The sequence below is a fragment of the Amborella trichopoda genome, chromosome 9, assembly GCF_054954075.1.
Source record: "Amborella trichopoda isolate Santa Cruz 75 chromosome 9, AtrichopodaSantaCruz75HAP2 v2.0, whole genome shotgun sequence".
Classification (NCBI taxonomy): Eukaryota; Viridiplantae; Streptophyta; class Magnoliopsida; order Amborellales; family Amborellaceae; genus Amborella; species Amborella trichopoda.
The window spans coordinates 46,709,961-46,780,747 of NC_142344.1; the positions used below are offsets into that span (position 1 = coordinate 46,709,961).

A 70,787-nucleotide genomic window follows, 5' to 3' on the forward strand; every position below is an offset into this window, starting at 1 on the left:
ATAATTACCCAATTTATCAATTTAACTAAAACAAAAACAAAACATACACCATTGGTTAAACCTCCCGATAATTATAATTTTTCTGATATCATGAAAAGACTCAGTCAGCATGAAGCCACCCAAAAGGAACCTATTATTGCTGACCTCAAAGCCGAAGTCAATACAGTAAAAATAGAATTATCTCAATTAAAAACAAGGATTCAAATCCTCGAACTTCATGATAATACTTCCGAACTACATACTGAAGAAGACATAGTAGAATTTAATCATTTACTCAAATCATATCATCCCAATGATTATTTAGAACAAATGGATCATGGCGAATCATCAAAAAGACATTCAATAAATGTTTTAAATAGAGTCTACCCTATGACTTTTGCTAGCATTACTGTACGTATTTCTAGAAGTTACAGAAGATATTGAAAAATTAAAGAGTTAGCAATTATTAATTTTTGTAAGAGAGTGACATAATATAAAAACACGAAGATAATAATGAAAATAGGAAGCACAGAAATATCAAATATAATCCACGAAGTATGAGTATACTCTTGGATTTTGAATGTAAATACAAATTTAAATTGCATCACTATTTATTACAGAACTGATTACAAAATGACTTACTGGTTACAGATACAAAGACTTGCAAACTTTCGCCATTCGTAAGGATAAAAAGAAGATAAATCAGAAAGATGACAATCACACATGTATAATAAACAAAGTCAGAGGGACGTTACCAACTTTGACTGATGTACAAAAGGTTGAAGATAGAGAAAGCTTAATTGAGAAAGAAAGCTAAGAAGAGAAGAGAGCTGAGAAGAGAAGAGAACTATTGAGAACTATTTGAGAAGAACTTTGGTTGCTGCTGCTGCTGCTGGTCTTTCCTTGAAAAATGCTCTGCCTTCTTTGCTTGAATGAAGAGGTATTTATAGAGGGCTCTGTCTCAGACGAGTGGCTGAAATCAGTAGCTTACTGATGAAGGAAAGTGTGGGATTGGTGGAAGGAAGTTGTGGTCGAAAATGGATAGCTTGCTGGAGAAGGATTCTTCAGGATAAGAAGATAGTTCGACGAGGGGACATGTCATGTCGATGAGGGAGACGTGGCGAGCTCTGGTATGCTGGTGGCTGATGAATTGATGGAGGAATCTTGCATAGTGGAGATTCGTGCGATCGTCGGTAGGTAAGTATCGTTTGTGCGGGAGAAGAAGGAAAGAGAGCCGTTGATATGCGCTAATGTGACCCCAAATTGGTCACGTCGGTGAGGAGCATCTTTGCAAAGGGGCGATGTTGCTTTATGATTTGTCCTTTATGCAACGTGGATTTGTCTTCATATGAAAAGGGAATCTTTCCTGTGCAATGTCGTGTCTCTATTTTGTCTTATTTGGAAAAGGGAATATTTTATCTTTCTTTATGCTGTAGCAGTCATATCGGTGCTGAAGAAGGGAATCGAACCATTGGGTCGGGTCATTCAGTCTGTAGGCCTCTGGCTGAAATCATCCAATAGGGGATTTCCTGATTGGACAGTTTCTTCTGAAGTTGCTGGCATAGTTGTATCGGGAGCAAAAACATGGAGTAGTGTTTGCTCTATTTCGTCAAAAGTAGCATTGGGATGTGATTGTTTCAGCTTTTTGAGGTAAGCTGAAAATGTAGGAAGACTGACTGTATTATTTGACACTGGATTGAAAGTTGCAGGTTGTGGAGGCATCCGTTTCAAAGGTAGTGTGGCAGGATTGGTACTGAAAATGTCCCACCATTTGACTTTCAAGGTTTTGCCTAATTGGGGAATATACTCATAGTTGTTAGTATTATTTTCAGAAATGGAGTATTCCTATTTGAGAATCCAAGGGATTTGATATATTGCCATGAAGTAGAGATGGTAATCATCTAGGTTAGTGCAAGTATTATGTTGAGCAAATTTTGTTTGTAGCCTCTGAAATGCATCAGGCAATATTTGGGTTTGAGATCCCCATAACAAAAACCAATGGCGAAACCAACTAGGGAATCTTTGTAGGACAGGGAGTTTGAATTGGATATACCAGGAATGAGTATTATTTGGATTTTGGTAGGCAAATACTTTATGCCATGCTTCAATGTATTCAGAATATTTATAAGATTTATATTGGAATTCTGGATTTAATAACCTTTTTCCCTGGAGGGGATTACATCCCCAATCCTCGTAAGAAAGCAATTTTTTGATTTGGAATTTCGAGTATGCGTATAATTTAGTAGTACCTTGGTAGAAGTGAACAATAGAAGCTGAACCAGTTTCCATGAGAATGGCTTCATACCATTCACGGGTTTTAATGCCATAAGATGGATTCAAGTGATTTGCAAGGTAGAGGGGAGCTATTTTATATGGGTCGAGTTGTGCATGAGCATCAGAAATGGTTATATCTGGTAAAAAAGTAGTATCTATGTAAACGGATTTGGCAGAGGTTGAGGTTTGTTTATGTGGGTATGATGCCGGGGAAAACGCCGGACTTGGAGTAGATATTGGACTCTGTGGAGGAGTCTGTATTAAGTATTCTGGTACGTTCGAGGATCGAAGGGGTGACATGTGTGTTAGGTTAAGAGAGGAATGGGTAGGCATAAGAGGCCCATACCTATTACTTGGGACTAAGTCCATTGGATGTTTTCCTTTGGTATCTGGAGATTGAGGATTCATATTGATATTTGTATTGATATTCTTATTTGAGAGAAAGAGTTGCAAACCGTAGGAGGAAAAACCGTAAGATGAGATGGTATCGTCCTTAAGTTGTAGTATATGGTCCCCCCTGCAAAAATTCACGGGTTAAGAAGTCAGGCAGAGAATTAGAAGAACCGTGAAGATGTTCAATAGAGAAATCAAAAGCAGATAGAATAGCTTGCCATCGGGAAAATATTTGCTTTGACACAAGATTTTGGACATCCTTTTGCATAATGTCTTTGACTGCCTTACAATCATTACGAATTAGAAAATGTTGATTAAGAATATCAGTTTGAAATTTACAGACACAATGAATAATGGCTAGCAATTCTTTTTTGACAGTGGAGTAATTCTTTTGGGTAGGATTCCAAGCTTTAGAAGTAAAACGTATTAATTGTTCTTTAGAATCAATTGATTGTTTTAATATACCTCCTAATCCTATTTCAGAAGCATCGCATTCAATGATTTTAGAAGCTGTTGGATCAGATAAATTTAAACATAGAAGTTCTTTGGCTTTGAGTTTAAGTTTCTGTACAGCTAAAGTATGAATATTAGTTCAGTGTGGAGGATTCTTTTTTAACCGATCATATAAAGGTTTAGCATCTAAAGCTAGATTTTGGTAAAAATCACTTATATAATTGAGACACCCTAAAAATCGTTGCAATTCTGTTTTATCTAAGATTTTGTTAGGAAATTTATCAGCAAAGAGTATTGATCTATCAATTTGAATGATTGTTCCCTGATTGATATTATGTCCTAGGAATCTTATTTTTGTTTGGAACAGATTTATCTTTTTAGCAGAAACAACTAATCCAGCTGTTTCTACTGTGTGAATAAAAGTATGAAGATGTTTAAAATATTGTTCTATTGATTCAGAAAAGACTAAAACATCATCAATATAAACAATCATAAATTTATAAAAGGGATTAAAGATATCATTCAGTATTTTTTGAAATTTAGATGGAGCATTTTTAAGACCGAAAGGCATAACGTTCCATTCATATTGTCCGAAGGGGACATTGAAAGCTGTTTTATATTTATCTTCTTCTTTTATTTGGATTTGCCAAAAACCAGATTTTAAATCGAATTTGGAGAAGATTACAGCATGTAATAATCTATCAAGTAAGTCCTTTTTATTTGGAATGGGATATCGAATCCATTTTAAGACTTTATTAAGAGGTTTATAATTGATGACTAACCGAGGAACTCCTCGTTCCTGCTCAGCATTTTTATTTACATAAAAAGCAGAACAACTCCAAGGAGATGAACTAGGACGTATTAATTTCTTTTGGAGTAAATCGTTTATTTCTAGTTGACATGTTTGCAATAATTATGTATCCATCTGAATTGGTCTAGCTTTTGTTGATATTTTTGTTTCACTAAAACTTGGTTCATATGGTAACCCAACAATATGTTGTTTTCTATGCCAAAAAGCATTGGGTAATTCATTGCATATCTCTTTTTCAATAAAATGTTTGAGTTGTTGTATTTTTTGTATTATCTCATGAGTTTGGAGCTTTTCGCTGATAAGTTTATGTTTGATTTCAAGTTGTAAAGATCCTAAGAAATTTTCTTTGTATTTCATATTCTTTTTAACAGTATTAATTTCTTTAATTTTTGGTTTACCAAGAAATTCAAATCTAATAGGAGTACCATGAGTATTTGTTTCAATACCTGTATGAGAAATTGTAACTGGGTATAACAAAGTAAGAAAAGGTACGCCAAGGATCACAGCTTGACTGAGTCCTTTGACCATTATGAATGGAGTTGGAAAACAATGTCCTTCTGTACAAATGTTGGCATTGAATAATTTGTATTTGATAAAGAGTCTACTACCATCAGCCGTATTGAGGATTTGAGTGGTCTTATCAAAATATTTTGTAGGGACTAATCCCTCATTAAGGCAATTCAGATCAGCACCTAAATCGATCAATGCTAAGGATTGTAATTCATATTCATCATTTATGACTATGGTTATTAATACAAAACGTTTTGCTTCTAAGTCATCTCAAAATAAAAAGAAATTACCTGTTTGTTATAAATGTGGCAAAATAGGCCATTATAAAAGTCAATGCAAAGTCAAACAAAAATTAGACTCTATTATATTTGATGAGTCTATCAGAAATAAAATCTATGATATTATCCAAATATATGATTCGACTGATACCTCAGATACTGATACTACTTCTTCAAGCAGTGATACTTCTTTCATAGAACAATACATAATGATGATTTTTATTGGTCAGATAATAGTTCAAATACAGAAGATGAAATATGTAGATGCCCTATTACAACCTCTGATATTCATACATTAAAAAAAGAAGATAATTTCATCTTAGATTTAATAGAGAAAATATATGACCCTAATGAGAAAAGAGAAATAATTACCCAATTTATCAATTTAATTAAAACAAAAATAAAACATATACCATTAGTTAAACCTCTCGATAATTATAATTTTTCTGATATAATGAAAAGAATCAGTCAGCATGAAGCCACCCAAAAGGAACCTACTATTACTGACCTCAAAGCTGAAGTGAATACAGTAAAAGTAGAATTAGCCCAATTAAAAACAAGGATTCAAATCCTCGAACTTCATGATAATACTTCCGAATAACATGTTGAAGAAGACATAGTAGAGTTCAATCATTTACTCAAATCATATCATCCCAATGATTATTTAGAACAAATGGATCACGGAGAATCATCAAATAGACATTCAGTAAATGTTTTAAATAGAGTAATACACTCTGTAATTTTTCAATATCTTCTGTAACTTCTAGAAATACGTACAGTAACGCTAGCAAAAGTCATAGGGTAGATCTTAGACATAAAATGGTATCAAAGCCAACCCTGTTTTAGAGATCTCATAGTGTTACAAGTTCTGCTATCTTAAGGAACTTAATAAATTAATCCATTAGAGAAAGTTGGTCTGAGAGTTAAGGCACGAGACGAAAAAGTCTTATGCAAAGTACCGCCAAGGCCGAGGAAGAGCCGCTTAGGGAAAAAGCTGGACTTTTGGTCGTCCTGAGTTGTCATTATCCGCAACCTAATAATGGAGAAATTTATTAAGAATTTGACAGATACCACAACTAGTAAAACTAATAGAACTCTAAGGATTAAGAACATAGAAGAAATCATTATTAATGATATTGAAAACCAAATATAGAATTGGAACATACCAAAGGTTCCAATATCAGATATTTACAAAAAAGGTACATTCGACCTCAAAATCGGATATGCCATAAAAACAGTAGAAGAAACTCTCTCTGTTACTAGTAACCAAGAAGATTTTCAGTTATTATCTCAAAAAATATTACAAGTTCATAAAAATAGAAATTATAAATATTTACATATAGGATTAATACAAATAGCAGTTAAACCTTTAACTCGCTTAGGATTAAATAATTCCATCCTAGTTTGTCTACGAGATACTAGGCATAATAGGTTTTCAGATTCTCTATTAGGAATGGTCGAATCTAGTTTATGTAGTGGACCAATATATTTCAACTGTTTTCTAAATTATTCTGTATCACTAACAGATCCAAATATACTAAATGTTTTATCCTTAAACCTTAAGACACAAGGATTTGATATGGTAACAGGTTCGCAAAATATTGCTATTGTATATCGGATATTTTATAAAGTAATGAGCACTCTATGTCCAAATGGATACTAGGGGACAAACAATATTTTTTCAAACTAATATGGAAAAATCTAATACAATTATACCAAAAACAATATCATGGTCAGATATTGTTCTACCCCAAACATGGGCTATTCATAATGAAAACCAACCATCACAAAATCCTATTCAAAATATTCCAGACAAGATTATTGAATATACAGACGGAAACATTGAAATACAATTTACTACAAATAACAGAATTATGGATAATGCATCCATCTCAGAAACTTCAAGTAATCATTCTTTTCGAGATCCAGAACCCCCAAGAAAATCCATTACTACTTATACTAGAATTCCTCCTATAATAAGTATTCCATCAACACCAAAACCACAGATTGATGGACTTTTGCGAACATCTGATAATATCATTATACCCCAATATAGAAAAGCTGAAGAAGAACCTGCTGAGGCAGAATTCGTTCAAGTATTACAGATTGAAGAAACATTCACCCGAGATGATATTATCAAAGATTTTTTATCTCCAGAAAATAAAAATATTAGAGAATGGTATGTGAAAGAATTTAAACCTAGACTAGTAGAATTATTTCACTCACAATTTAATAAATGGAGAAAAAAAGGAAATAAAGGGAAATGCTTTTTTGACTAGTTAAGGGACACCTTAAACCAGCACAATATTCTTATTCCTAACTTTGAAATAAATACGTTAGAAACTCAATATACAGTATTTAATACCGCAGAAGGGACTACTATCAAATCTATACATCCTCCTGAGCAAAGCCTGAAAATCCAAGGAGTTGCTACTACAGTAACAACTGCAAAAACTCCAGAACAAACTGTAGAATCTTCATCAACCCAAATAGTTGTATATGAAACAGTAGCCACACCATATAAACTCAATAATGCAAATATAGCAGTGGAATTACTTCCACACATAATCGAACAAAATAATTATACAAACCTTTGTCTTCATACACTAGGACAACAAACAAATAGATTAGAAAATCTATTACAACCTCCCACTCACAAAGAGAAAAAACAATTGTTTTTCAAACCACCTCCTGAATTAAATAAAGACAAATTTCATATCGGCAATGATAATACAACCCTTATGGGCCAATTAATTTCGAAATTATTTAAACTAGAAATAAAAGATCCTAAACCAACAATCATTTTGTCAACAAATGATAAAGGAAAAGAGAAAATTCTTGAACATGATACTATGACTCTACAAGAAGAGATACTTGTCCAAACTAATGAAGTTGTAGAACCACCCATTGCCAATACAATACAAAATATGCAAGAAGCATTTTCTGAAATACAACTTACTCCTGATAATATAAATCGTATCAATTATAGTAAAAACTGGCAACCAATAAATGCCCAACCATATTATAAAAAACCAACCCCAGTTGATATCCAATTAGAAGAAGACCTAACAAGTCATACTTCTACATACGCAGGTCGAACAATTGTAGATTGGAATATAGATGGAATTTCTGATCATAGAATATTAGATACAATGAAACACATGACTATGTATGCATCGGCATGTAAAATGGTTGGTAGTCATGACCAAGAAATAGCTAAAGCCATAGTTTCAGGATTCACCGGATGGCTTAGAGGATGGTGGGATTCCTATCTTAATGAACAAACAAAATAACAAATATTAACTAATACTCGACAATAGACAGCAAAAAATGAACATAACCAGGATATGGTATATTCTGAAAGTGATGCGGTCAACTCTTTAATATATACAATTGCTCTTCATTTTATAGGAAATACTTCGATACTTGCAGCCAGAACTGCTGATCTTTTATCTAATCTACGATGTCCTACACTATCACACTATAAATGGTATAAAGACGTCTTTTTCTCCCGACTACTTATACGGGAAGATAGTCATCTTGACCACTGGAAAGAAAAGTTCGTAGCCGGACTACGTTACCTATTTGCTGAAAAGGTCAAAGAACGTCTAAAAAATAAGAATAGTGGTGTAATAAATTATTCCCAATATACACTAGGAGAATTATCCTCAGAAATCTGTGCTGAAGGCCTAGCCCTATGTACAGATCTGAAACTCAAAAAACAACTTGATAAACAGAATCTAAGTGGCAAAAAAGAATTAGGAGATTTTTGCCAACAATTTGGCTATCATATGGACCAAGGTCATACAGATAAAACAAAACCGCATAAAATCCATAAAGTATATAAAAAGAAAAAACATCGAAATAAACCAGACAAAACATATAAGTCTTTTTCAACCAAGCAGAAAAAATATAAGAAATTTACAAAACGTTTTGCTCAAAATAAGAAGAAATTACCTGTTTGTTATAAATGTGGCAAAGTAGGCCATTATAAAAGTCAAAGTCAAACAAAAATTAGACTCTATTACATTTGATGAGTCTATCAGAAATAAAATCTATGATATTATCCAAATATATGATTCGACTGATAGCTCAGATAATGATACTACTTCTTCAAGCAGTGATACTTCTTTCATAGGAACAATACATAATGATGATTTTTATTGGTCAGATAATAGTTCAAATACAGAAGATGAAATATGTAGATGCCCTATTACAACCTCTGATATTCATACATTAACCAAAGAAGATAATTTCATCTTAGATTTAATAGAGAAAATATCTGACCCTAATGAGAAAAGAGAAATAATTACCCAATTTATCAATTTAACTAAAACAAAAATAAAACATACACCATTAGTTAAACCTCCCGATAATTATAATTTTTCTGATTTCATGAAAAGAATCAGTCAGCATGAAGCCACCCAAAAGGAACCTCCTATTACTGACCTCAAAGCTGAAGTGAATACAGTAAAAGTAGAATTAGCCCAATTAAAAACAAGGATTCAAATCCTCGAACTTCATGATAATACTTCCGAATTACATGCTGAAGAAGACATAGTAGAGTTCAATCATTTACTCAAATCATATCATCCCAATGATTATTTAGAACAAATGGATCATGGAGAATCATCAAATAGACATTCAATAAATGTTTTAAATAGAGTAATAACACAAAAATGGTTTGTATTAATAACCATAGTCATCAATGATGAATATGAATTCCAATCTTTAGCATTGATCGATTCAGGTGCTGATCTGAATTGCCTTAATGAGGGATTAGTCCTTACAAAATATTTTGATAAGACCACTCAAATCCACAATACGGCTGATGGTAGTAGACTCTTTATCAAATACAAATTATCCAATGCCAAAATTTGTACGGAAGGACATTGTTTTCCAACTCCATTCATAATGGTCAAAGGACTCAGTCAAGCTGTGATCCTTGGCGTACCTTTTCTTACTTTGTTATACCCAGTTACAATTTCTCATACAGGTATTGAAACAAATACTCATGGTATTCCTATTAGATTTGAATTTCTTGATAAACCAAAAATTAAAGAAATTAATACTGTTAAACAGAATATGAAATACAAAGAAAATTTCTTAGGATCTTTACAACTTGAAATCAAACATAAACTTATCAGCAAAAAGCTCAAACTCATGAGATAATACAAAAAATACAACAACTCAAACATTTTATTGAAAAAGAGATATGCAATGAATTACCCAATGCTTTTTGGCATAGAAAACAACATATTATTGGGTTACCATATGAACCAAGTTTTAGTGAAACAAAAATACCAACAAAAGCTAGACCAATTCAGATGAATACAGAATTATTGCAAACATGTCAACTAGAAATAAACGATTTACTCCAAAAGAAATTAATACGTCCTAGTTCATCTCCTTGGAGTTGTTCTGCTTTTTATGTAAATAAAAATGCTGAGCAGGAACGAGGAGTTCCTCGGTTAATCATCAATTATAAACCTCTTAATAAAGTCTTAAAATGGATTCGATATCCCATTCCAAATAACAAGGACTTACTTGATAGATTATTACATGCTGTAATCTTCTCCAAATTCGATTTAAAATCTGGTTTTTGGCAAATCCAAATAAAAGAAGAAGATAAATATAAAACAGCTTTCAATGTCTCCTTCGGACAATATGAATGGAACGTTATGCCTTTCGGTCTTAAAAATGCTCCATCTTAATTTCAAAAAATAATGAATGATATCTTTAATCCCTTTTATAAATTTATGATTGTTTATATTGATGATGTTTTAGTCTTTTCTGAATCAATAGAACAACATTTTAAACATCTTCATACTTTTATTCACACAGTAAAAACAGCTGGATTAGTTGTTTCTGCTAAAAAGATAAATCTGTTCCAAACAAAAATAAGATTCCTAGGACATAATATCAATCAGGGAACAATCATTCCAATTGATAGATCAATACTCTTTGCTGATAAATTTCCTGACAAAATCTTAGATAAAACTGAATTGCAACGATTTTTAGGGTGTCTCAATTATATAAGTGATTTTTACCAAAATCTAGCTTTAGATGCTAAACCTTTATATGATCGGTTAAAAAAGAATCCTCCACCCTGGACTAATATTCATACTTTAGCTGTACAGAAACTTAAACTCAAAGCCAAAGAACTTCCATGTTTAAATTTATCTGATCCAACAGCTTCTAAAATCATTGAATGCGATGCTTCTGAAATAGGATTAGGAGGTATATTAAAACAATCAATTGATTCTAAAGAACAATTAATACGTTTTACTTCTAAAGCTTGGAATCCTACCCAAAAGAATTACTCTACTATAGAAAAAGAATTGCTAGCCATTATTCATTGTGTCTGCAAATTTCAAACTAATATTCTTAATCAACATTTTCTAATTCGCACTGATTGTAAGGCAGCCAAAGACATTCTGCAAAAGGATGTCCAAAATCTTGTGTCAAAGCAAATATTTGCCCGATGGCAAGCTATTCTATCTGCTTTTGATTTCTTTATTGAACATCTTCACGGTTCTTCTAATTCTCTGCCTGACTTCTTAACCGTGAATTTTTGCAGGGGGGACCATATACTACAACCTAAGGACGATACCATCTCATCTTACGGTTTTTCCTCCTACGGTTTGCAACTCTTTCTCTCAAATAAGAATATCAATACAAATATCAATATGAATCCTCAATCTCCAGATACCAAAGGAAAACATTCAATCGACTTAGTCCTAAGTAATAGGTATGGGCCTCTTATGCCCACCCATTCCTCTCTTAACCTAATACCCATGTCACCCCTTCGATCCTCGAACGTACCAAAATACTTAATACAGACTCCTCCACAGAGTCCAATATCTACTCCAAGTCCGGCGTTTTCCCCGGCATCATACCCACATAAACAAACCTCAACCTCTGCCAAATCCGTTTACATAGATACTGCTTTTTTACCTTATATAACCATTTCTGATGCTCATGCACAACTCGACCCATATAAAATAGCTCCCCTCTACCTTGCAAATCACTTGAATCCATCTTATGGCATTAAAACCCGTGAATGGTATGAAGCCATTCTCATGGAAACTGGTTCAGCTTCTATTGTTCACTTCTACCAAGGTACTACTAAATTATACGCATACTCGAAATTCCAAATCAAAAAATTGCTTTCTTACAAGGATTGGGGATGTAATCCCCTCCAGGGAAAAAGGTTATTAAATCCAGAATTCCAATATAAATCTTATAAATATTCGGAATACATTGAAGCATGGCATAAAGTATTTGCCTACCAAAATCCAAATAATACTCATTCCTGGTATATCCAATTCAAACTCCCTGTCCTACAAAGATTCCCTAGTTGGTTTCGCCATTGGTTTTTGTTATGGGGATCTCAAACCCAAATATTGCCTGATGCATTTCAGAGTCTACAAACAAAATTTGCTCAACATAATACTTGCACTAACCTAGATGATTACCATCTCTACTTCATGGCAATATATCAAATCCCTTGGATTCTCAAATGGGAATACTCCATTTCTGAAAATAATACTAACAACTATGAGTATATTCCCCAATTAGGCAAAACCTTGAAAGTCAAATGGTGGGACATTTTCAGTACCAATCCTGCCACACTACCTTTGAAACGGATGCCTCCACAACCTGCAACCTTCAATCCAGTGTCAAATAATACAGTCAGTCTTCCTACATTTTCAGCTTACCTCAAAAAGCTGAAACAATCACATCCTAATGCTACTTTTGACGAAATAAAGCAAACACTACTCTATGTTTTTGCTCCCGATACAACTATGCCAGCAACTTCAGAAGAAACTGTCGAATCAGGAAATCCCCTATTGGATGATTTCAGCCAGAGGCCTACAGACTGAATGACCCGACCCAATGGTTCGATTCCCTTCTTCAGCACCGATATGACTGCTACAGCATAAAGAAAGATAAAATATTCCCTTTTCCAAATAAGACAAAATAGAGACACGACATTGCACAGGAAAGATTCCCTTTTCATATGAAGACAAATCCACGTTGCATAAAGGACAAATCATAAAGCAACGTCGCCCCTTTGTAAAGATGCTCCTCACCGACGTGACCAATTTGGGGTCACATCAGCGCATATCAACGGCTCTCTTTCCTTCTTCTCCCGCACAAACGATACTTACCTACCGACGATCGCACGAATCTCCACTATGCAAGATTCCTCCATCACTTCATCAGCCACCGGCATACCAGAGCTCGCCACGTCTCCCTCATCGACATGACATGTCCCCTCTTCGTACTATCTTCTTATCCTGAAGAATCCTTCTCCAGCAAGCTATCCATTTTCGACCACAACTTCCTTCCACCAATCCCACACTTTCCTTCATCAGCAAGCTACTGATTTCAGCCACTCGTCTGAGACAGAGCCCTCTATAAATACCTCTTCATTCAAGCAAAGAAGGCAGAGCATTTTTCAAGGAAAGACCAGCAGCAGCAGCAGCAACCAAAGTTCTTCTCAAATAGTTCTCAATAGTTCTCTTCTCTTCTCAGTTCTCTTCTCTTCTTAGCTTTCTTTCTCAATTAAGCTTTCTCTATCTTCAACCTTTTGTACATCAGTCAAAGTCGGTAACGTCCCTCTGACTTTGTTTATTATACATGTGTGATTGTCATCTTTCTGATTTATCTTCTTATTATCCTTACGAATGGCGAAAGTTTGCAAGTCTTTGTATCTGTAACCAGTAAGTCATTTTGTAATCAGTTCTGTAATAAATAGTGATGCAATTTAAATTTGTATTTACATTCAAAATCCAAGAGTATACTCATACTTCGTGGATTATATTTGATATTTCTGTGCTTCATATTTTCATTATTATCTTCGTGTTTTTATATTATATCACTATCTTACAAAAATTAATAACTGCTAACTCTGTAATTTTTCAATATCTTCTGTAACTTCTAGAAATACGTACAGTAATGCTAGCAAAAGTCATAGGGTAGATCTTAGGCGTAAAATGGTATCAGAGCCAACCCTGTTTTAGAGATCTCATAGTGTTACAAGTTCTGCTATCTTAAGAAACTTAATAAAATTAATCCATTAGAGACAGTTGGTCCGAGAGTTAAGGCACGAGACGAAAAAGTCTTATGCAAAGTACCGCCAAGGCCGAGGAAGAGCCGCTTAGGGAAAACGCTGGACTTTTGGTCGTCCTGAGTTGTCATTATCCACAACCTAATAATGTATATATATATATATATATATATATATATATATATATATATATATATATATATATATATATATATATATATATATATATATATATATATATATATATATATATATATATATATATATATATATATATATATATATATATATATAGGGAAAAGATGGGATTAGCCCACTAGCTCATATGAACATATGAGCCCAACTGCTCAGATTGAATTTGGGCCGATCAGACAATCACGGATGTCCGGTAGTGCTTGAATTTTATTTTTTATTACAGCTCCAAATCACTTGAAATTTTAGGTGTATGTTCTTCTCATCAAGGCGCACCTGATAAAAAAAAAAAAATTTTAAAAAAGGACCAAAAAACTCCCCAAAACTTTTTGGGGGTATTTTGGTCAATTTATTTCATGTAAAATATTTTTTTGTTATTTTTCAAATATTCACTTATTTTTATGAGCACACGCCTAAAATTTTAAGTGATTTGGATTTGTAGAAAAAACAAATTAAAATTCAAACACTGTCAGACATCCGTGATCGTCAGATCGGCCCAAATTCAATCTGGGACGCTATATGTTCATATGAGCTAGTGGGTCAATCCCATGTATATATATATATATATATATATGAGTTTGACTAGAGTTAACAAGCCCTCAAAATACAAAGGTTCAAATTAGAAGGAGTTGTGATGGGTATATTTATAAAAAATCATTACTTTTTTATTAAAAAATTATTTAAATAGGTAACTTTATCATTAACCAATGACAAATTTGAAATTTTGACAAAAGTATAATGTCATTTTGAAAGTTAGTGTCGTGAAACTTTATTTGTAAAGTATCATTATCATTTAGTTAAAATTTCAATTTTACCCCTTATGGAGATGTCAAAAATACCTTGTCTTGTAATAATATTTACAAATTTGCTCCACAAAAGTAACTCTTTTTAAAAAATAAACAAAAAAATTAATAAATCCACCCATCACAACTCTATCCAAACCCAAGGTTTCAAAAGATTATTTTCTAACCTCCTAGCCACTTTAAACTTATTTTTTAACCTAAACAAATGTGAGAAAGACATGCTCGTTCTAAACCCAATCTTTTCTCTATCTTCACTTATATATTTCAAATTTCTTTTTTTTTCTCTCTTCTTTTATCTCACACTCTCTCTCTTCTCATGTATTCTTCCAAACACCTCTCTTTCCTCTTGGTAATCTCTCACCTCCATGAAGCCATTCTCTCTCTCTAGAAGTTTAGGAGGATGGCTTTTAGAAAAGACATCGTTTTAGATTTGTTTGGCCGTTTACGTGTTAGAAGAAATAAAATCTACAATTTTTATGCCTCAAGATATCTTTTAAAACATTGGTTCTATTGTGAAATGAAACATAAAAATATGGGATATGAAGATATTTTCCTATATATATATATATATATATATATATATATATATATATATATATATATATATATATATAAAGCTGGGATTAGTCTATTAGCTCATATGAACATATGAGCCTAACGTCTATATATATATATATATATATATATATATATATATATATATATATATATATATATATATATATATATATATATATATATATATATATATATATATATATATATATATATATATATATATATATATATATATATATATATATATATATATATATATATATATATATATATAGATAGATAGTTTATGGTCCCATAATATATCCGTGATGCTAATAAAGCGTCATGTATATAATAGGTCTATCCAGCGTTTTAAAAAACGTCGAGTCGAACCGGACTCGCCCGGTTCGACTCGGAATTCGTGAAAAGGGACCGGATCGGTTTAAAAATCGGAAATCGTCCGGTTCTAGAGAGAACCGGACGATTCTGCACAGTGACTCGCCGATTCACTGTGCGGAATCGGCGAGTCCGTGAAGAACACGGGTTGCACAGTGTTTTTCACAGATTTTTTGAAATTTGTCATTTTTTTATCATTTTTCTTGTTTTTTTTGGCATGTGATCTGATTTGCAGGCTGTAAACAGCTTTATTCAGCTTTTTCAAGGATTAAATGGTGGAAAAATTGGTTGTTTTTTTATCACGAAAAATTCGGTGTTTAGGGTTTCTGCCTTTTCTGAAATTTCATGCCAAATAGGGCATGAATCTTTCAAAATTTGTAGGCATTTTGATCTTAAAGCTGTGAATCAAAACCTTTTGTTACTAATTTGTGATAATCGTTGAGAAAAACAGAGTTTTTTGGAGATTGAAAGCTTCAGTTCACAAAAACAAGTAAGAACTTTGGGTTTTTTTTTTTTTCCGCCATTTGATTTATTTCAAGGCATATTTTGAACATAATGAGTTCAATAATTAGGGTTTTTAATCTTTATTGTGTCTAGTATGATTTAAAATTTTCAATTTTACGTAATCTGGTCAATTACAGCAAGAATTTTGATATGAACAGTGAGATGTCTGCGGAACCAAATTCCGCTGTTTTTTTTTTTTTTTTTCCGCCTTTTGATTTTGTTTTCATGATATATTAGAAATAATGTGTTAAAAGTTTAGGGTTTTGATTCCTTATATTGTTGTTTATCAGAAAATATACTCAATTGGATGTAATTTATTCACTTAGAGGTGAATTTTTTAGTTAAAATCGCTTATGTAAAACGACTCTGTGAAGAACAATTTTTTTTTTTTTTTTTTTTTTTTTTGTAGCCCATGATAGAATTTTTTGTAATCCATGATCGAATTTTTTGTAATCCATGATCGAAATGTTTGTTTTTTTTTCTTGTAATCCATGATCGAATTTTATTTTTTATTTTTTATTTTTGTAACCCATGATAGAATTTTTTGTAATCCATGATCGAATGTTTTGTAATCCATGATCGAAATGTTTGTTTTTTTTTGTAATCCATGATCGAATTTTTTGTTTTTTGTTTTTTATGTAACCCATGATAGAGTTTTTTGTAATCTATGATTGAACTTTTTGTTATCCATGATGTAATTGTTTTTTTCTTTTTTTGTAATCCACGATCAAATTTTTTGTTTTTTTTTTTTTTTTTTTTTGTAATCCATGATCGAATTTTATGTAATCCATGATCGAATTTTTTGTAATCCATGATAGAATTATCTGTAATCCATGATCGACTTTTTTGTAATCCATGATCGAAATGTTTGTTTTTTTTACTTGTAATCCATGATCGAATTTTTTGTTTTTTTTTTTTTTTTGTAACCCATGATTGAATTTTTTGTAATCCATGATCGAATTGTTTTTTTCTGTTCTTGTAATCCACGATCGAATTTTTTGTTTTTTTATGTTTTTTTTTTTTTTTTGTAATCCATGATCGAATTTTATGTAATCCATGATTGAATTTTATGTAATCCATGATCGAATTTTATGTAATCCATGATCGAATTTTTTGTAATCCATGATCGAATTTTTTGTAATCCATGATCGAATTTTTAGAAAATTTGTGATTTTTTTTTTTAATCCATGATCGAACTTTTTGAAAATTTGTTATTTTTTTTTTTTAATCCATGATCGAATTTTTTGAAAATTTGCTGTACTTTTTTTTTATTATTTCTTTTTATCCATGATCGAATTTTTTGAAAAATGATGATTTTTCGAAAAGATGTGAAAATCGTGATAAAGTTTTGATTATCATGATGTATTAAACCCAATTTTTAATTTTTATCGTTTGAGTTTGCTGTAATTTTTTTTTTTTTTTTTTCCATGATCGAATTTTTTGAAAAATGATGATTTTTCGAAAAGATGTGAAAATCGTGACAAGGTTTTAATTATCATGAGGTATTAAACCATATTTTAAATTTTTATTGTTAAAGTTTTTGTTGAAAAAATTGTATGTTGATGGATTATTTATGCAAAAAAATGCATGTTATTATATTTTCAATACAAAACTGTATTTTTTTTATCTGTTGTTCATGGATTTTTTAGTTCGAATGACTGATGTTAGCCGGCTCTTTGAAGAATTGTTTTTATTATTAATTTTTTAATGCAAAAAATGTATGTTCTTGATAATTGAGTTGTAGCCATGTTTGGAGCTTGCATTTTGTATTATTCTAAATGTTTGTAATTGATATGTACGAAAATATTATTGTCAAAAAAGGTATTTTGCAATAACAAATAACAACGAATATGACTACATGAACTACCGCAACATATTATCACTACATATAGTGATTATTTTTCTTTTTGAATTGTCAGGTTAATTTAAACTTTTTACATCGTAAAACAGTTGAATCATGTCAAGATCTACAGAAGACCCTGAATCAATGAATTGTCAAACGAATTCAATCAATGGCACCAGCGTGACCAAGAAGAACAACAACATCGTCTATCATTTTATTTTTAGATCGTATGTTACTAATTTTATACTTTATTGTAGTCCATGTACGTTGATATACTTATTCCATGATAATTCTAAGTTTATCCTTTTGTGTGATGTAAATTAAATGTTGAATGGCGGTTCATGCAGGGAAAGAACATATCAATATTCGCATATTCATTCAAAAACATGAAAATTCTTAATGGAGTACCCTCATTTTTTATTGAGTTCTTACAAAACAATATTTATAATGAATTTTAATAATTTTTTCGGATTTTTTTGAAGCTTTATTCTGACCGATTCACCCGATTCCCGATCCGGATCGCCGATTCGTCGATCCGGATCGGTTTTTGAAAAGCCTGATCCGGGTCACTGATCCGTTTTTTAAATCATTGGGTCTATCGCGTCACGAAACGCCATGGATATGTGATGTCTGTGGCATATTTTATATATATTGTGTCATAGATCTATTAGATCTGCGGCGATGTTGTGCGATACAAAATCTAGCACGCCGGTAGCAAGGGGGAACTTGGTATTAATAAATAAATAGAGGCAGAAATGGATATGGGTATAAAAAGGGGGAAGACATTGGAATATCAAGTCATATCAAGATAATTGAGGGCAACTTTTATAATTTCCCTTTCTCAAAAGTAAAGATTGGATTACTCATACGGGTGGAATTTGATGGTTTCGGTTACAGTTTTCACAATTATAGCGTTTTCTATCCACGTTTCCTCTGTTCCATGAGCATTTGATTTCTATACGAGACATCAAACCCTTTTTTTTTTGTATAGAATGCATGTACTTAATTTTCTTTTATCTCCCTTTGATTTGAAGGATTGTATACCATAAGAAGATATCGCAATTGCTTCTAACTATTTGAAATCAAATTGAATTGCTTGGAATGAAATTGAATTACTTAGAATGTGTTACAGTTCGAGATTATTTTTATTTGAATTTTGAGTTTAATCGATGACAGTTTTATAACTACCCAATTTGAAATCTACAAGTCAATAATGATTGTAACCTCTTCACAAAGAGTCTCTTTATATATTTTTCTTTTAAAAGGTTTAGGCGTCTCTGATGTGATATTATTACTATTTCATTACGGATTTCTTTCAACCCAACTAGTCTAAAAGAAGTTGACAATGATTCACCAAAGAATTTCCGTTCAATCCACCACCTGCCACCTCTTCCTAGTCAAAAGAAGTAAGGATAGAACACAGAAAGAAGCGCGTTGAAAACCTGAAAACCATATATTCACTGAACAAACAAAGAAGAAACGCTCTCAAGAGATGCAAATCCCTTCTTTGGGTTCAAGCAGCCAATACCTTTGAACCCTGTTTAACCTATTCAACTCCAAGATTTCTTCCTTTCTTTTTCTATAGAGAAATCAAATCTCAAATTTCCAAGCTCCTCATCTCCCTGCAATCTCACTCTCAAACTTCATTCTCTTTGGCCCAGGCATCTCAGAAACACCCCCTAATGGCCTCGACATCTCGCCTTCATGCAAATATGAGCAATTGACTCCATTCCTACATCCCTTAGGGCTGTGATAGTAAAGGCAAGGCTTCGCAATTTTAGGCTTCAAATCTCGGAGCCTGGAGCTCTGCATCATATCATAACCCCCAGAAAAATGCATTTGACTATGGTGCCTACCATATTGTAAAGGAACCTGGTCTAAGCTCAGATCGATTGGCTTCTCCCCACCGTGTTGCTTAATCAAGCTCTTATAATATGAAGCATCCTTTATGGGTATCGGAGATGATGTCGTAACACCATGGGTAGGGGGAGGAAAACCTGGTGGCTGGAAATCCGGGATTCCGGCCACAGGCGCATGGGAATCCAGCGACTTGGCCGGGAAAGTTGCCGGTGAAGTCTGAACAGGTGGAAGTGGCTTGCTAGTAGTTGGTGGCTGTATCATGGGAATAATAGTTGGGTTCTTAAGGTTGGCATGAGAAACTGGTGCACCACCCTTACCATGCTCAGTGAGGAACTTCTCAATCAGTTTAGGGTTGCTTAGGATCCGAATTAGGAGGTCGGGGTCTATTAAGCTTCCTTCCTCCTTGCTTTTTAGTATGGCTGTGAAGGCAGCAGAGGCAGCAGCTGCTACATCAGGCTCTGTGCCCCTTGTGCCACTCATGCTTATTGGCTTCCCATCTGATGATAGCTTGATACCACTCGATAAATCATTGCATTCTGCTGGTTCAATTGGTGGCCTGATATCTACTCCTGTTGAAGTGGGTAGGCTCTCTAGTAAACTAGGGTTTTCAAAATTTGTGTTTGTCGAAGGGGGGGCCTCAAGATGTTCTGATGGGTCTTCATCTTCTATTGGGGTAATTGGAATAAGGGGAGGGTGGTGACTATTTGGTTCCTCCTCGGGTTCCGATGTTTCTGAGGGGCTGCATTGATAACAAACGAAGGTCAGGTACGGTAGTGATGAAGTAAGAACCAGTTGCAAGAAAGCGAAGTGTGCCATAGCACAATGGTGTATAGTGCATGATACTCCAAGAGGCATATACCGTCAATTTGATGATGGATAGTGGGCGGCAACCGTACTTGGGCAGATGCCCCAGTGGTCCCTCCATGGTTTGTAAACAATTGTTTAAAACCCATTGTTCCATAAATACTATTAACTTTCTTCAAAAGTTTTAAAGGGCATGAATTTTCGGAAGAACTTGAAAATATTCGATTTTTTAGAAGAACATGCAATAGTGCTACATTATATCATTTTTTAAAAAAAAACCTTTTTTAAAACTAAATTAATTGTGCATTTTCAGCCTCTTTTTTCTTCCATTCTTCTTTTTATGCTTTTCTTTTGGAGCTTCCTGGATAGTAAGATTGCTTGCTAGTTATGATCTTGTGCATTTTAAGCCTCTTTTTTTCTTCCTTTCATCTTTTTGTGTTATTCTTTTGGAGCTTCCTGTTTGTAAATTTCATAATTTTGGAGATTCGGTTTTCCTTATTTTTGTTTGCACTTTTTTTGTGCATTTGCTGCGTCTCCACTAGTTTCGGTTCCTTATTTTCCCTTTTTGTGCATTTGTTGCGTATCCACTAGTTTCGGTTTCCTTATTTTCCCTATTCATAAATTTTTCCAGATTGTTCATTCTTTAAACTTTTAAATTTGATGAGAAAAATTGATATGCTTATCTATTTTGTTGGTTTTCTTTTATTACTGATTTAGTAAATGCCTCTATTTTTTTAATTACTGATTTATTAAATGCCTCTATGGAAAATAGATAACCATGGAAATTGTTTCCTAGTTACAGCATTTATGTATTTTTTTGTATTTACAGTTTTCCTTATAATTGTACATTTTACTGATAGTCGTATGAATAATAAAATATTTTTGAGACATGGATATTTGAATGACTTATTCTTATTGTGCACTTACATTTTGCATTTGCCAATTGTAGGTGGAAATTATGAGGGAGGAGGAGATGACAATGAAGAGAAAGATTACTGATTAAATTACACATAGGACATGCGTTTTACTTTTTTTTGTATCTTTTATAAATATGTAAAATGTAATCAGTTACGCAATTGACCACTGCTTGTAACACACACCGGCCAATAAGATCAGTTATTCAAATGTGATCAGTTTTACAATTGACTATTGTATGCTTGTAACAAACTTTGGCCAATGGAATATGGAGTGTTGACTTGCCACTTCATGTTTTCAAAGTATAACCTTTCGCCTCAAAATTTCAATAGTTCAATACTTCATTAGTTAATTTTCATTGGTAATGCTTGATGGTTTATTGGAGTGCACAATGAGGTATGGAATTATAGAGGACATATGGTGTGCTATAAATTTATAAGTTTTATTTTTCTCCTGATATTTTTTGTACCTTTCTTGATCTTTTCTATATATTTTTTCTGGACTTTTCTATTTTTTCCCTTTTTTTGTCTTTCTTTTTTCTTTTTTATTTTGTGACTGGTGAACCACTCCAGTCTGACCAGGCTAGTGCGCTCACTGGTTCAACCACCAGTCCGGTCTTTAAAAACATTGGTGCGAACTGATATTCTTATTGTTAAAAAATTTATATAATTACCAGCCATCCCCCTCCACACATACAGAAAAATACACATATATAAACCAGTTTTTTAACTCTTCGCGGCAAATTTGAATCAATCACATCTTCTCACTCAACAGTTTCTAGCACTCTATTTTTTAAACCATTATTTTGCTCCTTATTACCAAAACTGAATAGAATACTGACTTTTGGGTTTGTTCATATAGTGGCGTGCAAGTATTGCTAACTATGGGCACCACCTACAGTAAATACTATCATCTATCACAAAAAATGGATGATGATTACCCACTGGGGTAATCATACACCACAGGCCGTATTCATGATAGTTATAATTTTCGCAGAAAGCAAGAGAAAAATAGAACCTTGGAGGAATGGAAGATGGACGTGGATATACAGCTTCTAAGACCTTAAATTGGCGCTGATTTTGAACCTCAACTTCTCTGCTTTCTTCCCCTGCCGCTACTTTCCAAGAGGGATTTATCATGAACTACAGAATAAAGAAGAACTGAGGCATTCGGATTGTATAGAGGTGAGAAAGTTCTCAAAAAATGTAGGCTCGTCTTGGTAAAATATCTAGTTTAAACTGAAAAAAAGGATCCTGCATTCTTACTCTAGGAGGGTACCGCCATTTGACAGATGATAACCCTTTTGGATGCCACATAGGTTGAGAAGTCTCAAATCCAGGAGGCAGCTCATCTCCTGTTCCAGTTGAGTGCCAGAGCCATGAGGCCTTTGCTTGAAGGAGATCTTGAGCTCCAGATCCTGCATGCGTTGGAGGATCCTCCGAAAGAAACAGTCTCACCTGTTTGCAAATGCATCAATTGATATCAGAAAATGAGCCCACAAGTAAGGAAACTATTTCAAGTAATAAGAACTCCGAAAGAAAATGCAAACGAATAAGATAACTTCCTTAAAACAAAAAGAGCCTCAGAAAGAACTTGAACAAAAAAATAATAACAGGGAGGCAACAAGACACCAAAAGAGAGCAACAAAGACCAGAGTTGACAGCCAAGAGTACATATAATTGGGGACTCTAGCACCTTGAGATTAATGGATGCCTGTGCCAATGTATCACTAAGTCAACCTGGAATCAAATATAATATGGTTGACATTCAGGGTGTAGTAAATCCCATGTTAACTTAGCCATGATTGCATTGTAACATTTTTTTTTTTCCTCAGATAAGAGTTCACGAGTCCTCAAAAAAAAGCCTCACGCAAGCATTTAAGAACTGCATCCTACTTACCATATTTGCAAAATAAGATACATCACACATGTTACTCAGGAGATGATACTTACAAACCCAACTGCCACAGAATATGCAAAACAGGCGTAACCTTCATGGAATAAGATCAAGTTGTCTAATATTTGCCAGAATACAGTCTCACCCCTCCCCCTGAAACCAAATCCCTTAACTAACTCACATTTCTAACCTTGCAATCTTTGTCCCATCATTGCCTCCCATAAATCCAAATGTCATTTGCCAAAGACATGCATTCTTTCCTGGTTACCCTTTCCACCATAGGAAAAAAAAATTGCACCCTCAAGCTTATAGCTTCCTCATCTAGGAATGCATGGCACCCATTTTGGAAAGCCCCAAAGACATTGCCCAAAATAATTCCAAAAAATTGCAACCAACATAAACGGACATATTTCATAGGGCTTCTATAATGATAAATACCATTTATTTTTTTCATAACACTGATATTCTACAGTTTTAATAGAGTGTATAATCTCCATGGGACAGCTATAGCTGTTGGTAGCCCAACTGATGGTGTTCTTCGAACCCCGCCTCAACCACTAGGTTCAAGTCCCAACTCAGGTTGAACAGTCTAATTCCTTGAAGGAGAGCAAGGGCCTCAGTCATGTTTGAAGAGCAAGGGCAGCAGCCATGTTTGATATCCTATAGTTTTGATAAGAGTGCATAATCTCCACGGGACAGCTATAGCTGTTGGAAGCCCAACCGATGGTGTTCTTTGAAACCCCCCAACCACGAGGTTCAAGTCCCAACTCAGGTCGAAAGTTTGATTCCTTGAAGGAGAGCAAGGGCTTCAGCCATGTTTGAGGAGCGGGCTTCAGCCATGTTTGATATTCTACAGTTTTGATAACAGTGTATAATCTCGCATGGGACAGCTATAGCTGTTGGTAGCCCAACTGACGATGTTCTTCGAACTCCCACTCAACCACGACGTTCAAGCCCCAACTCAGGTTGAACAATCTGATTCCTTGAAGGAGAGCAAGGGCTTCAGCCATATTTGAAGAGCAAGGGCTTCAGCCACGTTTGAAGTCATACAACCTGCCGAAACGACATAAGTGTAGCTCCCTAGTTGTTGCTAAACAGTCCCGTTAGGCCAGAGATACTGGGCTGCCTATAGACCAACTGTCAATATTCAGTTTGATAGTACGGATTTCAGGAGCGACCCAATGGGATGAATGAGTGGGGTGGGTTCCAATTTAACCTGATTACAGTCCTACTACAGTAAGAAATTCAGTTTGATAGTGATGCTTTCAGGAGCGGCCCAATGGGATGAATGAGTGGGTGGGTTCCAAGTTAACCTGATTACAGTCTGGTACATTAAGAGATTCAAGGTGCAAAGGCCTTTAAATCCTTTCCAAAATGCAGCCCATCCTATTGTGCTTGCTATTGTATTGTCAAAAACAGCCTCAAGCAATCCTCATTTCTTTTATTTTTTATTTTTTTATGAATTTTTAACATGGGACCTGGTGAGAAAGGAACTCCGCCTACAACCAATTTCAAAAGCCTGAAGTGATCTAACATTGCCTTCGAACACTCTTCTAGTAAGTTCAATCCAGATATTTCAGAGGATAACAAGGACAGGAATCCTCCAGAATGTTAGACCAAAGGAGTGAAAGGGTGGGGAGAGAAGTAGAAAACACTTGTTGAATGGACAATGAAACTACCCACTCAACCGGTGACTTTAGAAAAGCACTATAAATCTGCATCACAGTCGGATAATGAAGGATGAGACGGCCAACTGATTCTTCATTAGCCTTGCACATAATGCATCTATTCGGCATGGCAAGACCATGCCTTTGGCAAGACCACGCCTTTGGAGTTAGCTTATTGTATCTTTTCATGAATGGCCAACCAGTTAAAGATTTGGACCTTTGGGGGGACTTGAGGCCTCGGCAGCAATCAAGGACTGGATGTTTTGGTGCCTAAGTTCTCGACAGAAAGAAAATACCAAGAAAGAGCCTGAGGAGGAGGGCACATAAAGAAATTTATCACATCTACAGCCAGGAAGATAGAATATATGAAGAGAGCTTAGCAGGGACACCAGAACAGAGCTCTCATCATTGGATAAGTCCCTCCTGAAATAGGAGCCAATCCAAATCACAGCCCAAAAATCTGAAGCGACCCAAGATGTTACCGTCCTGATCCCTGGCCAGCTGAAAGAGGTGTTTTCCAGCGTGGAATCCCCACTCCAAACTTCTTCCAAAATCACAAGCTGGTCACCGATTTGGGAAAGAAGCTTATCCTGTTTGAGAAAGGGGTGTAAGCAGACAAAATAATTTTCCTTGCCCCCGACATTTGGGAGTTAGGGGATCCCTTTGTACCTAAAACACATTGAACATAATCACAGATACCAGAAAATCTTTCCTAGAAATGATCAAGCATCTCACCACCTCTTACGAAGGACCAATGTATTCTAATTGCAAACTGCATCGTCACCCACATTCCTTTATCTTCTTAATGCCCTATGAGGTGCATGTCATCACCATAAGTATCTAAGGCATCGCCACTTTCTGGTATTATTGTGCAATATATCATTGAGTTTACTCTGTTGTGAAAAGATCCATGATAACAACTGCCTTGCTTACACAGCTCCACGATAGAAAAGGAGGACCTCCTTTGGGAAAAGACGGTGGAAACTCGAGGACCTTCCCAAATCATTTCTGAAAAGATGAGTTCATTTATCTGTTAAAACTGATAGCATATGCTTTTGCCCAAGACCCAAAAGAGATACCACTGGATCTAGAGAGCTTTATGGATCTCCTGGTCCTCCTCTATGATGATTTGAATTTGAAAATGACCATATTAGGTCTGACCTCAGTGCCCGCAACACTAACCTTCCTGGTACCTTGCCTACGTCAGAATTCACCCTTCATGTAACTCCCGAAAGCGAGTGAAGTGCGTAAGCACGACGTGAGCCAACGAGCACCGAGTGAGAAGATGCGTAGCAAGTTGAGTAGATGAGTACATAGATGGCATATGCCTTCAGTTTCAAACCAAAAAATGTACCATGTTTCGTTGATCATTATCTCAAATAAGGTCCTTTTAATAGACTCATCAACCTTTCAAAATACTTGATAGGCTGGAAAGACTGCCCATGTTCACAAGGCTCCTCTTGGGAAGTATGTTCCTTTCAAGAAAACATTCCCACCATAGACATGGTATTAATAAGACACTGAGACACCAACCAATGTTGCTAAAACCTTGACAGGTTGCGACTAGTTAAGATGCATTCTGAGAGACTAGAACAAAAGATTTCTGGTACATGAATATCTTAAGAACCATGCCTCACAATATGTATTGACAGGGAGAATCCCACCATCCCTTATAAAGATCATTTCTACATAGGATATCAGCCAATTTCCTTCCGTACGACCCACAAATATAAAGACATGGCCTGACACAAGAACACTGCACTACCAGCTAAAACACATTATTGTCAACTGGCTACTCACCTTCCAAAGAATTCAAACAGTGAAACATGGCTACTAAGATCTTCTATGAGTTTTTTTTTTTTTTGGGTAGTTCAGCAGTAGAATCGAACTAGAGATGCTAAACGTCAACTGCTAACCACTCAAGCCCAAGCACGTTTCCTTTTTATTTAGTAAGTTGCTTTTCCTCCGCTAATGATCTAGAACCAGTTCTATTACTCTCGAAAGTAGCTTTAGACCACTTTCCACCCCTGGAAAATGGCACTAGACACAGGGCAAAAGTTCAGACGGGCTTGGTTTGCAAATTGAGATGATGCCCTTTATGCGCTTTTCTTGATTTCAAATTGGCTACCCTCTTGGGCAGGTCCAATACCATTGAATAGAAAACACAGACAACGTATTTGTATCAATCAATCTCCATAAATAACGAATCGATCATTTGGATGCCTATATGTAATGGCATACAAAAACTGTAGAGAAACCAATCACAAAAGCAACAGTAACAATCGAACTGAGAAATATAAACAAGACTAAAAAAGCCAAGCTACTACTCTATCAGTGTCATCAACCTGATACCAACACTGGATACTCCTAGGACTTGTGCATATCAAGTACTATAATTATAAAATGTATAAAAAATAAATTATAAATTTATGCATTTGATATAGTATATATGTGCATCAATTGCCCTACAATATCATACTGCATACATAGTTCCATGACCTCTTCCTCCCACCTACTATGATCTTTCTTGACTTCCCATTTGTCCTCTCATCAATGATACTATTATATAGTGTTAGCCAAGGTGCTAGGCAGCTCCTAACTGGTGAGGAGTCTACACTGGCAAGGCACTCGATGCAACCAGGAGTCAATTTCGTGTACTTATGATGTGATATGACACATATGTGTGCCTTGGAGTTGATTTCGTGTACTTACGAAGATATATATGTGTGTGTGTGTGTTGAGAGAGAGAGAGAGAGAGAGAGAGAGAGAGAGGGATAAAATAAAAAAACAACTGTCACAAATTATATGATTATGCATGAAAGGCTCACATATTAGTATTAAACTACTACATAAATGATAAACTGAATTAACTTTTTAAATAATGCATGTATTATATCACATGCCTCATATGCTAGTAAACCAATAGATACTCCTTGAAAAGGAATAAGTAATTGTGTCTATGACATTACAGTGGCCGCTTAATCCTAACTGCATCCGTGAGGAAACGACGACACCCCCGGAAATCCAGACTCGGGCTCAGAACCAGGCAGGGATGATCCCCCTTCAGCCAGTTCTACTCAGCTGATTCTATGAAAAATTAGCATAGCAAACTTGAGAACCAGGGAGAAATGGCCAGTTACTGAGATTTTACAATGGGACCTGGCAACCTGTCGAGTTCGAGCAACTCGGGCAAGTCCGAGTTCTAGTTGGCAAGTTTTCATTCACAGATCCATATATAAAAGTACATGGATGCACACAACATTGACACATGATAAAAGCAACAACTAATAACTAACCAAAGAACCAAATATCAAATTGTCTAAGTGTTTAGTGCCACTTATCCAAAAACGCAGTGCTAAATGCCAAGCACAAATTATAGATTACACTAAACCATATTGTCCCAAATCAAAATATGGAGATACAAACCTACAAGGATGTACTCCTAACACAGGATTGGGTTGTTTACTGGAAGTAGTAAATGACAATTTATTCAGATGGTTAGGATCTAGGATCCACAAAATCTGGAATCCTTTCATCGAGTATGGGATACAGAGGACATAAAACTTACTCAAATTTGATGTTAGGAAAGATGAATGATGGTCTGCACACATACGGCTCATCTTTCACGCTCCTATGAAATCCCATAAGACAATCGAAAGTTCAAAACCAAAATTTTGGTTTTGGGTTATATCTAGAAAAATACTTTTTGCCCCATTTGGGCAAATTCCAATAGTTGGTGTTAATCTAGGTTTTTGGAGTGAAAAAAGCTCTTTTCATGTAACATGAGTGGTTAAGAAAACCACTACCTCACCCTTCCCCTCCAAGTGGGGGCAATTGAAAATTCCCAAGAGCTGTGGTTTATGACATCTTTGGGATTCCTAAGCTAAAAGCTAAACCAAATACCCAGGCATGGCAGGGAGGTAGTAGAATTCCACAATACATATAGAATTCACCTACATGGCCAATTTGATGACATGAATATCAAATAAGTGAATGCAGCTCTCAATTTGTACCAGACTAGCAAAAAGGTCCATAAAACTTAAGTACCAAAGTTATAGAATGAGTGGCCATTCCCTGCATTTTTGTACTATTTGTTTCTTGATCCAACTCTCTTGTACTATTTGTTCCTTGATCCAGGTACAAGTTTACTTTCACAAAAACTTATCAGTTTTGCTTATTTTTTTTATTAAAAGCCCGAAGGCGTGCATGTAAGTAAGTAGTGCACGTATGTAAGTTTTCTCAAACGACTCCCACATTTGACACGTAAGTTTTCTGAAAGACTCCCCGCATTCGATGTTAGAAGACTTTGATGGACTTGCTTCTTTGTTGCCTTGCATTTTTCTTGGGTTACATTACATTCATTCATGCATTAGTAAGTGACCTACTGAATTTGCATGTCATTGCTTATGTTACATTCTTCCATGTTTGTAATGGATATTGCTCTTAATACTTTGGCCTCATGCTTCATGCCTTAACATTGATTATTCTTGCCTTAGTGCTCTTTATATATTTATACCTATCCTAAATAATCATCTTTATATACTTCGCCTATTTGTAGAAATCATATTGCCCTTTATACTCAGCCTTAATATTAATCTTTATACATAGCCTTAGAATCATTACTGATCATTAACTTTAGTCTCAGACTCAGAATCAGTTATCATTAACTTTGGCATATTCCCTGGAGTTCACTGGCACATTTCCTAGTGTTTTAATAGTGTCTGCAATTTTTAGCTTTCACATTCCCATTGTAATTTGGCTTCTCTTATGCTTATGGAATTGCAATGCCACTCCATTTTATTTCTTTAGAAAAGGTTGCAGATATACGAAAACCTTCACCTCTAAACTGATTCTCTCTGTAAGGAAATTATAAACTTACAATTTCATTACTATTATTTCCATGTGTTTATAAACTGTAACCTTTATCGTGACTCATATGTAGAATTCCAAGTATCCTTTCCTTATATCCATCATAATATGCTTCCAATGCTCGATAACCACCCCAATAATCAATTTTTTGGCTACCTAAACACGCATATAATCTGCACTAACTTGATTGAAAAAACCCTGTGCTCCATAAACACCAATATAAGCTGCAATAATTTAATTGAGAGAGAAAAAAAAAAAACCATACTAGTCTACTCCTGATACCGCTGCCCTGAGAAGCCACATTTGTTCCAAAATTGGGAACCAATCTAGAAGAAAAGTGGGGAAAACAGTACAAAAGCAACTATTTCATACTTGCCCCCACATCCGATTATTCCCTGTGACCATGAATAAGTGCACAAAATCTCGTTTACTATATATACATATGCAAAAAAAAAAAATTCCGCTTAAACGTTCGTTTTGAAGTGGCCCAAACCCCTAGAAGAAGCATAAGTCACATGCTGAAATCTAGGGCTAAACCCTATCTTACTCGGCTAAAGTTAAGACAATTTGCAAGAACAGTGAAGAGGAGTCAAAACAGTAAAGAGGAGAGAGAACTCATCAAAGCAAACAAAGATCAGAACATAATTTTAAGTTTACCTGACACAGATTTCCCTCTGATGCCCATGAAACCCTTTTGGGCTTGTGCTGTGTTGCCATTTTATTAGTCGAGTGCATAAGAAATCTCTGCTTCCAATCTCTACCATATAAAGCCATGGAAAAGCTACCCAGATTTACTATTTGTTTTTTCTTCTTTTTGGCTCTTGATGTGATAGAAAACGCTATTCCTGGAACCCTAACCCTAATTTTGAATCAATGACTGCTCTCTCCTAACCCTAATTTTGAACAAACGACTGTTTTTCCCTAAAAAACCATTGAACCATGCAAACCACCTATAAAACCTGAATCGAATTCTTTAAAATCCTAGAGCAAACGAAAGGCAGAAAGAGATTCAATGTTTATCTTCCCCATTTCTCTTTGGATTTGAGGGGGTTAAAAAAAACAAAAAAATAGTATGGAGTTTGATGCAGAAGAGAGAGAAAGACGCGAAAAAGAGATGAAAACGTATGAATGCGAAAACCCTATTCCCGAATGATGGAGAGAGAGATAAAGAGCGAAAGTGTAGAGAGAGAAATAAAGAAATCATCAAATCAGAGGCTTCGGATTTTATCTGTATATATAGATATAGAGAGATAAGAAACCAAGAAGGGAGCGGTTAGTATAGAGCCTAGGCTCTAAACAATCACATTAGAGCCTACCTTCAAAAATAGTGTCGAGCAATATGATTTTAATTTTGAAAATCTTTTTGATAGACTTAAAATATATTTTTATTTTTATGTATAAATTTAAAGCTTTAAAAATAGTGCAAATTGATAGATCTATAAAAACTCGAAAATCTTGAAAATTGACAGCCTAAATATATGTTATAAAATATACTATTTTCAAAACTTGAAATTTTTTTTTTTTTAATGTCCATGCATGTTGATGTCAAGATGATCAATTTAAAGATATTTGGGCATCAAAATAACCTCTTTTAGTGAAAGTTTTGAAGTAGGTTTCCAATTTGATTGTTTAGAGCCTCAGCTCCATATAAATTCCTCGTTTCCTAATCGGTCCAGATTTCAATCGACCAATTAACTCTGATCTAACAGCGTTCAGTAAGCCAAATTTGATGGGCTTCCTACCCGCATATTCTAGAAATACAGGCTTAGCAATAAACATATTCTTTAAGCATAATTTGATCTTAATTATTAGAGAATATATAATCATGGAGATCATGAATGAATATGAGAAAAAAAAATTGAAAACTAAAAATAATAAATAATAAAAAAAATAATATAACTATAAATAATAATTATATTAAAAAAACATTTGGACATATAGTTATGATTGTTTTTAGATGGATCACCTAGTTGTATCCATCTTTAAAATAGATGTTTTTGACCTTTGGACTGCATATTGTAGAAATGCGGTCTAGCTTGCATGAAACAATTTTCATTAAGTCTCTATAGGGCCTAGGCTTTATGAAAACAAAATAAAGCCTCACCTCAAATCTTGATCCATAAAGTGTTTTCGCTACCAAAAATGGTTATGATAGCTCTAAACTTAATTTCCAACACCGACAATGAAATTTGAAACTAAAAAAATGATACAGATCTTGCATATCTATGAACACTTATTTTTAAGGCGAAATGGATGGTCTAGATTATTTATTACAATATACGATATTTTTAGAATTTAAAATCCTAATTTGTTTTTTACACACTTATAATGTTCAAGCTGCGATGATAGATTTAAAGATTTTTTAATACATAAAATTACAATTTCTGAAATGTTGGGTTCAAGTCCAAGTCTGGACCCGAATAATAGGGATGTATGTGGGTATTCATAGATGTTGCCAATACGTTTGTTTTTTAAGAATTTCTAGTTATTATTTAAAATGGTAAGGAATGTGGGTATTCATAAATATTATGCAATATTATAAAATATTACCAATAATACGAGTATATGATGATAAAAAAACAAGGAAGCACATAGTCAACCCACATGTCTCACATAAATAGATAGGTTGCAATGGAACCGACCAGACCCAGGACTAGACGGGTCGACCCAACCTCAAGTCCAGGTACAAATCCAAATTTTTGACCCGAAAGGTCAGGTCCGAGTCCAAAAATTGGACCCGAATACTATTTGGGTTTAGTTACGGGTCCAGCCAGACGTAATCTGAACCCAACCCATTGTCACCCGTAGCATTAATACGGATGCAGTTTCTATAAGGCCTAAACCTTAGGAAAAAAGTAAACTCTCACTTCGAAATTTGTTTGAAAAACATTTGGGGTATGAGTATGAAGGCTACCATTGCTAGTTATGAAATTTGTCCCTAGCATTAATACGGATGCAGTTTTTATAAGGCCTAAACCTTAGGGAAAAAGTAAACTCTCATTTCGAAATTTGTTTGAAAAACATTTCGGGTATGAGTATGAAGGCTCTAAATAAAATCAATTACCATTGCTACTTATGAAATTTGTGACTCTAAAAATGGCAAAAATCTTGCAGATTCATGAAAACTTGAAAGTTGATGGTTTAGATAATGTATTATAATATAAACTATTTTTAGGGTTTGAAATCCTAATTTTCTTCACAACCATAATTTTCAAGGTCAATATGATTAATTTGAAGATTTTCTAATACCAAAACTACAAATTTATATGACTTTTGAGGTGAAGCATTACTTTTTTTAATAGTGGTGCAACCCTATCAAAACATTTCTAGGATGCAGTTTTTATAAGGCTTGGCATGGAAAAATAAAGCCTTGCCTCGAAACTTCGTCCGGAAAACACTATGGGCATGAGAAATATCTATGGTGGCTCTAAAATCGCTTTCCACCATCAATTTATGAATTTTGTAGCTCAAAAAATAACACAAATTACAGATTTGTGAACACTTGAAATAGACGGTCTAAATAATAAGTTATAATATACACTATTTTTTAGTTTTGAAATTTTTTTTTTTTTTTACAATCATGGTTAATTTTGAAGGTTTCTCGACACCACCACTGCAGCTCTATGGCAATATTTGTAAGTTTTGAAATGAAGCTTTACTTATTCTGACCGGCTGCAGCCCTATGGCAATATTTTTTTTGGATGCAGTTTCTACAAAGCCTAGGCCTAATGAAAAAAACAAAAGTAACTCAAAACTTCATCCGACAATCTCTTTGCGCTTGCAAACCTATATGGCTAAAGCACCGGAAGAAATATGTATTTCCTAAGTTTTGAGATAGTGGCTCGTCTAGGCCTCATAACCTGTTTTGAGAGAGAGAGAGAGAGAGAGACTTATAACAAAACCACAGGTGATTATAATGTAGCAATGCGGTCTTTTTAATCCATTGTATGGTGGTCGCAGATGATCAAGTTGAACATTTGGTCCCATCGGGAAAACACTAGAATTTTATAATAAGAAATTCTTAGGAAATATTTGATTTACCTTTTGATCAATTAAAAAGGGAGAAGCGACTTTTAGTTTTTTAAACTTCTTATCAAATAACAGTGGAAAATGTTTTGAGAGGCGTACAGCCTTATTATTACAAGAAAAACCTCACCTCAAAGCTCACTCAAAATTGTAATTTTGACATCGGAAAATCTTCTCAGCCTTGACCATTACGATTGTTAAAAAAAAAAAAGATTTTGAATTCTAAAAATAGTATATACTATAACACATCTATCTGTTTATTTCACCTAAAATAAGTGTTCACCGAAGATTCATACCATTTTTTGAGCTTCAAATTTTATGATAGGTGTTGAACATTGATTTTAAAGCCATCATGCATATTTACGATTTCGAAAGTGCTTTCTTGAGGAGGATCCGAGGTGAGACTTTCTTTCCTTAAAAACTTGGCCTTGCAAAAAGCGCAGCCATAGCAGTCCATTCAATTGCAACAAGGGAAATGATTTAGAGCAATTTATGTAAGGGCCCATTTGGATAGGATGAAATTAAGAATCCTAGATATTTGAAATCAAAATATATGGATTTTCAATATCAAGGATTTTTATCATGGATTTTTCAAATCTCTTGTTTAGATAAACTATACAAAATTCATGGATTCCTTGCAATCACTTCCATGTCCATTGTTTGGTAACAAAACTTGATACAATTTCTCTTTCTAAATTTTTATATGCATTCTCTCTTTAAATCTCAAAATTTGGGATAATGTATCTATAAAAATTTTTGAGATAGTTTCTCTCTCTAAAATTTGATATGGTTTGTCTCTCTAAAATTTGATATCGTTTGTCTCTCTAAAATTTAATATATTTTCTATCCAAAATTTAAAAATTGAAATTGTCTATCTAAAAGTTTTGAAATAATTTCTCTCTCTAAAATTTTTAGGTGTTTACTCTCTCTAAAATTAATATACTTTCTCTTTCTAAAATTTTAAGACACTCTCTCTCTAAAACTTAAAACTTCAATAATTTTGAGATAGTTTCTCTCTCTGAACTATTCTAAGTAGTTTCTCTCTAAAAAATATGGTATAGTCTTTCTTTCAAATTTTAAAATCCTTTCTCTTTCTAAAAGCTAAAATTTGAGATAATTTCTTTCTAAAAATTTTGTATTAGTTTCTTTTTCTAAAAAATTTTATATACTTTCTCTCTCTAAAATTTGATATAGTGACTCTATTAAATTTTAAGATGCTTTCTCTCTCTAAAACTTCAAGTTTAAGACAATGTCTCTCTCTAAAATTTTGAAATAGTTTGCCTATTTAAATTTTGATATAGTGTCTTCTAAACTTTGATATACTCCCTCTCCAAAGTTTAAAATTTGAGATACTTTCTCTTTCTAAAACTTAAATTTTGAGATAATTTCTCTCTCTAAAAAATTTTGAAATAGTTTTTCTATCTTAAAATTTTATGTACTTTCTCTATTTAAAGTTTGATATAGTTTATCTTTTTAAAATTGTAATATACTTTCTCACTCTAAAACATAATTTTTGCGATGGCTTCTCTCTTCAAAATTTTTGAGATAGCTTCTATCTCTAAAAATTTTTAAGTAGTTATAGTTTCTCTCGAAAACTCAAAATTCGAGACAGTTTCTTTCTCTAAAAAACGAGATATTTCTCTCTCTAATTTTTTTTTTTTTGGCCGTTTCTCTTTTTTAAATTTATAATAGTTTATCTCTAAAAGTTTAAGAATAATTTATCTCTCTATAATTTTAAGAATACTTTCTCTCCTAAAACTTAACATTTGATAGTGTTTTTGTCTCTAAAAAATTTCGAGACAGTTTCTATTTTTAAAACTTCTTAGGTAATCTTTTTAAAATTTGATATAGCTTCTATCTCTAAAAATTAAAATATGAAATTGTTTCTCTCTTTAAAATTTTTGAAATAGTTTCTCTCTCTAAAAATTTGAGATAGTTTCTCTCTCTAAACATTTGCATGTACTTTCTCTCTCTAAAATATGATAATTTCTCTATAAAACTTAAAATTTGAGATAGTTTCTCTCTCTAAAATTTTGAGATAGTTTATCTCTCTGGAAAAATTTGGTACATTTTCTCTTTAAAATTTTAACATATTTTCTCTCTCTAAAAGTTAAAATTTGAGATAGTTTTTCTTTCTACAATTTTGAGATAATTTTTCTCTTTAAAAAATTTAGGTATTTTCTCTCTATAAAATTTTTATACCTACCAAATGCTCTCTATGTTTCGGCTCGATGGAGAGAGTGAAATCCATGGGCCTTGGAAATACCAAAAAATGGGTTTTGGTGTGGAATTAAAATCATGGAAAAGCAGATCTTGTTTCCATGATTTTGATTTTTCTGATTTTAAGTATTCTAATCATTCAACAATCCAAATGATGGATTTTGACAATATCCAATATATTAAAAATCCATGCCTTAAAATCTATGTACCCAAACAACCCTAAGTCTTAAATCAATTTCAAGAAATTGATCTCAATTAATGAAATCTCCAATATTTTTCCACGCGCAATAGACATCTAGAAAGCCCATTGATGATGCCAGTCCAACAGATTTCCGAGTGGAATATGGTTGTCATCCACTTTACATAAAATCACCAGCTAAACTCCTTAAATGAAAGTGAAAGCCTTTGGTTTGAACCAGTTTCAAAATCCAGGGGTCAGGATTGGGAATAGTCGATTTGGACGGAAAATCGGCCAGGACGGCACTTTTTCCGATATAGGCCCGATACTGATACTACTAAACATTAGTTTAATTTTTTATTTTTTAATATTTTTTATGTCGTTGATTTAGGTCGATCCAGTTCAACAATTTGACGATCCAACATAGATCTACGGGTGGCAATGGGTCCGTATGGGTTGTATCCAGTTGGGCCCGGACCCGAATAACATTCGAGTCCAAAATTTGGACCCATACCTGGACCTATTAGGTCCCGGGTCCATCTGTCGATTCCTGTGTCTAGTTAGATCCATCGCCCACCCTATGACTATGAACTTTTTTTTTTTTTTTTTTATCTTTTTTTTTTACCATCATATACCCTATGACTATGAATTTTTTATTTTTGCCAATGATATTGTAAATATTGTAACAATATGAACACCTAGCGTGTGCTTAAAGATGCATAATTGCCATCATATATCATATGACTACAGGTGCGGGTCGGATCCGGTTGGACCTAGACCTGGACTTGAACCCAAACCTGAGTAGTATTAAGGTCCAAAATTTGAACCCATGTGTGGACCCGAGGTCAGATCTATCCATCGGGTCCCGAGTTTGGTGGGGTCCTTTTCCACCCATAGATCTAGAAGGTGGGTGATCTACCCTAATTTTGAAACATTGGTTTGAAGGAGTCAACAGAAAAAGAAGAAAATAATGGGCATGTGCATACAATGTTCTCAATCCCTATTATTAATGCTACTTCAATACCTTTCCAAGTGGATCCCACTCTATGCTTGTCTCCATTTCTAGTGTTTGAAACACAGAGAGCTATTATAGTATTACACATGTTTGGTGTATGTATTTAAATAAAAATAAATAAAATAATTTTTTTTTTTTTTTGAAATCTGTAGAATCATCTACTGTCCGAAAGTCTTTCCAAAATTAAATACGAGGCACATAGGCTATTATAATATCACATTAGCTTAGTTTGAAAAAGGAAAAAATTTATATAGGGTTGCAATTTTATACTATAGAAGTATGGTGCACCTAAAAAATCCAATAAAAAATAGTGTTTCAAAGTTGAACAACTCTCTTATGGATCATCTTGACCTCGAGATGTATAAATATAAAGAAAAAAAAACAAAAAATTTTAAGTCTTAAAAAATAATGTATCTTGTAATAAGTTATATGAACTGTTTATTTTCAAAATTTTCAATTGTCTATAGATCTACTTGATCTATACCAATTTTCAAATTTTAAATTTCATAACTAAGGAGGGATATGAATTTTCAAAACATCGCAAGGTTTTTGATACTGTAACTATATCTTTCGGCAAAATTTAGAGGTGCGCCTTTCTTGTATAGTATAAGGTAGGCACTTTATACTAACCTCACCCTTTAAATAATAAATAAATGTTTCGATAGGGCTCCAGCCTCATCAAAACAAGTAAAGCCTTGTCTTGGAACTCATCGAAATTGCAGTTATGGCGTTGGAAAAACTTCAAATCAATAATCTTGGCCTCGAGTATTTTGGTTGGGAAAATAATTACAATTTCAAGCCTGAAAATAGTATATATTGTAACGCATTATCTAGACCGTCCATTTCGTCCTTATCGGCAAGGTTTATATCATTTTTTAAACTTCAAATTTCAATCTCGGTATTGGAAATTGATTTTAGAGGGGAGAGTTCTGATGACCAAAGTGCTTTCCAAACGAGAACTTGAGGTGAGGCTTCACTTATTTTTTTCATAAATGGAACATGCAATTTTTGTATATGGTATTTGTTTCGAACTTTCGATGAAGTGGGAGCTTGCTTTTGGATTCCCTACTTCCAGAACAAATGTGAGGGTTTTGCTTGTTGCCTGGATACATGTATTCAGAAGAGAGGTAATCAGCAACTCTTATTTCTTAGTTTTAAGGTTTAATCTTTCTCTTGCACTTCTGAGGTTGTTTCTCTTTCTTCTTTTTTCCTGTTAGCAATGCTGATTAATTGGGTTCTACCCTTCTTGTTCTATTCATTTGGGTTTTTAGCCAGTGATGGGGAACCTAATTTTTCTGATTTTATTTCATGAAGTCTGGTTTTAATTTTTCCTTGTTCCATTCTTGTGATACTCATTTCATAATCTTCCTCATGATGAAGATGGCTACCAGTATTCTGGGGCTTGGCTTGGATAAGGTACTCCGCTTTTGGCCAAGGTGAGTTATTCAGGCAAGTCATTTGACTCTCAGAGTCCAAGCCAAGTTAAAAAAAATAAAAATAAAAAAGCAAAAAATTTAAGATATATTTATGATCTGCAACACATTTGCATGAAACCCAAAATGGCATACTGGTTCCCTTTACTGCTATTGCGTGCCTATCTATGCTCCATCGGAAGCATAGTTTATTTCTATTCCCTCGTTCAAATGATTTATTTGGGAGGATTTTTTTTCCATCTGAAAATTTGGGAACCACATAAGACTCACTAGATGATTATTTTTTAAATAAAAAATTTGAAATTTCAGTTTTTTAACTCTTAGATCTTATTATCTAAAAATTTGATGGTCACTGTTCATGTATTATTTTTTTCAAGTGTATAAAGGGCGCAATTAGGAAATCTTTTTATGGAGGTTAATCTATGTGTTGAAAGCTAACCTCCCCAAAATTTGAGGTCCTAAAATTATTTCTAGCTGGGGTTTTACCCGAGGGAGTAAATGGATAGTGTACTCTTGCTGAAGTATAATATCTTTTGGCTTTAGTTGGTATGCCTTGATGTATGACATTGGTATCTCATGGCCACCAGTGTTGTGCGACTCGTCGGACTCGGTGGAGTTGCTCGGCCTCAGCCTATGGGTGAAGCGTATACATAGGCTACAACATATTATCATATGCCAATTTTGACTCAAAAGCTCTCAAATATCTTGTTGGGTAGTACACCTGGTTACCCTCCATGATTATGTTTTTTTAAGTCGGACTTGACTTGGGCAAGTTATTCCGACTCATCCGAATAATTTGCCCCGACCAATGGCTGAGTACCTTTGCCGAGCTGAGTCTCCGAATACTGCTCATGCTTGCAAACTTGGTATAACATGTTGTGATATTGGTCTATGTAATAAATTTGTTTCCAATCGACTTCAATTTTCTTATTGACATGGGTTTTTGGTTTACTAGAATGTCGTTTCTAGTTGAATGATGAGGTAATATAGAAACAATCAAATAGACTTTTTTCCCCTTCGATGTAATCAAATAAAAACACATTTTCTCGTTCTCTGGATTAGTTTCGATTTAACTGATAACTTGTTTCCGGGGATTGGAAATGGTTTCGGATCATATTCGATCCGACCGACTTGACCCAACTCAATAGGGTCCATGCCCAGTTCAGGTCAATCCACGGAGTCCGTGGGTCGACTCGACCTAGTTGCCACCCCTAGCTTGGGGCAAGGCCACGACAGCGCCAGCCTGGCCCTTTTCTTCCGTATTTTTATTAGCTATGTTTGCTTTGTAACAATTAGCCCTGTCCAACCTGGCCCCGGCTCGGACCAGCAAGGGCCAAGAGGCCTGGCCCGTTGCCGGTCTAGCATTATTGTTTTTGTATTGTCTTTCGCATATATTTCAATGGATGATGGATGAATGGTGCGTGAGTAACTTACACTTGTAATGTAGTTGCATACAGAACAGTCCTATAACCCCATGTGAATGTCGCCATTGTTAGAGATGCATGTACTTTTAATTCTTAGTAGAAACATATGTTTGAGACCAAGTTCTTGGCGTGATTGTGAACTCTCTAGTCTCAGGGACTGTTATTCTTTATTTTTAACTAGTGTTTTAAAACCCGGATAAGGCAGGCGAACCAGTCATTCAAAAATCCGATCTAAATTTGGTAAATTGTCTATTTGAATTGGCGATTTGGACGAGAACTGGTTCAAAAAAGTAAAAAAAATAAATAAATAAAAAGTAAAAAGAATAAATAAATAAAAAGTAAAAAGAATAAAAAAATAAATAAAAAGAATAAAAAAATAAACAATAAAATATGTAGTAATTGTCAGGTTTCCTATCAGAATTGACTGGTTTCTAAGGGAACTGGATGATTCCGAGAGGACCATATTGGTTCTCCGTCTCAACTGGAATTTAGGTCGATCTACACTGATTCCCGATGTGAATTAGTGATTCCCAATCTCGATTGATAGTTTTTTAAACATTGGTTTTTAACTATTATTTTTTTATTTTGATTCATGTTGTTGTTGTGTCCCTTTCACTAAAGAACCAAAACACAATCGGTTTAATTGTTGAACCTTGATAAAGAAGAGATTCTCTTGTTTTACTTCATTGCTTCACTTCTGAGTAGAGATAGATCTACCCCATCTAAGTACATCCCCAACAGCTCATGTGTGGGCACCACGTGATACACCCTTTTTACGCTCTAAAGGGAACGCAAAACATGTGCCCATGTCATTTTTTAAGATAAAACCATTACTTTTCCTCTTATACAAGGTTTAGAAAACCGGATCATATCATTCGGATCGCCATTCAGAACACTTGATTAGTACAATAAGGAAGTACAGTGACTGGTCAAGTACTATAGACCATCTTCCGAATGTTAGGATTTTTTCGATACACAAAACATGCCTGCCCCGTGCTGCTACCACCACTCCCTGATAAGAAGAAAAGGTGCTCTCGGATCATATTGCTAAGATCAAGGCTGATCCTCAACTTTGAAACCTGCGTACCCACCATTTTGTCATTTGATTCTCGCATGTCAGCTGCCCATACTGGGTAGCTCATTGATCCTCGTAGGGGCAAGGAAGGGCATCTCTCTCTGATCTGGGTCCTCACTCCGTTATCGCCTGGTCGGTTTACTCGCTCCGTTCACCTGGCCAGCCTCGAATTGCTTTGGTTCCATGGATCAGCGGGTCAGATCAGCAATCTAGCCAAGCGAACATGCTAATAAAAAATAAAAAGAAATTTTTTTTATAAAGGCGAGACCCTAAACAATCAAAATAAGAAGCACTTCAAAAATTCACTTGAAGAGGTTGTTTTGATGCCCATAAATCCTCGAATCAATCATCTCGACCTCGAGATACACGACCACGAGAAAAAACAGATTTCAAGTCTTGGAAATAATGCATTTTACAAACCATCGATTTTCAAGATTATCAAGTGGTCATAGATCTGCCCGATCTATACTATTTTTTATATTGTAAATCTTATAATTAGAGATGAAAATAAAATTTCAGGCCATCACAAACTTTTTCAATATTGAAATAACATCTTTCGACATTATTTCAAGTTATGCCTTATTTTGATTGTTTAGGGCCTCAGCCTTGTACAAACCACACTCAAAATAAAATAAAAGTAAGAAAACAAAATAAAAATAAAAATAATTTTCTTAAAAAAAAGGTGGGGCCAGAATCTAACTTCATAAAGGAAATCAACATGTTCCCAATACTTTGCAGTAACCAAACTAGCCCTTTTCAAGCCGGATCAATTGGTTCCAATCCATAACACCATTTTTTTAACTCAGGTTGTTTATAAATAAAGAATGAATATGGTTAAACAAAATCATAATTTCGACGAGAAACTATCTCAATGAAAGGGCTTTCATTAATGGCCAAAACATAAAAAAAAAAAAAAAAAAAAATATGAAAGGGCTTTCCGTGTGGTTTTGTATAAGGTTAAGGACCTAAACAATAAAAATAATGCGCATCTTTAAATAGTGCAAAATATATTATTTCAGTGTTAGAAATCTTTCCGAAAATTTAGTTTCACATCTAATAAAAAAGTTTATATAGAGGCAAGGCTCTAAACAATCAAATTAAAGCATACCTCCAAAATTTCATTAGAAGACGTTGTTTTGATGGCCAAATATCCTTAAATTGATCATCTCAATATCAAGATGAATGGACATAAGAAAAAAAATAGATTTCGAGTTTTAGAAATAGTGCATCTTATAATGCATTTTTGCACCGTCGATTTTTAAGTTTTTATAGATCTACTCGATTTACATTATTTTTGAAGCTTTAATTATATAAAAATATATTTTAAGGCTATCACAAAGATTTTCAATAAAAAATGTACGCTTTATTTTGATTGTTTAGAGCCTCGGCTCTATACAATTAAAGCTTAAAAAATAATATAGATCGAGTATAACTAAAAAATAGTATAGATCGAGCATAACTAAAAACATTTGAAAATCTTGAAAGTTGACGGTGCAAAAAATACAATACAAAATAAACTATTTCGAATAGTTAAAATCCATTTTTTCTCATATCCAATGCGATAATCGATTTGAAGATTTTGAAGCATCAAAACAACCTATTCGAAGCAAATTTTTGAGGTGCACCTTGATTGTTTAGGGCCCATCCTTGTATAAACTTTTTCCTTCATTTGTAAATTAAAAGATGTTTAGGGGCGATTCCGGTATTTCATTTGTGTATCTTGGGCTGCCGACGTTTTTTTACTTGGACGGTTAGATCATGTGCTGTCTTCCCAAACATGCGTTCCATTCTAACATCCATTCCACATGGCAATTGAAATGACCAAAATATCCCACTTCGAGGAAATCGACGCCCACTCGCAAGGAGTAAATGACAAAGGGTTGGTAATTTGTTTATACATATATACGGTGGACACTTGTTTTAAAAATGTGTGTAAGGTTGAGATCTTAAAATTTAGAAATAACTGGCACCTTTAAAATCTTTCAAAAAAAAGTTGTTTTCACACTGTAAAGCATCTAATTGATCATATGTCCCATATTGACATGAAGATTTAAGTAATTGATTATCTCGACATCAAGATGTATAGATCTGAAGAAAAAAAAACAAATTTTAAATTAAAAAATAGTACATCTTGCAACTCATTATATAGATTGTCTATTTTCAAGATTTTTATGTTTATAGATATTATTAATTTGAACAATTTTTAGAGTTCAAAATTTTATATTTAGAGATAAAAATAGATTCTCACACCATCCTGAGAATTTTCGATACCAAAATTGCACCTCATGACGATGTTTAGAAGTGCACCGTAATTTGATTGTCTAAAGTTATAGCCTTATGTAAACCACACCCTCTTCCTTTATTATTATTTTATTTGAACCATAATATTTTGTAACTATTAATGAGGCTAAGGATTAGCACAAGCGCTTATAGAGCTGAAAGCTAATCTCAGAGCTCATATATAATATGTAGCTTTCTATCATGGCTCGAAATTTCATTTAGAAAATGATGGTCATGACGTTTGTTTTATTTTGAAAAATTTATGTGTGGGCAATATTGGGGTGAGGTTAATTTTAAAATGGGAATATGTTTGTCCCAATTTATAGGTGACACCATTTGTTTTTTTTTTTTGTCAAGTTACTCTTTATTCGGTAAACCGAACACCAGACATGTGGGTTTTTTACGTTTAAATGAATACAAACACTAGACATAGGCTATTCTTTCCTAATTTTTAAGGATGACAGCCAGAGAGAGAAAAGGCGGTAGAGAGAGAACGCAACAATGGGCAATGGGTTAGTTCTTAACGATGGCAATCAGAGAGAGAAAAGAAGGTATAGAGAGAAACGCAACAATTTATTTCGTTGATAAACTCTTCCCTGAAGCCTTGTATAACTTATCCCTGAAACGTCTAAAAAATTTCAATTGATTTCGTTTATCCACAGGAATATTTGCTGATTTGGTTTTAGCTTCAGTTGGCCTTGCATAAGTAAGCCCCAAAACCCAACGAAATTTTAGTAGATTTCATTTTGGTAGAAGAAGAGAGACTTGTGCCCGGTGTTTGTGTGCGATGAAGAGGAGCGCATGGTGGGCAAGTATGCGGCTCCTGGATTTGCCTTTACTGTGGGGGGTATGCAAGACATTGATGTGGAGAGCTTTTGAAGGTTTTTATGCAGGCTTTTTGAGTTTCTATTGTAATGTTAGGGGACAGAGATGGTTTGGGGATAGAGAAAGATTGAGAGAGATTCACAATGCTTGGAGAAATAGGGCTGGCTGGTTTTGTGGATAGCAAATAGCTGTCCGGTGTTTGACAAGGCGTAATTTGGAAAAAAAAAACACCGTAAGAGGGGTGCCGCATGTAATTTGAGACAAACATGATCCCATTTTGTAACTGACCCATAATAAAGTATGTAAATTTCTCTTTTATTTTAAGTCACACATTCACACCTAAGTCGAGGGACATGGTGTTCATTTGTCTAAGGGAAATTATAAAAAAAATCCCTTTTCCAAAAAAAAATTGAAAAGAAATCTACTTTTTTGAAACTTCATTCGTACCCATATTTTTTTATTGTTCATCTTTTATTGCCTAATACACCGTTCTTTCCTTACATTAAAGCATTATGGTGGTGAAATTTTAAAGCATCATTTATATTAGGATTGTGATGACCTTTTAAGATATATAAAGCATCACAGTTCTAATAGAACCGTGATGGCTAGGAACCATAGAACCGTGATGATGGGAAGTTTTTCTCTCTCCCTAGCAATAACCTCTCTATACTATCAATAACCATCAAAGTTCTTTTAGGATTGTTCTGTATTAAGTTAAAAGCTTTCTGCCATCACCGTTCTATCTAATGGTTCCCACAAGGGAAACACTATCACATTAGATGGCCATCACAATTTTATTGAAATGCCATTATGATTCTAGTAGACTTATGACGTTTTAAATTTTCACAACCGATGTATTTTAGCTCAAAGAAAGGAACCGTGATGACTTTCAATGTCCTAATCAACAGGGTATTTTATAACCTAAAGGATGAAGAACAGAAAAATTGTGTATGAACGAAATTTTTTTTTAAAAAATGATGTTTTTTTAGGATCTTTGAAGAACAGGGGATAAAATAATTTTCGATTATTTAAAAATGACAAGGATTCACGTGGTTAGTCATCTTTCACCTGTAACTCTTTATTCTCTGCCATGGCATTGACTGGTGAAAGAAGCACTCGTTGCGTTTCTCATCTCCCCATTTGACATTTCTTCCATATCAAAACCTCCCTCCACCCCTAACACAAAAAAAACATGGGGTCTCTTCTCTCAAAGCAAGTGGAGAGGAGAAAATCAGCGCTAAGTAAATGGAGAAAATAAGAAGGGAAAAGTTTGAGGCTTTGAATAATCAAATTCGAGTCTATCTCAAAAATTTTACTGGAAGAGGTTGTTTTGATGCTCAAATATCTTTGAATTTATCATCTCGACATCAAGATGTACTTATATAAAAAAAAAATAGATTTCAAGTTTTGAAAATAATGTATTTTGTAGCACATTTTTGGACGGTCAATTTTCAAGATTTTCATAGATCTATCGATTTACACTATTTTTGAAGCTTTAAAATTTATACATAAAGATGAAAATATATTTTAAGAGCATCAAAGTGATTTCCAATAATAAAACGATATTTTTGAAAACTATTTGAAGGTAGCTTCTAATTTGATTATTTAGAGCCTACGCTCTATACAAACCACACCCAAACAAAAATCAGAGAAATAAATGCTTTGTGATGAGTTGTCTTGAAATAAATCCGCACGTTCTTGCACCTTACTCATATCTCATCATCATTGGAGCCTTTTTTTTAACTATTTGGGTGCGCCACACCAATCCTAATATACTATGAATTAGGTTTCTATGCGGTCGGCCAGCATATTGTAGAAATGCAGGTTTGACAATAGATATATTTTTTAAATATAATTTGATCCTAATTTTTAGAGAATATATCATTTGTAATATGGATATCATGAATATGACATAATAATAATAATTTGAAAACTTAAAGTATTAATTATATTTAAAAAACATTTGGATTGTTAGTTACACTTGTTTTTAGATGGACCACCTATTGTAGAAACAATTTTCCATATGTTTTACCCATATCCTTATAATTAAAGGAAAATGGCCGGTGATGCTCGTGATTAGGGTTTCAAAAATAGAATAGATCGAGAGATCTATGAAAACTTGAAAATCTTAAAAATTGACGGTCCAAAAATACGTTACAAAATACACTATTTCTAAAACTTGAAATCTAGTTTTTTCTCATGTCTATGCATCTTGATGTCGAGATGATCGATTTGAAGATATTTGGGCATTAAAACAACCTCTTCTAATGAAATTTTTGATATGGGCTCGAATTTGATTATTTAGAGCATAGGCTTTATACAAACCGCACCCAAATAAGAATCAGAGAAATAAATGCTTCGCGACGAGTTGTATTAAAATAAAACTATGTGTTCTTGCATCTTACTCGAGTCTCATCCTCATTGGAGCCTTTCTTTTAACTATTATGGTGTGCTACAAGAATCTTAATATGTCATGGACAAGGTTTTTATGCGGCCAGCCGCATATTGTAGAAATGCGGGCTTGGCATAGATATATTTTTAAAATATTATTTGATCCTAATTAATTTTTAGAGAATATATAATTTTTAATTTGGAGATCCTGAATATGAAAAAAATAATTTGAAAATTTAAAAAAAAAACATTTGGATCGTTAATTACACTTCTTTTTAGATGGCCATTGTAGAAACAATTTTCCATGTTATTACCCATCTCTCTATAATTAAAAGTAAATGATTTGATAGGGCTGCAATAAACAAGTAAAGGTTATTGCAGGCCGATAAACACTTACTTTATAATTAATAAAAAATTACAATTCAAACATTATGGTTATGAAAAAAAACAAGATTTGAAGTTCTAAAATTAATATTATGTAATCCGGCCATTTCGCCCTAAAAATAAATATTCCCATATCCCAAGATCCGTTCTATTTCCATAAAGCATAAGTCATATAGAAATTTGATCCTTAATTAAAAAAAGTCCCCCTTCCCACCTCTACGCGTCGATCCCTGCACAATCCACGGTCTTTGTGAGGGAGAAAAGAAACCCAAAACACGCGCTCTCTCACATTCAGATCCCATTCCCCCACTCCAAAACCCATCACCCACCTCTCTCGAAACATGGCCACCGCCACTGCAACGGAGCCAGCATCCTCTCCGCCCAAAAGAGCCCTAATCACGGGCATCACCGGCCAAGATGGCTCCTACCTCACCGAATTTCTCTTAGAGAAGGGCTATGAGGTCCACGGCCTCATCCGCCGCTCCTCCAACTTCAACACGCAGCGCCTCAACCACCTCTACATCGACCCCCACAACGCCCAGCACGCTCGCATGCGCCTCCACTATGCCGACCTCACCGATGCTTCCTCCCTGCGGCGCTGGGTAGACACCATTGCCCCTGACGAGGTCTACAACCTGGCAGCCCAGTCCCATGTTGCTGTCTCCTTTGAGACCCCTGACTACACCGCTGATGTTGTTGCCACCGGTGCCCTCCGCCTCCTGGAGGCGGTCCGTGCCCACATCCATACCACTGGCCGCCATGTCCGATACTACCAGGCCGGCTCCTCCGAAATGTACGGATCCACCCCTCCGCCGCAATCTGAATCCACGCCATTTCACCCCCGATCCCCTTATGCGGCCTCAAAAGTGGCGGCCCACTGGTACACGGTGAACTATCGTGAGGCCTATGGCCTCTTCGCCTGCAATGGGATCCTGTTCAACCATGAGAGCCCGAGAAGGGGAGAGAATTTTGTTACTAGAAAGATCACAAGAGCGGTGGGTCGCATAGTGGTCGGATTGCAGAAGAAATTGTTCCTGGGGAATTTGAAGGCGCAGAGGGATTGGGGATTTGCGGGTGACTATGTAAGGGCGATGTGGCTGATGCTTCAGCAGGACACGCCTGACGACTATGTGGTGGCGACGGAGGAGGCGCACAGCGTGCAGGAGTTTTTGGAGGAGGCATTTGGGTGCGTTGGTCTAAGGTGGAAGGATCATGTCTGCATTGATCCCAGGTATTTTAGGCCTGCTGAAGTGGATAATTTGAGGGGGGATGCGAGCAAAGCGAGGCAGGTTTTGGAGTGGAGCCCCAAGGTGGGGTTTAAGGAGCTGGTGAAGATGATGGTGAATGAAGATGTAGAGCTCGCAAAGAGAGAAAAAGTTTTGGTTGATGCTGGGTTCATTGATGCTAGGCAACAACCCTAAATCAGATCCTTGGAGTAAGTGCAGTGGGGTGCTGGTATTTGTTGATGTTGCTTTTGATTTTTATTTCTTGGGAATTTTTGGTTATTTTTCTCTTTTTTTCCCCCTGTGGGATTCTGATCTGATCATGCGGTATCTCTTCTCTGGTCTTGCTGTGGCAATTTGTTAGGTTCATCTGCAATTGTTTGTTTTTTAGTTCTGAATAGTAAACTTCCATGTTTCTTCTCACCTGTTAGTGTTCCACGAGCTTGATGAGCTGAGCTGTTTGTGTTGATTTTGGCCCCTGGATCTGTGTCTTCATTCAATTCCTTCAAGTTGATGAGATCTAGCATCTTAGTTCTGATCATTTTTTTTTTAATTGTTGTGGTTTATTAGGGGATAGGAAGATCTGAGTGTGTAAGTCTCTCTCTATTCTGCATTCACTCCATCCTGTGAGATCTAGTTGTCTGTTTATGTACTTGAATTGTGAAATTAGTTATTGTGTTTTGTTTGCGACTCGATTATGATTCTCTCGAGTGTCTTACTCTTGAGTCTTTTTTTCTGTTTCCTTGTGTTCTAGTCCTTTTTCTTCTCACTTTCATGATGATCCCCTCTCTATCTCATCATCATCACCGCCTTTTCTCAACTATTTGGGGTCGGCTAATCCCCCTCTCTATCTAATATCTATAATTTTTGAGGATTAGGGACTAGCATGAAACTTCATTTGCAATTGAAGCACCCAACCCATCTGTTGTTTTCTTCTTTGTCACTCAATCATGGGGTCAATCCTGAGTTGGGTTTGGCAAATCTCAGGACCTAATCCGGGTTTCTACGCCGCTCTTGGCAATTTGCCTTCTCTACATTTTTGTTTTAAACTTTTGTTTCTCTGTTATAATGTAGCTTGTTTTTTTCTTTTGTGATTCGTTTGTACCTACAATTCTTGCTTTCACAGTTTTCATATGGATGTAAGAGGATATTAGGGTTCTCTATATCTTTAAAATGAATGAAAATTACCTTATTAAGATCTTCTCCGCCCTGTCTGTTGTTTCATTTTATTTTTCCTGTGCAAGGAATCATTTATCAGTATCTTTTTAAAACTTTTCCCAACAATTGTTTCCCATTTGTCAATGTTTTTCCATTTCATTTAGTTTTAAATTTATTGGCATATGGATGAGATAAAGGTATTCGGAATCCACTAATGCCATGCGGCTGGTGTATATGACATGCAAAGCATAACATGGGGCCCAAACGGTGAGGCTGGCCTTGTCCAGGCCAACACTTCCAAATAATAGTTTACAGCAGTGTTTGAAAAATAGGAATTGGGCCTCGACTCACCACGGTTCTATTCCGATTCGATCCAAGTCTGGGCAATTCCTGAGCCAGATTGGGCTATATTTAACAAAGAAATTAAAAAATTAAGTTAGAAGCTGGAGATTCGGGGCACTTGGAAGTAGAATTGCCTTGCTAAAGATCCCGATTTTACTCAGGCTATTCCGAGTCAGATTGGTAATTTTCAACACAAGTTTAAAACATTAACTAAGGTATAATTTGCAAATTTAACTAGCTATAGTTCAACATATTAGCTTTTTGAGAAAATGTCGTAAAAATGGTCAAACGCTTGAAAAAATCAACGGAAACTTATCAAAATGTGCTCAACAGAAGAACTATTTAAGATCTCATGCATTTCTATTGATTTAATTTCAAGAAGCCCATCAAAGGGCAACTTAGGCGGGTTCTTGCTAAATTGATGAAACGTTAAGTAGTAGATATTTTAAGTGTCACCATCATCATCATCAGAGCTTTTTTTCAACTAATTGGGATCAACTGTAGATATTTTAGGTGTGTTTTGAAATTCTTTTCAAAATCAATGAGATGATTAAATTAACAAATTGATCAACAAAGTGTTTACTTTATAAAAACCCTACATTTAATTACCTTTTCCTTCTTCAATAATATCGTTAAAAATGGCTTAATTGCCCTTGTTCTGGGTTTGTACCTGAAGTAGTGAAGGCATTTTGGTAATTTGACTCACTCAAGTCACTTGTGTGAAATGATTTAAATATCCATGCTTGATCTAGGTTCCAAACTCGGGACTTTTTTATTTTATTTTAAATGTTGTTCTAGGTTTGTAACTTGCAACAAATGGGGGCAATGAGGGCATTTTGCTGATTTGGTCCCACTTCACTTACTAGAGCCAAAAAATATACATATCCCGTCGTGCTATGGATTCCAAACCCGAAACAAATTTTTTAGCTGAATTACTAAAATACCCTCCTGTTAAATAGACACCAACATGGATCTCGGTATCTATGGCTGTTGCAAGTGTCTAGTATGTCAGCCTAAAAAGGGTAAAATGATTTTTAGAAAGTAATCACTTTGTTGGTAAATTAGTTGATTTAATCCATTGATTTTGTGAAGTGTTTTGACCATTTTATTGGCATTTTTCTTGGCTTTTTTTAATTAGAAATGTATAGGTATTTTTACGCAGGTATTTGCCTATGGACTAACCTAAAACTTTAGTAGTTTTTTTGCATAAAATGCAGTTCATCTGAGATGTGAACCACACTCGGGTTTGAAGACATATGGCAGGGTTTGAACCCTGCTCCTATCACTACTCTTCCTACTACTAAAATAGAATTAGGAGAAAAAACTATTTTTTCCACTGCTTATTATTAGATGGCCACAATATGGTGGTGTTTTTCACACAAGAAGGGCTAAAAAGACACACAAATGAGTTAAGGCAATGTTGCTGCACAAGTTGAAGAAATTTTTTTCCAAATCCTGTTTAGTGGGTATATGAAAATGGTTCTTGAATATAGATGATTAGTGTGTTTTGATAACATGAGGCTCTGGAGTCCGGTCTGTACGTTCTGCCTGGGCTTTCTTCCAAGAGTTCTTGGGGCTTCTCCGAGAGGAGCTTATTTTATGGTTTCAGGAGTTACATCTCAAGGGTAAGGTGAACAAGGTGATGAGCTCTTCTTTCTTCACAATTATACCGTAGAGGGAAGGTGTGGAAAACATACTACTACTTGAGTCAACAGTTGTTTAGTGGACAAATAGATATAGGCATCAAGGGAGAAGGCCAGGGGTGATCACCGAGGTAGACCTCCAGAAAGCCTAGGGCAAGGTGGATGACAGTACCTACAGTCCACTTGAAGCTTATGGCGTATGGAGAGAAGTGGTGTGTGTAGATACAAGGTTGCCTGTCTACCACCCATTTTTCCAGTGTTTGTGAACCAGGACAAGTGGTGTGAGGGGTCTTAAGACTTAGGGTGGGCTTGGACTCACTGGGTTCTGGAGCCTGAGTTATCCACGTAATCGCCAAAGTTGGAGGTCCTACTTAGATGAGTCCATGGATAAATAACAAAGGGAGATTTGAGGCTCTTTAGCCTCACCCGAATTTTAGGAATTTTCTTATGGATCCACTATGGTGTGAGCCAACTCAGGCGTGTCTCAACTAGGCTAGTGATTTTTTCTAATCGCTGCACTTTCAGTTCTAATAAATGATACTTCCCAAGAGCTTCAAGGCTACAAGGCTACAAGGGGCATCCATCTAAGGGTTCTACCTTCCCCATTTCTATGTTCTGTAATAGCTGCTTTCCCCGTTTCTATTTTCTATAGTAGCTGAAACATTCAGCAAGATTCTAGAGATGGTCTTTAAGAGAGTTCTCGTAACATTCTTAAGCACTCTCAGGACAAACGTCCCATCTTTCATCTGCAATAAATGGAAGACAAATTTTTTCTGGGAGGGACTAAAGACAGACCGGGCTCTAAACTGGTATCTATTCTTATAGATATTTGAGATCACCTCTAGTCTTTGAGTGAATATGAAGAAAATCAAGTTTTATTGGAGTTGAAACCCTAGCAGACAAGGTCATATCTGTGGCCAGTTGCAATGGGTATGAGGTTGATAAGCTGCCTTGTGGGTATCTTGGATTGTGATGACCATAGGAAAGCTGGTGGAAGCTTTTTGGGAGTGAGGGGTTGATAGAGTTCAAAAGAAGTAGGATGTTTCAAAAACTAATTGGATATATTTGGAGGTATGATTGCTTTTATCAAGTCAACCTTCTCTGAACTTGCCCATCTTTTCTATGATGATATTTTTTATTCCTGGGGAAGTAGCCAATATTATTAAACACCTAATGTAGAAATTACTAGGGACAGATGGCAGGGACAAACACAGTTTTGCCTTGTCAAATGGGCTACTTGTTGCATGCCCGAGAAATTTGGCAGTCTGGGAAAAGAAGAAAAAGGGACATGAATAAGGCCTTTATTTCGGTGAAGGTGTGCCACGGACAGGCAGCACCTTCTAAGAGAAGTGATTCTGGGAAACATGGGGCAGATGGCTTAGGATTGTTTGCCAAAACCATAATAGGGCTCTAGGCTCTCTGGTTTCGTGGAGGGGTCAATAGATGCCACCAGGCGTTTTTGAGCAATGTGAGATTCCAGGTAGGAAGAGGGGATCTAGTCAGGTTTTGGCATGATAAGTGGCTTGGAGCACGACCTTTCATCAAGAATATCCCAAATTGTTTGTTGTGGCTGTGGAGCCAGACATCAAGGTTGCAGATGCTGTGGAAGGCCATGGCCTGAATGCAAATTGGACCATAAAACTCTGACATCAAAGACTTAAGGATCAGGAGAGGCCCCCAATAGACTCCAGAACCCTCTCAAGGCTTCTACTACTACCCCGATGATGAAGATAGTCATTCGCGAACCTGACGGAAAAAGGAATTTATCAGTGTGATTTATGTATAGGCTCTTTACCAGCATGGACAACCTCATCTCGGTGGTGAGCACTGCATGTGCTGTGACGGCACCACCCAAGAACCTGGCTTTCATGTGGCTGGCCTCAAGTGATGAAATCCTAACTATAGATCACCTCTAACTCAAAGGTCTGAATGTTTCAAGCATCTGCCCTATGTGTAGTGAGATGACTCTTACATTGTCATATTGCTACTTCTCTTTGCTCCTCCAGTTGAGGTATAGTCAGCCTGGAGTGGGTTCTGCTGCCATCATTTCGAGATATGATACATCTCCCCTAGTTCGCCTGCAGACACAATATCTTTGCTATTTCAGTAGACTGTATGGTGGGAAATAAACAGTGGGCTAGGTTTGGTTCAACACTTTGGAGACTCAACATCTTCGCTATTCCGGTGGGAAAGAAAAGGGCTTTCAATGATAAAAGGTTTGATTTGAAGAGCTAAAAAGGAATGCTTACAACCATATCATTTCATGGGCAAAGGTTTTGAGGCAATTCCTAATCTTTACAGCATAAGTGAATTATGGGCCCATTGAAGGCATTATTAGGATGTCACACAGGAGAGTGCAGAAGCTAGTAAATGGATTTAAACCTCGCACTGAACACCCTCGATCTCAACATGGATAGCAGCTCCAGGGGCAATCCTGGCACTGCTGGGATTGGTTGATTAAACGAGGTATCTTAGCAAGGACCATTTTACTTTACTGTGAGGCAGAAGCAGGATCATCACTACAAGGCCTCAGGTTAAGAAACATGGTGGTCACATTTATTATTGAGGGTGACTTGTCCAATGCAATTGTGTGGGGATGTGGCAGAGAAACATCTCCATTATGACTTGGCAATATGTTCGACAAAATTGGGCACCACAATCATTTATTATTGAGTTCTTGAGTTTTCCATTCTCTTACACAGAGATCGGCCAACAAGGCGGGCAAGCCGTACATGCATAGGCATAAGCTGATGGATTGTGACGGATGTAAATGAAAATGACTGAATGAACGCTATAGATTTGTCATCTGGATTTCTTTAATCATACATTTAAAAAGAAAGTGAACTTTAAGCTATGAAAAAAAATCATCTTGCACCTTTTTTAAGACCATTGCAATGCTTCAGAAATCTATAGATATGCATTGTATTTGGAGTTCCAGTTATGGATCTGAGGTAAAGACAAATTTGTGGAGATTTTTCTTTAAAAAATTTTTTTTTTTGCAGAGATTTGGGGTGTGTTTCAAGTCCTATATCAGGCAAAAGCAAAAGATAATGCACGCATGGCGTGAAAAACTTTTCCTTACCATCCGTATGCCAATGAGAGTTCCATCCAAGGTTAAAATGAAAGGATTGCTCTATGAAAATAGCGTTTGTTGTTTTGCGACAGACGCAACACATTACTATGAAGATGATGGTAATGGCTTAAAAAACAACTTTTTTTTCTTTCATGTGAAACTGTCTCGTGTATGTGCCATGATGATAGTAGGTCTCAAATTTCTATTTCATGAAATATTCATTGAAAGTGAAAAACAATGAAAATAATGACTGTTACCTACACAATGTAGTGATAATGGCTCACCCCTGCGAAAAGGCCATGATTATTATGGTTTATACAATATAAAGATAATGACCTTTATACCGGAAAAGATGTCACCTAGAATAGATATTTTTCAAAATAGGATTCCACAATTTTCAAATGCCATTTAAGGGGTTGAAACCCCTTACAAAATCACTAAGGAGGTTCGATTATCCTAATTAATATATGAGGTGTCTTTTATTTTATTTTATTTCATGCAGCTACTTCCTAAATCTTTTAGAAATTTTCCAAAATGCCCTTGTTTAAGGTTGAGACCGTTAAATGATCAAGGGTATTTTAGTAGTTTGACCCTAAGAGGGTGAGATAAAATGGAAAAAAAAAACAATGCTGCATGTTTAAAATAAGGAAACATTATTAAGGGTTCCAATGAGTAACAACAAGGGTAGTTATGTAATTTGATACATATAGCATTTGAATGTCAAATGATAATAATACCTTTAGTTGTTCCTTATTACTAACTTTAAATTGTGTGTCCTTTATTTGTAGCCCTGATTATGTTGATATTTTAGTTATTTGATTGGGTCTGGGGGTTAATTTGTTGAATTGCGATTAGGTTTTCCAATCTTGAATAAAGACAATTTGGGAATTTTCAAATTTTTTTGAAGAGGTATAAAGTATAAAAAACCAACCTCTTTTTTCTTTCTTGAGTTGGTTTTTGATATATCAATTTCCTTTTTTATTCCATTTTTCCCTTTCTCTAAAATGCGGACTGTTATCATTGCAATATGGTCAGGGACAATGGCATTCTGCTCCATTTTTCCTTTTGCTTAAATGGGAAAATCGTTTGCATTATCGAAAAAAGGGGTTGAAATAGTTTGCATTATCAATGGGGTCAACAAATTATAAATTACTCTTAAGGGTTATTTTTTTGTATTAATCAGATACATCCTAAAAAAACATTTTTCAAATTACCCCTATTCGGTCCTGGAAAACCAAAATAATTAAAGATACTTTGAAAATTTTACCCTCCAATTATAATTAAGTGAAAGATTATTTTGAGATAAAATTATCAAGTGCCCTTAATAGTTTGAGATTCCCAACGCCCCATAGGGGCAATTTGGAAAATTGTTAACATTTTTTCTTTTTTTCTAATGTGTCTAATTGATATAATATTGAATCATATTCTCCAAGTGTAATTTGTAATCTTTTGACTTTTTTAATGATTTTGTAAAAAGTTTTAATCCCTTTTTTGACATTTTCTTGCTCAAATATCAATCATCATTGTAAAATAGACATGTTGTCATTGCCAAATAGACGGCCCAGCCCCAATCCCTCACGTTGTACACATTTTTTTAATGTTACCCATTTTCCGTTCTTATTTCCATTCATATAAAACTACAGGTATGACCTTTGACAGAAAAGAATAGAGAATTATGATTCATGCAATCAACCGTAAATAATTGAGATAAAACTTTGATGATAATAATAATGATAGTTCCATTCATATAAGAATTCATAGTTGCCACCCGGCTTCTTGTACCCATCTTCTAAACCATGGTTCCACTTCAACAAAAAGTAGGGGAATAAAAGCATTCAGTACTAAATCAATCTTAAACAATCAAAATAAGGCACATATTTAAACTATGTTAAAAGATGCAGTTTGGGTGTCCAAAACCATTGCGATGGTTTAAAAATTTATTTTTATTCCTAATCGTGAAATTTAAAGCTTCAAAAGTGACGGAGACCAAGCACATTTATAAACAATTGAAAATGATTAAACAAATGGTTTTTCAACATTAAAACAATCTTCTCTCATGATTTTTTAAGGTGTGTCTTACTTCAATAGTATAAAGTTGACAATTTGTATGAACTTTTTCCTTACATTAAACTTCAGCAAAACTTATAGAAATGCACAAATTCGTAGGTACTGAAATTATGAATGTGGAGCTTACAAGGGATCAGGGTTCTACTGTGAGAGAGAGAGATAAAGAGAGAGCAATTTAGGGAATTCAGAATCAGGCTTGGGTCAAGGTGTAGTAGCTGTTGGGTTTTCATAGCACTATGTCTTGAAGTGTCATTCCTCTAAAGCCTTTTGTGTAAAAAAAAGAAAAGAAAAGAAAAAAAAAAAAAAGCGGTTTAGAGAGTAGAGAACAGTTGGGTGATAAGAAGACATTGGATTGGTTAGGCAAAGGTCTCATGCGACAAAGAAATCTTATTTCCAAAAAATTAAATAAATAAATAAAATAAAATAAAATAAAAAAAATAGTTCTTTGCATTAAATATGGGGTAGGGTTTTTGGTTCCTATGAATCGACCCTTCCAACCATCGATCTTGGAGATAGATTTTGGGTTCAGAATTTTGAAGGGTGGTCATTTAGGCCACCACGATCATGTGCATGAAAAAATAGTTGATTGATAGTTTATTTGGCACCGATTTTGACCCTTTATTTAAATATTTAACTATCAGCATTTGTACTATTTAAGGAGCTCCAAATTCATTTATCTGAGCCTGAAATAATTTTATTGTAACATGGGGTGAGTTTCGAGTCCTATCAAGCGGCAAGTAGCATTTTTGCAAATGACTTAAATACGTGATGATGATGATTTAAATACATGAAAAGGCTCGATGATAATGATGACGACTTAAGTACATGATAAATATTTATTATTGTGTCCAACTGTCATGTTATACCAAAAAAAAACCATATGAGAGTGGAGCCCTATAGTCTTTTGCTATCAAAACAAAGAACTTGAGACAATATTAAAAAAGGAGGATGCATCATCATCAAAACGTTTTCCTAACTATTTTGGGTAGACTTAGAAAGGGAGGAGACTAGGTCCCTAAACATATTGTTGATATCTCCTTTACATTTTGTCGACATATGGTGGGTCAAGTGGGCTATGTGTGGGGCTTCATCTATTCCTTCTTAGCATTGGAAAATTATTGCATAAAAGGAAGAAGCATAAATGATCGTCATAAGCGTTATAAATAACCCGTTGCAAGGTGCAAATAAAAAAATCCATCATAAAAGGTTGTCTTCATGTTGGAAAACCCTTTAACTTATCATCTCGACATATCTCGACTTTGAGATGTATGAATAGGAAAAGAAAAAAAGATTTTGAGTCCTAAAAAAGTGTATCTTGCAATACGTTATCTAAACCGTCAATTTTCAAGATTTTCAAGTGTTTATAGATTTACTTGATTTGAACCGTTTTTTTAGTTTAAAATTTTATAATTAGAGATGAAATAAATTCTCCGGCCATCCTGAAGATTTTTAATTCAAAATTGTATTTATAATAAAATTTGGAAGTGCACCCCTTAATTTGATTGTTTAAAGTTGATCCCTTATAATAATAATAAAAAATAACAATCAATTAAGCAAAACCTACAAACACATTGCAAGGGAAAAGACGCGCTTCTGACATGGTTCAAAGGAATACGTATACATCTGGGTAACAGCATGACATTATCACTCTTAGTTGAATCAATGTATAAAAACCCCGCTCAAGTGGGAGATCCGTGCCGCTGTTTGGCTGGAGTCGACGCGGAAACATAGCGACACACCAAAGTTATTAGATTTGGCATCGGATGGTTGCGTAAGTAATTGTGACCTCCCTATACCATAGGTCAATGGTCTCATTGTATATCATCCTTATGAAAAATGTGTCAATACTGATGTTATCAGATTCGCTTTGGAGTTTGCCTCGCTTGGTTCTGAAAAATGAAGCAATTCAGTGTTTCGGTTGATTCGGGGAAAGATTTAGGGTAATATTTTTTATATATTCTTTTAAAATTTTAAAAATGAAAAAATTTATAAAGATGAAAAAATTTCAAAGAAGTTAATAATAAATAATTTTGTTGTTACTTATAGGAAAAAGTTTATATAAGGATGCTACTTTATAATGTAGAATTACGGATGCCCCTCAAAAATCCATCGGAAAAGGTAGTTTTAAAACCCTTTGATTGACCATCTCGACATCGAGATGTATGACTATGAAAAATAAAAATATTTTAAGTTTCATAAATAGTGCATTTTACAACATATTATCTACACCGTCCATTTTCAAGATTTTCATATGTTTATAGATCTACTTGATACCATTTTTGAAATTTAAAATTTTATAATTAGATATAAAAATAAATTTTGAGGTAATCCTAATAACATTTTACATCAAAATTATATACCATGATGGAATTTGAAGGGCACCTTACCTCTACACCTGCGGAGGCGGTTGTATGCCAACTGCACCCTTACTTATATGTTCAAATTATTACCATCGTGATGGAGGGTAAAATTATACTTATTTTTAATTTCAATTCAATTTTAAATGATGTATATTTTGATTTTAGTTTTAGGACTTGTTTTTAAGATATTAAGTTTTTCTTAGGATTCTAGATTTTAGTATCTTTTTTTTTTTTTTACTATTCACAAGTACTATTCATGGTACTGTTCACCATACAATTCATGTGTTACTCTTCACATGGGTATTTTTAGAATTTTAGTATTGTTTTAGAGGTATTTTAGAGTCGTAAATGTTTACTTGGATCTCAAGTTGAATTAATGTTTCATAGGCTTATTAAAGGTTGGATGTTATATTTTGGGAGTCCTAAGTTATGAGAATGAAATTTATTTTATAAAAGAAAAAAGTTCTTCTCTTGATTTTATTTACAACCATGTTATTTCGCCATTATTATTGATTTTACTTGTTATAAGGTTAAAGAAAATAGTGGATTTAATTTCCCACAATTCCTTATTGCATCAAGTGGCATCAGCATGGTTTGAGGACGGATGGAGATTGCGATGACTTGTCGTGGAGGTCTTAATCATAAGGATGTTGATTTGATCCAACTACGCAAGGAAATTAACAACTTGATGGGGAGTGTTATAGAGCTATTGATGCGCAAGCGGGGCCAGCTACAACGTGCCCTAAATGAAAATGAATCTATGGAGATAGATCCAAATCGTGAAGGTTTTTATACGGAATGGTGCAAATCAGAGTTTGATTAAGAGTTGAAACAAAATGATGAAGCTTCATTCAACCACCCGCTCTATGTATGTACTCTACGTTGCAAGCCTCATGTTCGGGAGAATGAATAATGGGATTTAGTTAATCTACATAATTTGAAGGAGAACGAGGTTGATTCTGACGTAGGCTGTATGTAAAATCAATAAGTTGTAGATTGAGATTTGCCACCAATTTTTTATACATACTTAGATGGGATCTTGTATGAAATCCAATCTATGATAATGATCAAGATTACATGGGTGCATTGATAGTTGACAACGAAAAAGATGAAGTTCTTAAGGCTCCTGAAATCAGAGTAGTGGAGTGGAAGCATGACCGTATTAAAATTTACAAATTGTGGCCCTGGTTTCAGAGCGTAATGAGATAGATGTCGAGAAATCACTAAAATATAGAAAATTAGATTTGAAGTTTCCAACACAATTTTCAATGGGAGCTCAAGAATTGCTGAATTTGATAAATTTGCATCGATTCCTCAATGTATATAGATATACATGGGGGTTATATTAGGGTGCTCACACAATAGAGTAATTTATCATTGTATTCAATAAAATTTGGATACTTAAATACCATTGTTTTGTGGATATACCTTTTTTTTAGTAATGATATTTTTTGTCATTAGGAAGGGTGCGACATTATTTACGTAGGGTGTGATATCACCTATATGGAGCATTAAATACTATTAGTGTGCTCCATGTGGGTGATGTCACACTCCTCAACGATAAAAAATACCCTTATTAAAAACAATGCTCTATGTACAAAATAAGGGTATAATAGTGTTGAAAATTTGTTGAGTACAATGATAAATTACTCCCTTAACACACACACACACACACACACACACACACACACACACACACACACACACACACACACACACACACACACACACACACATATATATATATATATATATAAGAAAATACTACAAAAATCCTATAGGTGAAGTTCTATAGTACTTCACCTACGGCTTTATCATCGTTTAAAGCTTATCACACGGTCACAAATGTTTAAAAGTGATTGAATTTTAGTACTTTTTTTATAAATCATAATCATTTAAAATTTTGTAGGTGTGTGCGCCTTAGTGAAATGCACATGAATAAAATATAAAACAAATAATTTGAATGATAAAAACTATGAAAAATACCCCTATAAAATTTCAGGGGTAATTTCATCATTTTATTTTATGACTATTATTTTTTTAATATTTTATTTTAGTGCAACTTAGTCATATGTACACACGTCCAAAATTTTAGATAAACTTGATTAGTGAAATAATTATAAATATTCAAATATTATCGGACAATTGTGACCATGTGATGAACTTTGGACAGTGATGAAATGTAGATGAAGTATTGTAGAACTTTACCTAGAAGCGTTTTGTAGATTCTTCCATATATATATATATATATATATATATATATATATATATATATATATATATAAAGTTGATATTAACCCACTAGCTCATATGAACATATGAGCCCAACGGGCCAAATTGAATCTGGGCCGATCTAACGATCAAGGATGTCCGGTAGTGTTTGAACTTTATTTATGTTTCTACAAATCCAAAACACTTGAAATTTTAGGTGTGTGTTCTTCTTATCAAGGCGCACGTAATAAAAATATAAACAAAATTATTCATAAAAATTAAAATGATCAAGATACCCCAAAAACTTTTTGGGGGTATTTTGGTTTTTTTTTCACGAATAATTTTTTTATATTTTTATTAGGTGCGCCTTGATGAGAAGAAAACAAATGTAAAATTTTAAGTAATTTTGAATTGTAAAAAAATAATAAAAATTTAAGCACGAAAAGAGGTTGTAACCGTTAGATCGGCCAAAATTCAATCTGGGCCGTTGAGCTCATATGTTCATATGAGCTAGTGGGAAAATCTTAGCTTCTATATATATATATATATATATATATATATATATATATATATATATATATATATATATATATATATATATATATATATATATATATATATATATATATATATATATATATATATATATATATATATATATATATATATATATATATATACAATCACACATTTAAAGTAGTAAGAGGTTACCGACTTGATGTATAAGCGGCTGAAGAGAATAAACCTACTGTCTACAGAAAATAAAAGAAAGCAAAGTAGAAGAGAGAGAAGAAAAGGGAGAAAGTATGAAACTATGCGTCACTATGTTGAGCTTGCTTCAGATGCTTTCTTTGTAGTCCTTGCGAAGTCTGCTTTGCAATGAGGTGAGAAGGGGTATTTATAGGCATAAAGAGAAGCGGCATGCCTTTGAGATGAGGGAAAGGATGTGGCTGAAAGAAGTGCCGTGAGGGAGATGCGTGGCTGAGAGTGGTACCGTAGTGAGGGAGGAGATAATTGACATGGGACGAGTGGCGGAGAGAAGTGCCGTAATGAAGAGGGTAACCGATAGGGGACATGTGGTAGGAGAAGAGAGCGACCGTGCGTCGACGGCGAATCTTTTGGCGTCATAAGTGCGGGAGTGAAGGAGTTGGCTTCGTTTGTGCGAGAGTAAGAAGAGGACACGTGGCTGTGATTGTGACCTTCTTCACTGTGGTATGTCTATTCATGGAATCTTTTTACTGTAGGATGGTATCTGCGGGGCCGGATGAAGGAAAAAAGAAGAACATGGAATCTTTTTTATTATGGGTCATGTCAAAGGATAAGGGGAATCTTTATTTGCTTTATGTCATATCTATCGGGTTGTCAAGTCATGCATTTGGATCTAGGCTGAAATCTTCTAGCAGTGGATTTCCTGACTTGACTGTTTCTTCGGATGTAGTTGATCCTGGATTTGAAGTGGCAAAGATCTGCAAGAGATGCTCTTCTAGCTCTTCGATAGTAGCATTTGGATGGGATAGTCTCATCTTTTTGAGATATGCAGAAAATGTGGGAAGGCTGACAGTATTATTTTCTTGGGGTAGAATTATGTCAAATTGAGGAGGCATTCGTTTGAGTGTCAAAGATGAGGGTTTAATACTGTAAATATCCCACCATTTGATTTTGATGGTTTTACCAAGGCGAGGGACATATTCAAAATTATTGGTATTATTTTCAGAAAGGGAGGAATCCCATTTTAGAATCCATGGGATTTGATAGATGGCCATAAAGTAAAGGTGATAATCATCTTGGGGAGTGCAAGTATTATGAATGGCAAATTTTTCTTGAAAGGCTTGAAATTCATCTGGTAATATTTGAGTATGTGATCCCCATATTAGGAACCAATGTCGGAACCAGCTAGGGAACCGTTCCAAGATAGGGAATTTAAACTGGACATATCAAGAATGAGTATTATTTGGATTTTGATAGGCAAAGACCTTATGCCAGGCCTCAATATACTCAGCATACTCATAATATTTGTATTGAAATTCAGGATTGGCTAACTTTTTTCCTTGCATAAGGTTATTACCCCAATCTTCATAAGATAATAATTTTTTAATTTATAATTTAGAATATGCATATAGTTTAGTATTACCTTGATAGAAATGTACGATGGATACGGAACCAGCTTCCATGAGTACAGCCTCATACCATTCACGAGTCTTGGCTCCATTAGTAGGGTTCAAGTGATTAGTGAGATATAAGGGAGCTAATTTATTTGGGTCAATGTTTATATGCTTGTCGCATATGGGTATATCAGCTAGAAATGCGGTTTCAACATAAACTGACTTTGAAGCGGAGGAAGTTTGTCTATTTTGGTAGGCAGCTGGAGTAAATGCCGGACTAGGGGTTTGTATTGGACTTTGAGGAGGAGTCTGGATGAAATATTCTGGTACATTTGTCGATCGCATGGGTGACATGGGTGTTGTTGGTAAAGAAGAACTGGGCATAAGAGGCCGAGATATGGGACTGGGTATTAAGTCCATTTTTTGTTTGCCATGAGTGTTACTTTGAGATGTATTCATATTTGTATGAGTATTGTGCAAAAATAACTGTAAACCGTAAGGAATACTATCTGGTTCAGGTAGTGGTGGTAATATACGGCCCTTCTGCAAAAATTCACGGGTAAGAAAGTCAGGTAACGAATTAGTAGAGCCGGGAAGATGTTCAATAGAAAAATCAAAAGAGGATAATATCGCTTGCCAACGGGCAAATATTGGTTTTGAAACAAGATTTTGAACATCCTTTTGCAGAATGTCCTTAGCAGCTTTACAATCAGTACATATCATGAAATGTTGATTTAAATATCACTTTGAAATTTAGTAACACAGTGGGATAATGGCAGGTGATTCTTTTTTGATAGTAGAATAATTCTTTTGTGTAGGATTCCATGCTTTAGAAGTAAAGCGAATTAATTGCTCAGTAGAATCACACCTTTGTTTTAGTATACCGCCGAGACCTAAGTCAGAGGCATCGCATTCAATGATTTTAAATGCAGTAGGATTGAGAAGTGTTAAACAAGGTAATTCTTTGGCCTTTTGCTTAAGCCGTTGAACAGCTAAAGTATGGATCTCAGTCCATGGTGGAGGATTCTTTTTAAACCTATCATATAAAGGTCTGGCCTCTATGGCAAGATTTTGATTGAAATTACTAATATAATTAAGACATCCTAGGAATCGTTACAATTCGGTTTTGTCTACAATTTTATCAGGGAATTTATCAGCAAATAAAATTGAACTATCAATGGGATAATTGTACCTTGGTTAATATTATGTCCTAAAAATCTGATTTTCGTTTGAAATAAATTAAGTTTTTTGGCAGAGACTACTAAACCAGCATGTTTGATAGTATTAATAAAAGTATGAAGATGTTTGAAATGTTGATCTAAAGAATCATAATAGACCAGTACATCATCTATATAAACAATCATCTCAGGCGACACCACCCTCTTCATTACGGTATTTCTCTCCGCCACTCGTCCCATGTCAGTTATCTCCTCCCTCACTACAGCACCGCTCTCAGCCACGCACCCCACATCAGCTATCTCCTCCCTCACGGCACTTCTTTTAGCCACATCCTTTCCTTCATCTCGCAGGCACGCCACTTCTCTTTATGCCTATAAATACCCCTTCTCGCCTCATTGCAAAGCAGACTTCGCAAGGACTACAAAGAAAGCATCTGAAGCAAGCTCAGCATAGTGACGCATAGTTTCATACTTTCTCCCTTTTCTTCTCTCTCTTCTACTTTGCTTTCTTCCATTTTTTGTAGACAGTAGGTTTATTCTCTTCAGCCGCCTGTACATCAAGTCGGTAACCTCTTACTACTTTAAATGTGTGATTGTAATATTTCCTCTCTACCTTCTTACTATCCCTCCGTGTGGAAACACTTTGCCATTTTATGTATATGTAAACAGTAAGTTATGCTAGTTCTTTCTTAATCTATGATGCAGTTGAAATTGGTATTTACTTTTAAAATTCGCAATCTTACTCATACTTCGTGGATTGTTCTTGATATATCTTGGATTTCTGCTTTAATTCTCATATGTGCTTTTCTTTATTATGTTTCAATCTTACAACAATTGATCGTTTATAACTCTGTTCTTTTTACATTTTTAAGATAAATGTTAGAATTATCATTAGGGTAGATCTTGCGTCGAAATTGGTATTAGAGCCACACCCTTTTAGAGGAATAAAAGTGTTACTACTGCTATATCTAAGGAAACTTACTAAATTAATCCATTAGAGAAAGTTGGTCTGAGCATTGAGGTTAGAGACGCTCAGACACCCTGTCTAAAGACCGTTAAGGCCAGGAGAGCTGCTGAGGTCGAAAGAGACATAAGAGGTAGTCACAGATGACTGTTCTGATAACACTCAACCGCAACCTAATAATGGAAAAATTTATTAAGAATCTCTCTGATAAAGCAATTAGTTCCACTAGTAGTACTCTAAGAATTAAAAATAAAGAAGAAATTGTTATAAATGATATAGAATCCAAAATTCAAAATTGGAACATACCAAATGTTCCAATATTTGATGTTTACAAAAAAGGTACTTTTGATCTTAAAATGGGATATGCTATCAAAACAGTAGAACAAACTCTATCTGTTACAAGTAGCCAAGAGGATTTCCAATTATTATCTAATAAAATATTACAAGTCCATAAAACCAAAAATTATAAATATCTCCATATAGGTTTAATACAAATTGCCTTTTATTACCACCACTACTTGAACCAGATAGTATTCCTTACGGTTTACAGTTATTTTTGCACAATACTCATACAAATATGAATACATCTCAAAGTAACACTCATAGCAAACAAAAAATGAACTTGGTACCCTGTCCCATATCTAGGCCTCTTATGCCCAGTTCTTCTTTACCAATAACACCCATGTCACCCATGCGATCGACAAATGTACCAGAATATTTTATCCAGACTCCTCCTCAAAGTCCAATACAAACCCCTAGTCCGGCATTTACTCCAGTTGCCTACCCAAATAGACAAACTTTCTCCGCTTCAAAGTTAGTTTATGTTGAAACCGCATTTCTGGCTGATATACCCATATATATATATATATATATATATATATATATATATATATATATATATATATATATATATATGAAGATATTACAAAACGCCTATAGGCAAAAATGAACAGTGATTTCACATACCCTCATCATCGACCAAAGTTCATCGCATAGCCACAATTGTTTAGCAGTATTTTTTTTTTATAAATTGGAATGACCTAAAATTTAGAGCGTGTGTTCATAAAAAATAGGCAAATTTATGAAAAAAATCAAAAAAATATTTTACATGAAAAAATTATCAAAATTCCCCCAAAACGTTTCAGGGGTATTTTGGTCAATTTTATTTTTGCAAATTATTATTTTTATGTATTTTTATTAGGTGCGTCTCACTAAGATGTACACACACTCCAAATTTCTTATCATTTTGATTTTTAGAAAAAAATAAGAAAATAAAATACTACTGAACAATCGTGACCGTATGATGAATTTTGGGCGGTGATGATGGTATGCGAAATCACTGTTCATTTTCTCCTATAGGCGTTGGGAAGACTTATATATATATATATATATATATATATATATATCGGAAGAGACTACAAAATGCTTATGGGCGAAAATGAATAGTATTTTCGCCCTTTTTCGGACGGCGTGGATTTAAGATAGTGATGTGCATTCTGAACTACATGATGAAGATCTGACGGCTCCCATTTCACCTATCTACTATTCAGTATAGCTGGCTAACTGTTGTAAGGTTTATCTTATATATATAACATTATGTTGAGGTAATGGACACTTACAATCCTCTGAAGATTCTGTATTGGTTTGAGTGGAAGAACTATCTGTTCCTATAAAATCAAGGTCGTTACTATCTATGTCTTCTGTATAAGATTCACTAGAAGTGGAAGAGGAAGAATCATAAGAAATTATATTTTTTAATTTTGATTTGGTTGTATCATCTAAATTTAATGAATCTATTTTCTTTTTTAATTTACATTGGTGTTTATAATGTCCTATTTTACCACACTTATAACACACTGGGAGTTTTTTCCTTTTCTTTGTATTTGGGGAAAATTTATTAATTAATTTCCTTTTGGACTTTTTATAATACTCCTGATCCTTATCTTTATTTTTTCTCTTGGCTTTATATTTTTCTTTTTTGTATTTTTTCTTCTTCTTTTTGATATAATCTGGCATATTTTTTCTATCTAAGTAATAGCCAAATTGCTCACAGAAATCTCCAAGTTCTTTTTTCTTGGTGAGCTTTTGTTTATCTATTTGTCTTTTTAATTTCATATCGGTGCATAGGGGGAGGCCTTCTGCACATATTTCTGCGGAGAGTTCTCCGAGTGTATATGATGAATATACTATTATTCCATTATGTTTCTTGCGAAGTCTTTCTTTGACTTTCTCTGCAAAAAGATATGGAAGACCAGCTATAAATTTTTCCTTCTAATGATCTAGCTTGCAGTCTTCTCGTATTAAAAGTCTTGAGAAAAATACATCTTTATACCATTTATAATGAGACAAAGTAGGGCAGCGTAAGTTAGAGAGCAGATCTTCTGATCTTGCTGCTAGTAATGAGGTACTGCCTACAAAATGTAAAGTGATTGTATATATCAGGGTATTGACAGCATCACTTTCTGTATATATAACTTCTTGATTTTGTTCATTTCTTCCTGTCCATTGTCTAGTATTATTCAAAATTCTTTGTTTGGTATCATCATCCACATAAAAATCTCACCATCCTCTTAACCATCTTGTAAATCCATTTACTATTGCTTTGGCAACTTCTTGATCATGGTTGCCTGCCATTTTATTTGCAGAGGCATACATGGTCATATGTCTCATGACATCGAATATTTTTAATTCAGATAGTCCATCAATTTGCCAGTTGACTATTGATCTTCCAGAATAAGATACTGCCTGTTGTATTGAATCTTCTTCCATTTGAATATCAACAGGAGTAGGTCTCTTATGATAGGGTAAGGCTGTTATGGGTTTCCAATATTTTCCATAAGCTATTTTATTGATGGTGTCCATTAGAGGTGTAGTATCCATAAATGCTTTTTCCTGATTTTGGATTGTATCCTCTATTATGGGTTCTTCTTCTGTGAGCATCATTGTTTCATGCTCAGGTATGACAGCTTTTCCTTTGTCAGAAGACTCAGGTATTTGGGAAGTGATGGTTGGTGGAGGAATATTGATTTGAGATGAAGGTACTCCTTTCAGATCTAGTTGGGATAGTTTTGAAATTAATTGATCCATAAGGGATTTATTATTTTCTCCAATGTGGAATTTATTTTTATTTAACTCAGGAGGTGGTTTGAATAATACTGGTTTAGGAATGGGAGATATAGTAGGTGTTTCCTTGGATACTATTCTCTCTATTCGTTCCGTTTGTTTTCCAAGAGATTGTAGATATAGGTTTGTATAATTATTTTGTTCTACAATATGAGGTATGTATTCTTGTTTTTTATTTATTTCTTTAGGTATGGCTTTGTATGGTGTAGCCACTATATCATGGAAAGATGAGGAGTGTACAGGCTCATTCCTTTTTGGAATACCTGTTTTAAGTATAATACTTTTCTCAGGTGGATGTATACTAGCTGTTGTAGTACCATCAGTACTTATATATGTCTTTTCTTCTATTGTCTGAATTTTATCGAATGAGGGAATAGTAATATTTTTTCCTAAACACATATCTCTCAGCCAGTGGAAAAATCCTATATTTAATCTTTCTTTGTGTAGAAATTTATTATATTTTTTGTGTAGTAATTCCAGTAGTCTAGGTGACTGAAATCTTTTTAAATACCATTCTCGGATATTTTTATTTTCTTCTGATAAATAATCTTTTTTAATAAAAGCTTTATTTATTTTTCTTTGTTTCCTTTCTAGCTTGGCTGCTAGATAGGCTGCTATATATTCTTCTGAATATTGAGTATTTTCATTCATATCATCCTCAAGTTGTAATGTACAAACTTGGAAGTCTTGTAATTCTTCTATACTGGGTTCAGTATTAGAAGTTGTGGGATGAGGTTTTGATGTATATGTTGGAATTACAATATGATCTCTGGTCCTATGTGTTCCCTGAAATTGTATATTTGAATTGGATGAACTAGATGAATTGGATGTAGACATTTGATTAGGAGGTAAGATAATAACATTTGGGTTGTGAGAAATTGATTTTCTACTTGGTATGTTATGTTTATTAGTTCTCTTCCTATTTATTTCAATATCATCTTGTACCTGTAAATTTGTATTTTGAAATTGTATTTCTACATTACCATCGGTATGTTCTATTATATGATTTGGAATATGATGTTGAGGTATTTCTTGTGGTTGATTGGCATTTTGTAATGCCCATGATTGGGGTAGAATTATATCTGACCATTTTATGGTTTTTGGAACTATCATATTAGATTTTTCTATATTTGTTTGGAATAAAATTGTTTGATCCTTTTGATCAAGTTTTAAGGTATTGGGACTTAATGTATTCATGACTTTATAGTATATTCTATATACGATAGCAAGATTTTGTGAACCATGGCTCATATTGAATCCATGTGTTTTGAGATTTATTGTTAATATATCTAGGATATTCGGGTCGGTTAAAGAAACAGAAAAATTAGGAAAACAGTTAAAATAAATTGGACCGCTACAGAGGCTGGATTCAACCATGCCTAGTAGAGAGTCGGTGAATATATTGTGTCTTGTATCTCTTAGGCATACAAGCACAGAAGTGTTCAACCCCAGTCGGGTCAAAGGTTTTACGACTATTTGAATGAGGCCAATGTGTAAATATTTGTAATTATTTTCTCTATGTTTTTCTATTACTTTTTTCGAGAGTAGGTGAAAGTCTTCTTGATGTTGTGTTACTGATAGACTTTCTTCTACAGTCTTGATGGCATAACCCATCTTAAGTTTAAATGATCCTTTATTATAGACATCATGAATTGGTACCTTAGGAATATTCCAATTTTGAATATTTTCCTCAATATCATTTATAATAATTTGTTCTTTATTCTTAACTCTAAGTTTTGAAGATGAAGGTACAGTTTTACCAGTAAGATTCTTTATGAGATTTGCCATCCGTAGGTTGCGGATAATGACAATCTGGACATTCAGTGGCCTTAGCTTTTTTCCCTAAGCGGCTCTCCTGGCCTTGGCGGTACTTTTCGCATCGGCGTTCACTTGTCTCTTGTCTTAACTCTCGGACCAACTTTCTTGGTGGTCAATCTCACTTAGTTTCTTATAGTAAAATGTATCTTTATCTTAACCTATGGAGTGAAAAGAACAGTGTTACAAATTCTTCAGTCGTAACTGTTTGCACAGT

At 34.5% G+C, this 70,787-nt stretch overlaps 2 protein-coding genes and 2 long non-coding RNA genes across 5 annotated transcripts; 3 read left to right on the forward strand and 1 right to left on the reverse strand.

Moving 5' to 3' along the window:
• Positions 1 to 19,483: 19,483 nt before the first annotated feature.
• On the reverse strand, positions 19,484 to 31,265 carry LOC18442705 (zinc finger CCCH domain-containing protein 6). The gene is made up of 4 exons (XM_011628171.3): positions 30,718 to 31,265; positions 22,894 to 23,085; positions 22,646 to 22,770; positions 19,484 to 20,648 (listed from the first exon to the last, which is right to left on the reverse strand). Exons 1-4 carry the CDS (start codon positions 30,832 to 30,834, stop codon positions 19,664 to 19,666), a joined length of 1,419 nt encoding a protein of 472 aa, XP_011626473.2. The 5' UTR covers positions 30,835 to 31,265; the 3' UTR covers positions 19,484 to 19,663.
• LOC148780570 (uncharacterized) lies at positions 19,559 to 21,915 on the forward strand. Its single transcript, XR_016040489.1, has 2 exons — positions 19,559 to 20,835; positions 21,663 to 21,915. It is a non-coding gene; the product is annotated as an uncharacterized LOC148780570 (long non-coding RNA).
• A 6,980-nt stretch (positions 31,266 to 38,245) lies between the features above and the next one.
• Positions 38,246 to 39,903, forward strand: LOC148780571 (uncharacterized). Of its 2 annotated transcripts, XR_016040023.1 has the most exons (4): positions 38,246 to 38,464; positions 38,575 to 38,626; positions 38,880 to 38,935; positions 39,520 to 39,903. It is a non-coding gene; the product is annotated as an uncharacterized LOC148780571 (long non-coding RNA). The 2 variants fall into 2 exon arrangements; XR_016040022.1 differs by having other exon boundaries at positions 38,255 to 38,626.
• Positions 39,904 to 47,652: 7,749 nt separating this feature from the next.
• Positions 47,653 to 49,730, forward strand: GMD1 (GDP-D-mannose 4,6-dehydratase 1). The gene has a single exon (XM_006856860.4). The coding sequence runs from the start codon at positions 47,653 to 47,655 to the stop codon at positions 48,730 to 48,732; it is 1,080 nt and encodes a 359-aa protein (XP_006856922.2). The 3' UTR covers positions 48,733 to 49,730.
• Positions 49,731 to 70,787: the final 21,057 nt, after the last annotated feature.

What these genes read in the sequence shown, in the direction of transcription:
- GMD1 (XM_006856860.4), top strand. Translation starts at nt 47,653, where the DNA reads ATGGCCACCGCCACTGCAACGGAGCCAGCATCCTCTCCGCCCAAAAGA.
- LOC18442705 (XM_011628171.3), bottom strand. Translation starts at nt 30,834, where the DNA reads ATGGCTTTATATGGTAGAGATTGGAAGCAGAGATTTCTTATGCACTCG. An exon ending in CAGAGGGAAATCTGTGTCAG is followed by an intron (nt 23,086 to 30,717) that starts GTAAACTTAAAA and finishes ATTTGCAAACAG; the next exon opens with GTGAGACTGTTTCTTTCGGA. An exon ending in AATGGCGGTACCCTCCTAGA is followed by an intron (nt 22,771 to 22,893) that starts GTAAGAATGCAG and finishes TTTATTCTGTAG; the next exon opens with TTCATGATAAATCCCTCTTG.